The sequence below is a fragment of the Myotis daubentonii genome, chromosome 14 (assembly GCF_963259705.1).
Source record: "Myotis daubentonii chromosome 14, mMyoDau2.1, whole genome shotgun sequence".
In the NCBI taxonomy this organism is placed as follows: Eukaryota; Metazoa; Chordata; class Mammalia; order Chiroptera; family Vespertilionidae; genus Myotis; species Myotis daubentonii.
In genome coordinates, this window is record NC_081853.1 from 28,958,008 (window position 1) to 29,022,720 (window position 64,713).

The 64,713-nt window shown below is 41.2% G+C and overlaps 2 protein-coding genes and 1 pseudogene across 2 annotated transcripts; 2 read left to right on the top strand and 1 right to left on the bottom strand.

Moving 5' to 3' along the window:
• Positions 1 to 7,821: 7,821 nt before the first annotated feature.
• On the top strand, positions 7,822 to 43,113 carry COPB2 (COPI coat complex subunit beta 2). Its single transcript, XM_059663799.1, has 22 exons — positions 7,822 to 7,970; positions 16,473 to 16,610; positions 19,740 to 19,826; positions 20,031 to 20,157; positions 21,241 to 21,389; positions 23,657 to 23,803; positions 26,367 to 26,466; positions 27,063 to 27,205; positions 27,425 to 27,624; positions 29,878 to 29,988; positions 31,800 to 31,888; positions 31,976 to 32,082; positions 33,108 to 33,251; positions 34,124 to 34,254; positions 34,502 to 34,709; positions 38,391 to 38,501; positions 39,482 to 39,696; positions 41,260 to 41,352; positions 41,442 to 41,622; positions 41,812 to 41,880; positions 42,020 to 42,091; positions 42,759 to 43,113. Exons 1-22 carry the CDS (start codon positions 7,968 to 7,970, stop codon positions 42,849 to 42,851), a joined length of 2,718 nt encoding a protein of 905 aa, XP_059519782.1. The 5' UTR covers positions 7,822 to 7,967; the 3' UTR covers positions 42,852 to 43,113.
• On the top strand, positions 23,810 to 25,499 carry LOC132215511 (vesicle-associated membrane protein-associated protein A-like; annotated as a pseudogene).
• Positions 43,114 to 43,537: 424 nt separating the features above from the next.
• Positions 43,538 to 59,115, bottom strand: MRPS22 (mitochondrial ribosomal protein S22). Its single transcript, XM_059663800.1, has 8 exons — positions 58,918 to 59,115; positions 53,050 to 53,213; positions 51,765 to 51,929; positions 49,587 to 49,730; positions 49,190 to 49,273; positions 47,547 to 47,692; positions 44,631 to 44,739; positions 43,538 to 43,672 (listed from the first exon to the last, which is right to left on the bottom strand). The coding sequence occupies exons 1-8, from the start codon at positions 59,087 to 59,089 to the stop codon at positions 43,577 to 43,579; spliced, it is 1,080 nt and encodes a 359-aa protein (XP_059519783.1). The 5' UTR covers positions 59,090 to 59,115; the 3' UTR covers positions 43,538 to 43,576.
• Between the last annotated feature and the right edge of the window lie 5,598 nt (positions 59,116 to 64,713).

Consider the following 64,713-nt stretch of genomic DNA (forward strand, 5'->3'; position numbering starts at 1 on the left):
TAGACTATGGACAAGCCCAGAAGGACCTGATCGGCGTGGGTGGTGGAGACATTCCAGGCAGCAGCTATCTAACCATTGGTATTTTCATACACGTTAGCAGAACTAATACATGCCAGCGAAGATGAGCCCTGCTCACAGCCCTCCCACAGGCTCCTCCTCAGTTTTCATTCCTCCTCTGCTCCCTGGTCACTGGTCACCTTTCTGAGACCCTTGAAAACTTAAACCTTCCAACAAAGCTATTTATTTGTCTGGTTCTGCCAGGAGAATGCCTTAACGAAAAGCCACAGGACAGCGTCCCATCTCAAACCCTGGCTCCGAGCTTCCCGGGAACACTCAGGCAGAGAGTGGGTATTCTCTTTTGCATATCTGTTCCTGGAGGTGACGATATCATTTTGTTGCACCTTAAATGGGCTTTATATAATGAAAATCCAGATTTGTGCAGGAAAAAAAGAGGTATTTCTTTGCTTTATAGTCAGATTCAAAATATGGCTTCCTTCAAATGACAAGCTCCTTTGCTACATTTTATAGTTATAAAAGAATTTATTTTCTTTATTACACAGTCTAAGTTGATAATAAAAAGCTAGAAAACATAAACAAAAGCACCTGTAATCTCCTTCCACTTCCCTCAGAGATAACTGACTTTATCTCTCTGTGTGTGTGTGTGTGTGTGTGTGTGTGTGTGTGTGTGTGTGTGTGAGTGACCCAATTAACTAACATTCACTTGATAGAGAAACCTTTTCAGGATAAAGTTATATGTTCTAAGATACAGCCGTATTTAGCAAAAGAAACAAGTATTCTTCCTGGAGACAATACCTTTATTGGATTCTAGTGAATGGATCAAACACTATCAATGTAAAGTTTCTTAGACATCAAACAAAAACCAATCCTGTAGTAGTGCAACTCAATATGCTTTGGATTATCATCTTCAGTTACAAAAATGTATCAGAAGTTCACAGCCCAAGGACTTCATTTTTAAACCTTGGGGCTTGAGCTACATTTGAATTCAAATTCGGCAATGCCCTTAGATCAACTTGAGCTGACAAATTCTTCAGAAGAAAGTGGAATAAGGCAATTGGATGGAAATTATACTGTGCAGTGCCTTGTCACTCCAGATATTTCACTTTTACATCACTTTTTTTTTCAATTAATTTGAAAAAAAAATAGCCAGATACACAGGCTATTTGTCATTATTATTCATTTATTTACATGCGGCACTGTCATTTGCAAGGACATAATTCTCGAGGGAACATAATTGCTCTAAACCTATCAACTTGCTTATGTAAAACTTTGTAAAACATTTTCTCTAAAGAGAAAGTTACGCTTTGCTTGGCAGAGAATGTTCACTAAGGACTCCTGCATCAAATGCGCGCTGGGGCCGCTGCTCTGGTCTCTTCACACTCACCAGGCTCTTTGTCCTGAGGCCCAGGACGGTCAGGTTTACACAGTATTGTTCAAAGCATAGTGAAGCCTCAACAAAAATGTGTTGATTTAAGGTGGCTTCCAGAGAAAGAGAGCAATGCACGAAAGAGAATATGTGGGAAGAACAACTGTCAACACATGCACGAAGTAAAAGCAAATGTCTATTAATACTAGTATATCCTGCAGCCTCTCCCCTTGCCCACTCCATGTAACCAGAACATAGAATCACTCAAAATTCTAAAGCTTGGAATAGCAAGGGATTTTAAAGTTATTTTATCCAACACTATTTTGTAGATGATGAGACTGAGACCCCGAGAGGTCATTCCACTAGACAACCTTGGGACAGAGAAGTCTTCAGAGCCTGCTGGTCATGACGTACCATGGGTGGTCTTAGCACCTCATGTGTGAAGAGCCAGGTATGGAATGTCTGGGTGTGTGGAACACTATGGAAGTCACTAAATGACAAACTCCCCAAACTGTACTGCCTTCTTTACGTGTCTCATAATTCCCATCTGTGAAATCACCTCCATTTCATTCAAAACTCACTTTACAAGATGCCTCCTCTTTGTGTTGACGAATTTTAAATTCTTTGAAGGTAATCACATGCAGTGCACAGCACATTGTAGTCGATCGGTGCTTTTGCAATAAGTCAAAGCTTCTGCCTCTAAGTGTCAGGCAACTACAAGCTTCATTCTTCTTGGGTGACAGCTTAGGAGTTCTCCAGCTCAATTTAGTCTGCTGATGGTTGGTATGTCATTATGCGGTCAAAATTCTCACTTTCATTCACTGTATGCAGAAACCTGGCTGATAGCGTTAACATTTCCTTTAATGGGAAAGTAACTGACGTGCGATGATGAATCAGTCATGGAGCATAAAGATTACCCGACTTCATTCTTCAGGGGCTCCCTAGAGCCTCAGGATAGGGTGCAGACTCCTTAAACTGACAATCCTGGACCTCCAGGATCTGAGCTTCATCTATCTTTCCAGTTCCATTTCTCAAGCCTCCCCTTCCTACTCTCTGGCCCAGGCACACTAGATTACTTTTAGTTCTCTGGAAATATTGAACTCTCACTCTTCCCTCTACTCAGAATGCCCTGCATATACCCTCATGACATCTGTCTGCTTAGTTCCTACTCACACTGTAAAGGTTCATTTAGTTGTATACACCCATTTAGAGTGTTTTCATAAAATAGTTAATGCAAACTGTACCTAAATATGGGAACAATCAATCCACTTTCAGTGAGGCACCGTTTGCCTTTTTATTACGCATCTTTTGGTAAAATAGTTTACCCTCACCACCTTCACTTCTTTATTATTTCTTTTTTTTTAATATATTTTATTGATTTTTTTACAGAGAGGAAGGGAGAGGGATAGAGAGTTAGAAACATCGACGAGAGAGAAACATCAATCAGCTGCCTCCTGCACACCACCCACTGGGGATGTGCCCACAACCAAGGTACATGCCCTTGACCGGAATCGAACCTGGGACCCTTCAGTCAACAGGCGGACGCTCTATCCACTGAGCCAAACCGGTTAGGGCCACTTCTTTATTATTTCAATCATTTCTTAATCCCTTGCAATCCTGCTTTCCCTGGCGTTAGTCAATTAATATTTTGAAGGCTACTGGTGTCTTCATAACCGTTTAATTTATTGGCAACAGGTGTTTTTTTTTTCCATATACCAAGCCCCCTGAACTTCTCTAAAGCCATCTAGACTTCTACTCCCCCACAGTGTCCTCCCTCCCTTTTCCTTCTGTGGCATATAGTTCTCCTAGCTGTCCTACTCTAATTGTCCCTTCTCTGTGTCATTTACTGGCTTCACTTCTTCCTCTAATCCTGTACAATAAAAGTCCAGCCACCATAAGTGTAACAACCGGAATGACCAGAGACCAGAACCACCAGGGCCCCTCGCAGGGCTGGCCCCACCCCCAGCAAGCAGTTAGAGGTGATCAAGTAGGCAGAAAAGTGGTTAGGGGTGATCAGGTAGGCAGGCGAGTGGTTAGGGGCAATTAGATAGGCAGATGGCCACTTGCTGGGCTGGCCCCGCCCCCAAACAAGTGGTTAGGGGCGATCAGGCAGGCAGTCCAATGGTTAAGGGCTATCAGGTAGGCAGGCCAATGGTCAGGGGTGATCAGGTAGGCAGACGGCCCCTTGCAGGACTGGCCCCACCCCCCAGCAAAGAAAGAGGGAGGCCCAGGCCACCGGCGGTGGTGACTCTGTGGCAGGTATGCAGCTGGCCAGCGATCGCCCTGCAGAGGGAGGCCCAGGCCAGCCAAGCCATCGCACCCCATGCCTGTTGCCTGCAGAGGGAGGCCACCAGTGGCGGGCGGTGTGGTGGGGGGGGCAGTGTGCACAGATGACAAGCAGTGTCGGCGGCAGGGGTGGAGCCAGCTGCCTGCAGCTGGGGGAAGGAAAGCCCGAATAGGCCCTGATCTCAGGCCAGGCCTAGCGACCCTCCCCGAGGGGCCCCAGATTGTGAGAGGGTACAGGTCAGGCTGAGGGACACCCCACCAGTGCATAAATTTTCAAGCACTGGGCCTCTAGTCCTATATAATAAAAGCCTAATATGCTAAGTGTCCAGTCGCAGTCAGCCGTTCAACCAATCAAAGTGTAACATGTTAATGATATGCTAAGGTGGCTCAACCGCTCGTTATGACATGCACTGACCACCAGGGGGCAGATGCTCCAACTGATAGGTGAGTTTGAAGCAAGGGTCCAGCCAATTGGGGACTGAGCGAGACAGGCCGGACATGCCCTGGAGCCCTCCCGCAGTCCCTCCCCAGCTGGCCAACATCTCATGTCCCTCCCTGGCCCTGATCATGCACTGGTGGGTTCCCTCAGCCTGGCCTGCGTCCTCTTGCAATCCGGGACCCCTCAGCGGATGTCAGAGAGCTGGTTTCAGCCCGATCCTGCAGGTCAGGCTGAGGGACCCCACTGGTGCACGAATTTGTGGACCAGGCCTCTAGTTAAAGATATTCTTCTGGGTTCATTAGAGTCAAAACATTAGCATTAGGATGCCTTCCAATCCTTTAACTCACAACAAATATTTGTGTATCCTGTTGATTCTAGCTTCTCAGTGAAAACAGAAGAAATAACATTCTAGTAAGAGAGCATTCGTTTTGGAGATAGAATTGAGTTCAGATCTCAAGTCTGTCACTCATGCTACAGTAGTGTGGCATGGAACGTATTACTTAATACACTTGGGCCTTAGTTTTTGTATCACTAAGTTGGAGAAAATGCCCATCTTTTGGTATTACTATATGAAGTGCAGCATGAAAAGTGCTGTTGGGTACCAAAGCTGGGTACATAGTGGGCATTCAATAACAGTTATTACTGTTATTTCCACACCTACTTCCCCAAAATCTATATAAAGTATTTCACTGTTCCAATCCATTTCTTCATACACATCAACAATAAATATATTTTATAGGGCACAGATATGAACAGGTTTCTTTTCTAATAGTACCCAATTACTTACTGAAGCAAAGCCCAAGTCCTTCCTAGGTTAAAATCTTCAGGACCTAGCTCCATCTTTCCTCTCCAGCCCTCTCCCTCACTGCCTTTCTCAATGAATACCATTCTCCAAATGAACTGGACTTTTTCTGGTCTTCAAACATATCACATATTCTTTACCCCAAGGATCAGCGCAAGTTCTTTCTCCTTTATGAAAATTGTTACTTTCCAACCAGGTATTTTGTCCTCTATTATTTCTCTCTCTCTCTCTCTTCTTTCTGTTACTCACTTATTTGTGCAAAACTGACCATTCCTGCTTATAAAGTGTAACCTCTTCAAAAAGAGAAACTAGGTTCTTATGCTCTTACCATTTTGCTAAATGATGTGGCGTGCATATATGTATTTTTTATTTTATTTATTGATTTATGTATTCACTGGTTGATTGTTGTATGTGCCCTGACCAGTGATCGAACCCACAACCTTGGCATATCGGGACAATGCTCCAACTGAGCTACCTGGCTAGGACTGTATATATATATGTATTTTTAAATACCAAGTAGACATTTCCTTAGAAATTCTTTTCACTTCCTTCTTATGAAGAGGTGGAAATAGAGTGAGGAGGGAAGGGTGTATATTAGGTACTGATATAAACACTGCTAGCTGAACTTCCACTTGGAATTCTCCCAGGAGCAGCAAAAAGGCAGGGTTGAAACAGTTATCCTAGAAATTGATCAGGTAAGACTTTAAGATCTGTTGATCAATTGCAATCAACCTCGTGGGAAACCCTGTACCAATTTGTGAAGCTTGTCCATATTTCTTTTTTTCCCCAGAGCTATTTTCCTAAACTTCCAATTTCCTTTAAACCAAAGAATAATCAAAAGAGTTTATTTTAAACCCACAATTGAACACCTAGGAATATACGCACATATATGTAGTGCTATTTTATGTATTAGTTCATATTTGAGAATTTTATTTCTTTAAAATGGAATTTCTTTCAACCAACATCCAAGACTAGATTTTTATAGGTATAATTTTCAGGTGGCACCTAGCGTAGTGCTTTGGATATAGTACAGATTCAGTATGTAATGGTTTAAAGAAGAATGGATTTTCAGTGCACAACTGCAGGGCTCAATGATGGTTAACTGCAGTGGGAAAAAAGATACAAAGTGAGTATGATACGTGGGGCTCAGCCCCTCATCAACACCAGTTCCTTGAGAATAGAGGTGATGTATCATTTTATTTTATATTAGAGGTCTGGTGCACGAATTTGTGCACAGGGGCCCATTGGGCCAAGGGCAGTTGGCAGGCCGGCCCCGCCTCCTGATCGAACTCCTGGCTGAACTCATGGTGGTACTCCCTGTCGAGGGGGCAATTTGCATATTAGCCTTTTATTATATAGGGTTACTTGGTACAGTGCCAAGTCTGAAGATACTTGTTCAAGTGAAAGAGTATCCAGGAATCAGAAATACTGCAAGCTCCACTATTTAAGCAAATTAGATATAGTTCATATTATAAAATTTTCAGTTCTTGTGATCTACAATTAAGCTGAAACATAAGCAAAGTATTCAATTATTAGTTTCAATTTACATTTCATAACATCACACTGCTGGCCCTAAAACCCAGTTCTAGACCCACTCTTCTTTCTACTATTGAATATCACAGAAACACAGATTGTCGGGAAGGAAAGGAACTTTAGAAATTACGAAATTTAGTCTTTTTTTTTTTTTAAATAAGGAAAACTGAGGTCTAGCAAAGCTCCTATTAAAAGCCAAATAATCTGGTTCAGAGTCCAGACTTCCTCTGAATATCACTTTCAGCACACATATATTTTTATTTTTGCCTTTCTGAAAATCCAGAGGTCAAAAAAATTCGAAGGCTCCCCTCAGGCCAGAGTTACTCATTTACATATAGCCAGAGGGCAAGTTTTATTTGGCTCACAGTGTTTTTTTCTATTTTTTTTTTTTTAAGCAGAAATGTAGGAGGGTGAAGGGTGGTAAGATAATGTTCTCATACTTTATTTTGTAACCCCTTATGGCACAGGTCCCTTTGTCTAGAGCTCAACTACCTTAATGAAGAGATACTTTACTGTTGTAGAAAGAACACAAGACTTATCAGTCAAGGATTAGATTCTGACTGTTATCACTTAATATGCAGCCTTGGCCAGGACACTTCTCTGAGCCTTTGTTTCCTCATTAGTAAAGAGGAGGTAAATCAGATCAGATGTGAGGACGTATGTCTGGCACCCAGGCGATGCTTAAGAAGAAGTAATCAGGTACACCTGGGGAGTCCCATCTTCTGGGAGCCCCACAACTGAAGGCTCTTTGCTCCCCTCTGACCTCAGAGGCCTGAAACTCGGCCTGGGAGTCCAGCCTGTACCTTTCGAGCCTCAGTCAGAATGGTCTAGGGCCCGCAGGGTGCGGTGCGCTCGCAGCGGTTCTCAACCTGTGGGTCGCGACCCCTTTGGCGGTGGAATGACCCTTTCACAGGGGTCGCCTAAGACCATCCTGCATATCAGATATTTACATTAGGATTCATAACAGTAGCAACATTACAGTTATGAAGTAGCAACGAAAACAATGTTATGGTTGGGTCACAACATGAGGAACTGTATTTAAAGGGCCAGAAGGTTGAGAACCACTGGTAGAGTCTTGCCTCGCCTTCCCTCCCCGCCTCCCTCTCCTTAGCCAGAATCAGCGCAGGCCCCACGGCGCTTCTCAGCCTCTGCACCCGAAGCCTCGGCGTCCAGCGGGAATTAATCTTTCCGTTTTTCCCATCCTGTTTAGCTCTTGGTTTTCAGATTCTCATCCACCGGCGGCCACACCCCTCGGCGGCCGAGGCCACACCCCACCTGCCCTCGCTGAGCCGGGAGGGCTAGGCTCCTTGGGGCGGGCCCTGTTGCCTAGGAAACTGGGGCGGGGCTTGGGCAACGTCAGTCCTACTCCGGGTTGGCGCAGGCGCTCGCGTCCTGGTCTCCTATCGCGAGAACTGCTTCCCGGAAGTTCCACGTCAGTCGGCCGGTCAGCGGGTCCGTGGGTCTCTGCAGGGGCTGTGTCGCCGGTTGCAAGTGAGGGTGTCTGGGCTCGAACCGACAGAGCCATGGTAGGTGCAGACCCTGGTGTGGGGAGCAAGGTCCCTTGGGCGGGTGCCGGGGGACATTCCTGGGGCTCCTGGACGGGGGGCCGCGGTAAGAAGCGGCCTGGGGTCCCGACGTGGCCGCCGCCTCAGGCCGGTGGGGTCCTGGTCCAGTGCGAGTTGGTGAGGAGGCGGTGGGACCCAGGAGTCCGCAGTGGTTTAGGGCAGCAGCACCTGGCGTGGAGGGGTCTCCGACTCCTCGGGTGCCCAGGGCTTGTGTCAGCTCCTGAAGCCTGTGGGGGCGGAGGTGAGGTCCGCGGGGCAGGGAATACAGAGGCGGAAAACGGACTTGGGGGCCTTGGCGTGGTTACCGCGCTCTGCCCTCAAACGGCCTCAGCTGGCCCTGCTCTCAGGTGGAACTCACTCCTGGTGTATGTAGCGTGTGCTGACCACAGACTGCGGACTTAAGCAGAGAGGCAGAAGAGAGAAAGAAAAGTGTGTAATGGAGTCAAAAGTGGAATTTCAAATGCTTTGCGATTATGACTTAGGTTTCTAGGGGGGAAAGAAGGGTGAGAGAGTTCATAAAACCGGCTTGCCTTTCTGCATTTGCAAATATTGTGCCTGGTAAGAATGTCAGTCGACAGCACTTTTTTTTTTTTTTTTTTTTGGTCATCGTTCTCACCCTCAAAAATGCCCTGAAATACTTTTTTACAGGAGTGTTTAATTAAAAGAAAAACAATAGTGTGACTATATCCTTTCTGGAAAAAAAAGTAAGGAAGTCAGTATTTTATATTTAAACATTATCCTGTCTTTGCTTTTTTTTTTTTTTTTTTGCTTGTGAAGCACAGGTTCAAAGATTTTGAAGCTTAGGTATTAAGTCCAAGTTCCTCATCTGGCAATTAGAAAATAAAACTTGTAATTAAGTTTGTACGAGGGAAATTGAGACAGAAGTACAACAGAGATTGATTCCGTGGGTAACCTGGTGCAAGTATAGCTACTCCCAGAAAAATGCATAGAGAAGCACAGTGCTGCATAACATTTCAGAGGGTTTGCTCACGGACACCCCATCCCCAATCTCATCCATGAGCTTGCTTGGTCCCCAGGTTAAGAGCCCTGAACAAGACTTCCAGTCACTTAGTTACACCACCTCATATTGCAGATGACCTGCTTGAACTTGTGACCTTTTTTGGAAAAGGCCCTTGGCTCATAATTTAGTTTTCTTTTGCATTTAAGAATATATTTTTATAGTGAAATATTTCCTTCATTTTTTAAAATATATTTTTATTGATTTCAGAGAGGAAGGGAGAGGGAATGAGATAGAAACATCAATGATGAGAGAATCATTGACTGCACCCTACTGGGGATCGAACCTGCCACCCGGGCATGTGCCCCTGATTAGATTTGAACCCGGGACCCTTTAGTCCGCAGGCCGATGCTCTATCCACTGAGCCAACTGGGCCAGGGCTCCTTCATTCTTTAATACATTTTAAATCTTTTGTGTAATATCCAGAATGAATTTATTCATTTACTCCTTTACCATAAAGTGTTTACTATGTTCCATGCACTTTGCTAAACTTTTGCCTCCTAATTCTCATAACACTAAGAAACAGATAATTGTATTATCCCTCTTTTACTTGTGTCCAGCCTGAGAGAAGCTAAGTAAACTTGCCCACTATTGCACGTTTTAAATGAATGGTGGAACTGAAATTTGATTTCAACATGATTCTCTAGACCTGGATTGTAATGTCTGTTCCTAAACCCCCATACCTAAATACAGGCATACCTCATTTTATTTTTCTATATTGCACTTCACAAAAACTGTGTATTTTAAAAATTGAAGGTAAGACTTTCCACCAGCAAAAAGATTACAACTTGCTGAAGGCTCAGGCGATGTTTAGCATTTTTTTTAGCAATAAAGTATTTAAATTATGGTATTGTTTTTTAGACACAATGCTATTATTGCACACTTAATAAACTACAGTATAGCGTAAACATAATTTTTACGTGCACTGGGAAACCAAAAAATTTGTGTGACTTGTCTTATTGCAATGATCTAAAACCAGACTGAAGTATCTCCGAGGTATACTTATATACTAATATAGGGTGCTGTGGAGATAAAGTCACGAATAAGCAATGATCCTACCCTTAAAGAACATTTACTCTAGAAATAGAGACTGTATTATTTTTAAAGGTTAAAATTTAATCTACAGGATCCCACAGGAAAGGTTACTTCTAGCTAGGGTAATAAGAAAGATCATACTGGTGACAGAAGGATTTCAGCTGAGTACTAAATGAATCCAGCTTTGGGAAGATGGAGGGAGTAATTTAGAATTGAGGGTTCAGTTGGAGTGTTTTAATCTTTGTATTCCAGAGTGCCTAGTACAATGTCTCATTCCAAGTAGTCACTTAAATGTTGGGAGAATTATAGCAAGAGCTCTTGGCTGTGCTTTTGAAACTAGAATTTGTGCATTGGGCATAGGTAAAGGTATACTAGGGTTGCCGGGCCAGTGTGGCCCAGTGTAACCTTCGACCTACGAACCAGGAGGTCCAAGTTCCATTCCCTGTCAGGGCACATGCCTAGGTTGTGTGCTCTGTCCCCAGTAGGGGGCGTTCAGGCAGCAGCTGATCAATGATTCTCATCATGGTTGTTTCTATCTTTCCCTCTTCTCTGAAATAAAAATTGTATTTTTTTTTCAAAAGTGTACTGAGGTTGCTCAGTCCCTTGTCTCACCTTCCTGGAGCACTGTTTTTTTAGATAATCAGTTATTTATAACCTTTTAATGATAAAATATACACAGTTTGTAAGTGTCCAATTTCCTCATTTAGTAGAGGAAAAATAGGAGATATGCTGGCTTAGTGAAAGCCCTCACCATGGTTCCTGGTACATAACAGACACTTCATGTTTGTTGACTCTGAAGAGGTCAGAAAAAGTTAAAAATTTGTGATGATAATTAATGGGGCAAAATTCAGAAATGGATGAAGTAAAAGGTTCTGCTTCCCTAAATGAACAAAGAATGTGAAGGTGTTGGTTTGAAAGTAGAAAGTTTGAGATGGAGAGGAAGGTATGACAGTGGAAACATGGTTGTGGTGATCATAGAGAAGAGCCAGAGAACTCAGATCTTTTAAAGTAAATTAAGAGGTACAGGTTGGTGGTAAAAGTGGAAAGGCATGTATAGACGTAAGAACAAGGTTCGAAGTAATCAGTGACCCAAATTTGATACAGGTGCCAAAATATGAACAAAAGCCTTGTGAGGTGTTTGCTTTGTCTCAGGAAATTCTCTCTGCAGAAATTACCTAGTGATCTTCATTTTGTGTTGAAAAGTAACCTTAAATTTCTGTCCCGTTCATGAGCATCATGGATGTTCACAAAAATAAAAATTTGATGGTAACTCACCTTGCCAGATAAACTTTTAGTTTGTGTTTAAGACCTGTTGAAGGGGAAATAGATTTTAAAGCAGTCTTCCTCAATTTGCTTTTAAAAGAGAGAATTAAGGCTACTGCCATAAGGCATCATGTATATAATGAATTAACTTTTCTCCTGGAATGGTACCTTTGGGAGAATTAAGAAATTATTTAAATCATTTTCTGTTCTGTGGTTTAGACGAGGAATCAGGTTGAAAAAGACAATTTTAAACTATTAGTATTTTCTGGCTTGAGAGGGAGTATTTTAGTTCTTGTTTAAAATTGTTCTACGTTCCATTAGGTTCCTGTAACTTAAATTCATTAAAATAGTATAACCACTCCCATTTGACTCCAAAGGCCTTCGTGGGCATAGATATAACCCATATTGATTACACATTACATTGCCTAGCATTATTGCCAAAATAAATCTACTTTCCTCCGAAGAACTCGATTTATTTTTGTTGAGGTATAATTGACATATAACACATTAGTTTCAATATATAATTGAAATATAGCAATAATCACAATATAGTGATTAGATATTTGTATATACATATTGTGAAATGATCACCACCACAGTAAGTCCAGTTAATATCCATCACAATACATAGTAACTTTCAAATATGCAATGCAGTATTATTAATTATAGTCATCATACTGTCTCCATGACTTATTTTATAAGTGGAAGTCTGAACTCTTTGGCTTCTTCACCCATTTCACCAATCCCTTATTCCTTGCCCCTAGCAACACCAATGGTTTCTCTATGAACAGATCTATGAGTTTGTTTTTATTAAATTCCACATATAAGTTAGATCATACAGTATTTGTCTTTTTCTGTCTGACTTATTTCACTTAGCATAATGCCCTTAAAATCCATCCATGTTGTCACAGTGGCAAGCTTTCATTCTTTGAATGGCTGGATAAAATTTCATTGTGTGTGTATGTGTATCATATTTATTTACCCATTGATGGGTGCAGATACCTTTCTGAGTTGGTGCTTTCATGTTCTTCAGATAAATCCCCAGAAGTGGGATTGCTGTATCATGTAGTTCTATTTTTTAATTTTTTGAGGATCCTCCATACTGTTTTTCATAGTGGCTGCACCAATTAATATTCCCACCAAGAGTGCACAAGGGTTCCCTTTTCTCTGTATTCTCACCCACACTTGTTATTTCTTGTATTTTTGATTCAGCCATTCTAACAAGTGTGAGGTTATATCTTATAGTGTGGTGGTGGTTGTGTGTATTTTTTTAATTTGCACCCAAGAATATGTTTTATGTATGTATATATGTATGTATGTATTTTCATTTTTAAATCCTCACACAAGGATATGTTTTTATTGATTTGAGAAAGAGAGAAACATATCTATCAGTTGCCTCCCGTATATGCCCCAATTGGGGATTGAACTCATAACCAACCTTTTGGTGTATGGGATGAAACTCCAACCAACTAAGCCACCCAGCCAGAGCTCTTCTGTGGTTTTTGACTTGCATTTCCCTGGTGAGCAGTGATGTTGAGCATCTTTTCACATACCGGTTGGCCATATGTGTTCTGTAGAAATATGTCTATTCAAATCATCTGTCCCATTTTAAATTGGATTGTTTTTTTTTGTTTTTTGCTATTGAGTAGTAGGAATTTTTAATATGTTTTGGCTATTAGCCCCTAATCAGATACATAATTTGCAATTATTTTCTCTCATTCAGTAGGTTGCCTTTTCATTTTATTGATGGTTGCTTTTGCTGTGGAGAAGCTTTTTAGTTTGATGTAGTCCCACTTATTTATTTTTATTGTCGTTGCCTTTGTTTTTGGTATCGATTAAAAAATAATATCTGCGATGGATGTTGAGGAGCTTTGTTCCTATGTTTTCTTCTAGGAGTTTTATGGTTTCTGGTCTTACATTGACGTCTTGAGTCAATTTTTATGGATGGTGTAAGATAGGAGTTCAGCTTCATTGTTTTGCATGTGTTTATCAGTTTTCCCAACACCATTTATTAAAGAGACTGCCTTTCCCTGTTGTGTATTCTTGACTCCTTTATCACAATCTAGTGGCTTGGTGCAAGAATTCGTGCACATTGATAGGAAATTAATTAGAAGGTGGCTGGTGGGGCGGGACTGGGCAAGATGGGCCGGACACACCCTGGAGCCAACCTCCCACGGTCCCTCTCTGGCTGCACCTGGGGCGGCGCCACAGCTCGAAGGATGTCTGCGGAGTGAGTGGGGTCCCTCCTATAGGTGGGGTCCCTTGGCCTAGCCTGCGGGGATCAGGCTGAAACGGGCTTTCCGACAACCCCGAGGGGTCTGGAAGTGGGAGAGGGCACTCTGCAAAGTTGCTGTCGCTCAGCAGCTCCTGCGTTGAGTGTCTGTCCCCTGGTGGTCAGCGCACATCATAGCTACTGGCCGGTTGGCCAGTCTCTTAGCCTTTTATATATATACTAGTGGCCCTGTGTATGAAATTTGTGCAGGGGGAGGGGGTGTCCTTCAGCCCAGCTTGCACCCTCTCCGATCTGGGACCCCTCGGGGGATGTCTGACAGGGATCGGGCCTAAACCGGCAGTTGGACATCCCTTTCACAATCCCGGGCTGCTGGCTCCTAATCGCTCACCTGCCTGCCTGCCTGCCTGTCTAATCACCCCTAATCACTCTGCCTGCTGGCCTGATCACCCCCAACTGCCCCCTCCGCCAGCCTACTTGCCCCCAACTGCCCCCCCTGCCAGCCTGCTTGCCCCCAGCTGCCCCCCCGCCAGCCTGCTCGCCCCCAGCCGTCCTCCCCTCCTGGCCTGATCACCCCTAACCACCTCTGCCTCAGCCCCGCCACCATGGCTTTGTCTGGAAGGATGTCCAGAAGGTCTCCCAGTCTAATTAGCATATTACCCTTTTATTAGTATAGAAGATAGAGGCCTGGTGCATGGTTGGGGGCCAGCTGGTCTACCCCGAAGGGGGTTCTGGATCAGGGTGGGGGTCGCCTGGCCTGGGTGAGGGGCCTGGGGCAGTTTGCAGGCTGGCCACCCCTATCGTGGTGGGGGTTCCCTCTGGGGGGCATGGCCGGCCTGGGCGAGGGGCTGAGGGCCGTTTTCAGGCTGGCCACACCCCCTTCAGGGTGGGGGTTCCCCACTGGGGGGGTGTGGCTGGCCTGGGCAAGAGCCTGAGGGCCATTTGCAGGCTGGCCATCCCCCATTGGGGTGAGGGTCCCGCGGGGGGCATGGCCGGCCTGGGCGAGGGGCTGAGGGGCAGTTTGCAGGCCTGGCAAGCCCCCGGCTTTATCTGGAAGGACATCCAGAAGGTCTGCGGAAGGTGTCCTGGTCTAATTAGCATATTACTCTTTTATTAGTATAAATAGAAGATTACTTGACTACATATATATGTAGGTTTATTTCTGGGCTCTCTATTCTGTTCCATTGATCTGTCTGTTTTTATGCCAATACTATACTGTTTTGATTAATACTATAATTTAGTGTTACTAAGACTTCATGAATAACACTTAAGAATATTTTCTTGTGTGATACTAATGACATGGGCAAGAATTTGTGATTTAGTAGATATTTTATATTTATTTACTGGGTAGTCTATAAACCCAGGGTCTGAAAATGTGATCTATGATCTCGTAGGAGTCCCCATATTTTTTCAGAAGGTCCACAAATTAGAACTGTTTCCTAATAGTAAGACACTATGGGCCTTTTTTACTGTGTTGATATTTGTAACATATATCTGATGCTGTAAAAGTAATGAAAGGTGAAATTGCCAGTGTCACCAAATTGTACTGATAGTGTATTTCTTCACTGTCACACAATTTTATCTAAAGAGCCAGTTTCATTAAGAATGTCATTGATGAAGCAATAAAAATTATTAATTTTATCACATCTCAACACTGTGTATACGACTTTTAATTATTCTGTGTGATGGAATGGGAAGTATGCATGAGGCACTTCTGTTGTGTTGCTAGCTTTACTTGTAATAGTGGCTGACAAACTGTGGTTGCTCAGACTTGATTATTTGGCATACATTTTCTAAAAACTGAAACAAGTTATTTGATCCCTGACAGTATTTGTTGCTAATAATAAAATTAGAGCTTTTCAGTGAGTTAGAATTTTAGAAAACTTTTATCACTGACCTTAACAGATTTGTAATTCTTAAAAAATCAGTTGAAGTTGGTGGTGATGTTAATGAATGTGATTCTGATACCATATAATGAAATATGTCAACATTTGGAAGATTTGCATAATTCAGTGAAGCAGCTGTTTCCAAATGATCAGTGCATGATGTTACAAAATGATGCATGGATCTATTCAAAATAGATCAGTGGATTTTAAGTAAAGTGTATAAAGTTCATTTGTATGGTTTCAGATTTTACATTGCAAGTGACCTTTAAAAAACTACCACTTGTTAAGTGTTGGTGTTGTTATCAAAGAAGAATATCCACAGTTATTTGGAAAAAAGTTAAAATATTTCTTTCTTTCTAACTAAATATCTTTGTGAGGCCAGATGTGTTTTCATATGCATCAACCAAAACAACATATTGAAAACCTAAGCAGATACGAGAAAACAACTATTCTCTATTAAATCAGAATTTAAAGTTTTGTAAGAACGTGAAACATTGCCACTCTTCTCACTAAATTTTTTTGAAAATATAATTATTTTTCATAAAAGTGTGTTATTTAAGTTAATATGAGATGGGTTTATTGTTATTTGAACATGACTTAATACATAAATATCTTAAGTTGTTAGTTTTAATTTTTAACATGGTAAATATCAATAGATATAACCCATATAAAAGCTTTATTAAGATACTTTTTTAAGAGTATAAATGTGTCCTGAGACCAAAATGCTTGACAACTTCAGCTATAAATTTAAAATTTTTAAATATTTATATTTTTTGTGTATATAAGTGAAGAAGTAGAAGAATTTACCTTGTGAATTTCTTTGCTTTGCAGGTAACATGTATTCTGGGTTTTTGTTGTTGTTTTTGGTCTACTTCTCCATCCAGACATTTAGACTTGAAACTCTACAATTTAGCAAAGCAATAACTGAATTGTTTTGTAAGCCTGTTGTTAATACACTGTTTTTAGCTACAATCTCAAACATTTTATTTGGCACAGCAATTTACATTTTTTTAAATGTTGTTTCTTCTTAGCCTCTACGACTTGATATCAAGAGAAAGCTAACTGCTCGGTCTGATCGAGTTAAGAGTGTGGATTTGCATCCCACAGAGCCATGGATGTTAGCGAGTCTTTACAATGGCAGTGTGTGTGTTTGGAATCATGAAACACAGGTAGGAATTTTTAAGGACTTTATTAGAAATGCTGTGTTAGACTATGTTTATAATGAGAAAGAAGAACTATAGCAGAGTCCAGTAGCTATGTTCAGGTTGCTTTCTCAAATTGTTACAAAGTATTTTCAATAAAGAGGAACATAGCTTGTGGGAGATATTGTTCTGGGCTTGTATTATGCAGTATTTAAATGTTAAATTATTATGTATGGAGCATTAGTTTTTCTTTGAGATTAAGGAAACCGACACCAATGAGTAATTAATAGTACTTAATTTTCCATTTAGTGAATATTTTAACAATCTCAAGAATGGGATTTTAAATTTTTTCTCCCAGTGCTTAATATGGTATGTAAATAACTTTCAATCAGCCATACAAATTTTAAATTACATCAGCAAAATATTTGTAGTCAGCTTTTGATTACGCATATTAGAATATGCATTTTACAGAATATTTACCTTAAATGCTTGTTTTGTTCTCTTTTTCATATGAGTAAATAATGTATCCTTCAAATTAGTTTATCTCATATTTTCAAATCTTTCTTGACCATCCTTAATCTTTTTCTTTCAAAGTAAAGAACATATAGTCAGCACTTTACCATACAGTTATGTCTGCTTATACAGTAATTATCCGCAGTGTCCAAGATTAAGTTATTAAATACAGATGAAAATTCACATATTCACATTTGAGAAATTTAAGATAGCAAAATAGGCTTCGCGAACCAAGGTCAGGAGTAAACCGAAAAATACTGTTACAGCTTATATCACTGTAATGAAGCAGTAATGACTGCACACTAAAGGCCCGATTGGTGACATTTTATGCACATTAACACTTAGTTCTCTGCTGCATCCATGTGCCTAAAATATTACCTGACCCATTGTAAGTGCTCAATAATTATTTGTTGAACTAATGAATAATAAACATTCCATTTATTACTGTATTACTATTTCTTGATTTCTGTCTTCTGCAATTTCAGATCTTTACCTTGTGAATTCCTTTTGCCTTGATGCGGATATCTGCATTCTGTTTCATATGGTTTTCTTTTCTTTTTGGTTTACTTTTTCATCTAAATGTTTGAAACCTTTCTGATTTTATGCTTAACAGATATGCTGATGCTTCCCCTCACCCCCACCACACTTCCTACGTCTTTCTAGGGATCCCCTCTGTCAGCTCCATTTAGCTACCTCTCAGCTCTGTACTAATTTCTAAAACCTTGGTGTATTTCCCTTACCCTTCTCTAGGCTTTGCTGTAACATAATTCTACTTTAGGCCATCTACTTTGCCTTGATTTTCTCTTTTGTACCCTTCTGTGCCCTGCAAGGCCATCTGCTTGTGCTTTCATAATTTATCTCATCAGTAGTAAATTATTTCATTTTCTTTTTTTCAAGAATGGAGGTACTACAAGGGCAGGGATTATCCTAGTCTTAGTTCCCACTATTGCTCCAAGTGCATACCTGGCAGTCAGGCTCATTGTGCCTACTCAGTCTTTGTTGAATGGTTTTCCCTGATTGTTTTTCTTTCCTGTTTATCACCAACAGGAGTCACTTACCACTCATGTATAATTGGAAGCAAAATTCTTGAAAAAAATGAAAAGGGTTTTGGAAATAAATTCAAATGTACTTGAACTTCAAATAAGAAGATAGTATATACTTTTTAAGGTGGTAGCTACAATGGTTAAAAAATCAGTATGTTAGAATTTGAAGCCATCCTGCTAATTAAATGATATGGGCAAGCCTTTCAACCATGTTGAGGCTCAGTTTACTTATCTGTAGTGAAGATGAGATTGTTTCCTTCCCTGCATCACAAGCTTGTCAAAAGGGTTAAATCAAATTAGATAAAATTGTGTATGAGACCTGTGTGTTAGTCATTTTTTTCCTAACTTACATTGGGTGTTGATATGTTGAATGTGTAGTTTTTCCCTCTCTTTAGATTGCTTAGCTTTTAGAGTAAGGAGACCAACTCTCATGTCATCTTAACCAACTACAGCATTTAACGTGGACCTGAACCTTGACTATTGGTTCTACAGCTGTTTTATTTTTACTGCTCACCAGATCCCTGGATTTGTTGGCTCCTCATGAGTTTTAGTGAATTTGTCTGTGATCTTATAGATTGTATTTCTATGTTCTCAGTGTCCCTGTCACAGTTAACTGGTAGCAGCTGTACAGGTTGGAGTTAATGTCCCCAATTATTAAATATTTGAAGAAGCTTCCCAAAGCAGAGTAGTAGGCTTAACAGTTTTGATGAACTAGTCCCTGTTCTTTTTGTTTCGTTCACATGGTTAATCAGTCAGTAAAATGTGCTGTTTTTATTACTCTATAGTACAAAAAAAGAGATTGAAAAACGGTAGTTTGATTTTTCAGAATTTTAAAGAACAAGGAATCACAGTGGGAGAACAAAGAAATGCATTCATCCCTGCTCTTTCTAGGAGTGTCTCCTAGTTTTTTACCTTTATCCTGTGTATATTACTCCTTTTGGAGCAGCTTGAAGGAACATCTACATCACTGTTTCTCTTTTGTTATTTCACTAAAAAGAGATAAATAACATTTGTATGGAAGCATACGCTAAAGTGTACAAAAGAATTGTTTCTTGTTTGTGAGTTTATTTTATGAGTTTATGGGTTTCATTTTAAAAAGAAGAAACTAGGAGCTAGTTCATTGAACAGATACTTATAACACACTGGTTGTTTTCTGGCAGTGTTTTAGACTCTGGGAATATAGTGGTGAACAAGATTCCTGCCCTCAGAGAGCTTGGCAGGAAGGATTGATATTAAACATATAATTGTAGTGGTGCTAAGTTATAATAGGGAAGTATAAGATCCGTTGGGCGGGTTTTCAGGCAGAGGGAACAGGAGTAAAGGTAAGTTTGGGAGTAGCCAAAGATGAAGCTAGAGAAGTAGGGAAATGCTGGAGCACAGAGGATCTGGAATTTCATCTTGTGAGCATTCACTTTCTTTTATTTTTTATAAGTATTTTAATTTTGAACCTGTTAAAAAAATCATCTATTTCCTTTTAACTTGACTGCTGAGCTTTCATATTTTAGCCTAATAATATTTTTAAATTAGATGTTTAAAATAGAATAGATTTTTCAGTTATTTTTCCATAACTCAAAGTGTATATTCTTGTTAAATTTTAAAGACGCTGGTGAAAACATTTGAAGTATGTGACCTTCCTGTTCGAGCTGCAAAGTTTGTTGCAAGAAAGAATTGGGTTGTGACAGGAGCGGTAAGTAATTATAGGAATTTCTAATCCCATTTTCTGAATTGGTCAAAGATTATGTAAATCAGTTGCAGAATTCTGATTCTTGATTTGTTTTGTAAATTAGTGCAATGTTTTGAAGCATAGGCTTTATACCCCGGGCGTGTAGTATATTTTTTCATGCAATTTACTTCATAACAGTAATGATAGTTTTTAAATTTCCATTTCTAGGATGACATGCAGATTCGAGTGTTCAATTACAATACTCTGGAGAGAGTTCATATGTTTGAAGCGCACTCAGACTACATTCGCTGTATCGCTGTTCATCCAACCCAGCCTTTCATTCTCACTAGCAGTGGTAAGAGGTGACCTCTTTTGTTCATGTGCATCTCTTAGAGTAATTTATTTTCATTCACTGAGACATGCAATCCTTTACTGCTGCTACAAGTAGAGTTCTAATTCCAAGCAGCCTTTAAACTATTTAAATCCATTAACTTGATATCGATGCTGTGTACTTTCTATATTTTAATGAAATATCAACTCTATTTAGGATTTGTATAGCAGAATTGCTTCAATTCCTGTCAGGGAAGATCTGAAGGTCTAGATGCTTAGACATCTGAACAGACAGCTCATTTACATGCTGATGAGGGAGCTTTGGGCAGATTGCCATATACCCTAGTCAGTTTTACCTTTATGTTCAGACTAGTTTGCTCCTTGGTATTATGTATAAAACAGTGGACCTTTTGGAGGGCAATTAAAACAAGTTGCACTGAATTGGTAATATCTCTTAGAAACATTTTTAAGTTAAAAATTGAGAAGGAATTCAAAACTTTTAAAACCAATCTTGTAGCATAAGAGAACTCCTTATTCCCTAATAGTCATTGCCATCATTGTTCAGTCATATTTACATTTTTTTTTTTTTAGTGTTTTTATTGATTTTTTTAGAGAGGAAGGGAGAAGGATAGAGAGATAGAAAAATTGATGAGTGAGAAACATCATTGATGGGCTGCCTCCTGTACGCCCCCCACAGGCGATCTAGCCCTCAACCCAGGCATGTGCCCTGACCAGGAATCGAACCAGTGACCTCTTGGTCCCTAGATCAACACTCAACTGCTGTACTACACCACCCGGGCCATACTTATATTCTAATCAAACTTGCATTACTCTTTTGTCATCCTGTAAAGTGTCTGTCTTAAATTTTTTCATGAAATTTTTATATTTGTTATTAGTAATTTCTCTATTTTATCTCTACTTTTCTGAAGAGAGTTAAGTTTATTCTTAGAATTAAATAAGGATTTTGAAATATCTACTCAAATCTGACACTGTTTCTGTAAGTCATAAAATGATTGGTGTTCTGCTGCCTTAAAAGGCTCAGAGATTTCTTATTTCTGAATGAAAGAAACAGAAATTGCAATTAACTTGAGAATTTCTTTTGGCCTAGATGACATGCTTATTAAGCTCTGGGACTGGGATAAAAAATGGTCTTGCTCACAAGTGTTTGAAGGACACACCCATTATGTTATGCAGATTGTGATCAACCCCAAAGATAACAATCAGTTTGCCAGCGCATCTTTGGACAGAACTATCAAGGTAGGGTGTTTACTATTTGTGTCAGTTACAATTATTGGTGAAATACAGTGGTTTTAGGTATTGTACTCCTTGCTGCCCAGAAAGTTGTTCCCATCTTTGAAGTTTCTCCCAATAGCTCATTTTGAAGTCAAAACAGGACTTCATTTTGATCCAGTAAGGCATATTCTGTTTAGAAAAAATATTGTGGCAACTCAGTGTTCTTAATGAAGAGATGTTTTACCATGTGGAAGCAATATTTTGTAAGACTTTTTAACCTCTACAAACCCAGAATTTTAAAAATGCTCACATCTTCTCTTGGTTACCATTTCCTCTCCTTTTAGTGTATTTGTTGTTGACCTTTGCTGATGATGAATCTGTTTATTTAAATTTTATCTGCCTCCATTCTCTTTTTCTTACTCTATTTCTCCATACTGCTGCCAGTTAACTTTCTAAAACATGGATTCTAGCTTACCAGTTGCCAACCTAAGGATAAAATTCAAATGCCTAATGTAGAATACAGTGGCTTCTCAGCTAATATTAGAGATGTCTCTTATAACCCTGGTCTAGCCACCATTCTCTATACTAGTAGATACCATGAATATTCACAGAACCTTACCTTATTTAGCTATTCCCTGTGCCTGCAGTACGCTTTACTCTCCCTTTCTGATTTATTTTCCTCTGGCGAATTACTCATCCTTCAAGGCTTAGCACAGTTATTTACTCTGAGAAGCTCTCCAGACATCCATGCTCATCCCATTCATTCCATTGCCTTTTGCCTCTCCTAATGGCCTTCACATTGAATAATAATGTGCCTTTGGAAATTTTTATTCCCTGAAATGTTGATGTTTGGGGCAGGAACTGTGTGTCACCCTCCTTCCCCAAACAGATGCTAAAAATGTATTGCAGTCAGTACGCTCATATTCCTTTTTCCATTACAATATTTAAAATATCTCTGTGCATAGATTTAAAATGACATATTGCATTAACTTTTGCTTACACGTGTATGCTTATATAACATTTTTTCTTTTATGCATAACTAGAAGCCAGTGCACAAAAATTTGTGCACTCCGGGAGTGGGGGGGTCCCTCAGCCCAGCCTGTGCCCTCTTGCAATCTGGGACCCCTGGCTTAGGGGATGTCCACCTGCTGGCTTAGGCCTGCTTCCTGGTCGGGGGCGGGGGAGGGAATGGGCCTAAGCTGGCAGTCAGACATCCCTCTGGCAGCCTGGAAGCCCTTGGGGGATGTCCACTAGCCAGTAGGGAGCAGGCCTAAGGTGCAGTTGGACATCCTTAGCGCTGCTGAGGAGGCGGGAGAGGCTCCCATCACCACTGCTGTGCTGGCAGCCGTCAGCCTGGCTTGTGGCTGAGCAGAGCTCCCCCTGTGGGAGTGCACTGACCACCAGGGGGCAACTCCTGCATTGAGCGTCTGCCCCCTGGTGGTCAGTGTGTGTCATAGTGACCAGTCATTCTGCTGTTAGGGTCAATTTGCATATTACCCTTTTATTATATAGAATGTTGTATGTTAATTGTTTGACAGTTTAATTATTATTAAATGTTATATGTCTGAACATCTTAGGGTTTTGACCTTACTCTTTTTTCCTTTCATTGCATTGTCCTTGCTTTTGATATGGGTTGGAAACTTTGAATTAAACTTAGTGATTAATTTTTTTCACTAAATTTGGTATATCTTGAGAATAAGAATTGTCTTGTCTTTGGCTGTAGTAATTTGTTGTATACAGTACTTGGCAAACATTTGTTTACACATCTATATTTCTCACAGGGTCTCCCAATATATTTGGCACTTATTAAATATTTGTAAAGATAAAGTCAATACTAATGCTGTAGTAATGTTTGACTACTTTTACATACTTTCACTTAAGCAGTAATTTTCTCCTTTTAATAGATCTTATTAAATTTCATTAGCTTTATATTAAATCTCTCATAAAATCATTTTCTACCCTTAAAGTTGTTCTCAAAGTGTAGCCTGTGGGTCACCTGGTGTGTCTGTTAAAAATCCAGTTTCCTGGGCTCATTGTAGAGCCACTGAATCATAATCGCTAGGGATTAAAGCCTGGAAATTGGCATTTTCAGATTATACCATAATAATTCTGCCTCCTGGAAATTCAGGTGAAGTGAGAAAGAACAAAGACAAATGGGTGGAAAGAATGAACATTCTTTAGCTTCTCTCTCCTGGGCTTTCACATTTTACGTACTTTGTCAGGGGTATGGTAGAGCTGTCTCCTGAATAGCAAGACCCCATACTGACTGGCGGTGCTGTTGCTCTCTGAAGGTGTGGCAGCTGGGCTCTTCATCACCAAACTTCACTTTGGAGGGACATGAGAAAGGCGTGAATTGCATTGATTACTACAGTGGTGGCGACAAACCATACCTTATTTCAGGTGCAGATGACCGTCTGGTTAAAATATGGGACTATCAGGTACATTTCTTTTATAACTTTACTTGACATATGTAAGATTTGCTTCTTACTGTTTCTTATAGGACAGTTAAAACTTGGATTGTTGAACTCTGTTCATAGTGTAATAACTTAAGGCCTTATTATTTTACCTAAACTGTGGTCCCAGAATCTCCCATAAAAATGAAAACAAATGTCTAACACAGTTTAAAAATAAAATGCTGTCATGTTTATTTAATAGTAGAAATTAGAAATTTTGGGATCCTGGCTGCCAGAGCGCTCACATAGGCACTCAGAAGTCTTCACACGGGGCACCGAGGATTGCAGTGCGTGTGGCCCCAGCAGCTGGTGTGGGATTGAGTCAGTTGTGAGATCCAGAGCTGCTGACCCAGCCGGTAGCCTGCCAACCCAAGACATAATGGTGGGCGCTGGGATGTGGGAGTCTTGAACTGGCCACATTGTAAGAGCTCGGCCAAGCCATAGCCCCCATAGTCTCCCGTCCCCAGCCAGCAAACTGCCCCCACGGCCACGCCCCTGACCCTGTCCCTGCACTGCTCTGCACTGTCTGATGGCGTCTGCCTCTGGTGCCGTGGCAGAGCACGAGCAGATCCTGGTCCTCCACCTTCCCACAGAGCTCAGCCATTACAGAGGTAGGCACTACAAATCTTAAGTTGGAAATCCATCCGCTAGGATACTGTGTGAGGCCCAACAGTGGAATTATTGATCCGGGCTGATTGTGATAGTTTCAGTAATGCTGCAGCCTTTTCACTATGATCCCAATGAAGGGTAAACACAAGGGTATGGTACAATTTTTGCTCCACCAAACATTTCAGATGTAGGCACTGTGTGAAAAGAGGCAAAAACCTAATGAATTAATGGATTCTAAATTGAGGTGTGTTTTTGAAATGCCAAGGAAAATGATAAATTGAATGATATGGAACCTAGCAAAGCTGTTCCGCTGAGTGCATCTAAACAAGATGGACCCATGCCAAAACCACACAGTGTTTCATTCAGTGATACTGAAACAAGGAAATTCATGGAAGTGTAAAAGACTTCAGGGAGAAATGATGAAGCTGTTAGAAGAAAATCGACAGCTGAGAGATGAAGGCTTAAGGCTCAGAAAAGTAGCACACTCAGATAAACCTAGATCACCCGCACTGCATCCTTCAGCGATAATGCCACCAGGCCTTTTCCTTCACTTCTTGTAATTGCAGCCATTTTCATTGGGTTCTTTCTAGAGAAATTCATCTTGTTGAGTGAAGCATGCAGAGTGCTATTTCTTTTATTTTCTCTTGACCAGATAAAGCTTGGTTTTCCTAACATTTCACTGGTAATGTGGCCCCCGGTGACCACTTTTTATATGTGTACAGCATCATATAGGCTTTGCTTTTAATCTCTTAGGTTTAGAAAACACAATAAAAACACATTGTGTATTACCAGATCATCATTAGCAGATGTCAGTTGCACATTTAGTCATTTATGAAATTCATAAAAAAAGAATTGTTCATTCTTAGTGGTTTTAATAAGAGTTCAAGAATTGTTCAGTCTTGTAGATATTATTTTAATAATCCCTTTAAATTTTATCTGTTGCTCTTCTCAAAATATTATTTATTTAGATTACTAATTTCACTCATTCAGGCAATGCCAAGAGGTATTCTGTGAGGAAATGGTACCTCTCACGATGTAACTTTTCTCCTTTATCTTTGCTAATATCATGGCAGAATTTTCTTTAATATATTTTTATTGATTGGAGAGAGAGAGAGAAACATCAATGATGAGAATCCTGCACACCCCCTACTGGGGGTGGATCCTGCAACCGGGGCATGTGCCCAGACTGGGAATCCAACCGTGACCTCTTGGTCCATAGGTCAACACTCAACCATTGACCCACACCGGCTTGGCTGGCAGAACTTTTCTTATCCCTTGTGAGGCAGTTATTGACTAAATTTTCCATCCTTCTAATCCTGTCCCATGGTATTTCACATTAAAAGAAATAAAACTATTAACAGATTTAAAAAAAAATGTATCATTATAATTAATGTGAATTCTTAAATCCTTTAGTATCATCCTGGGCAGGCTTCTGTTTATATTTGAAAACTAGCAGATGAATGAATGATGTCATGATATAGCCATGAAACAACCGTTTTGCCACATAGACTCTTATAAGCCTAGTTATGAACTCTTGTTACTATAGTTTTTATCTTCAAGATTTTGTTAAATTTATTTATTTTTTGTTTCTCACATAACAGTTTCCCTGAGCAGTTTAATAAAATGAGACCTAGAAACCTTTTTTTGTATTTAAATACAGGATAAAAGCATTCAAGACACTTAAGAATTTAGGGGAAAATACTCAGATGCAAACCAGGATCATGTATATGTGTGTGTGTGTGTGTGTGTGTGTTCATTTTTAAATGTGATATTTACATTTGCCTGTACTATGAAATAAGAGGAAATATGTATACACAAGATAATTCTATTTCACGAATGTCTATACTGAAAACTATTTAGATTGTCATCACTACTATAATGTATATGTCTATGCACTGGCAAAATTAAGGATGAGATAGTTACTTGTTTTTCACTACAGAATAAAACATGTGTGCAGACACTGGAGGGACATGCCCAAAATGTGTCTTGTGCCAGTTTTCATCCTGAGTTGCCAATCATCATCACAGGTTCAGAAGATGGTAAGTTGGAAATGTATGCTTATAATTATTAAGTGGATATTTAGGTCAGGTAGACCCCTGCATTGTAATTGGAATATTCCAATAAATTTTAATATTTTTATTGGAGTAGAATACTTAAACTATAAAAGAGTAAAGGAACGGCATCATCATCCTAATGTGTTTTGACTCTTATTACTCAAATAAGAGGACATCTAGAAGTCCTAGAGAAAAACTGAACAAACCTGTGCTTTGGTGCATAAAACCTGGGGTCAAATTCAGGTTCTGCCACATCATGGATATGGCTTGGGTGAATTATGAATTGGGAATAGACATACCCACCTCCAAGGATTACAGTAAGAGGATGAGGAGAAATCACATGTATAAAGCACCTGGCACACAGTAAGCACTGTAGCCAGCAGATTATTAACTCACATTAAAATGACATTTCTTAGTTGATTATTAATTTTCTATTACTAATTTATTTATGTCACTTTATAAAAAGTTAAGCTACCAAGCTACCATGTCAGGAAGTGTTTCCTGTTTGCACCTGGTTCACCTGACACAGTTCATTGTTGGATATTCAAATTAAAAGCGAATATTCACATTCTTCTTTTTAGGAACTGTGCGTATATGGCATTCAAGCACGTATCGCCTTGAGAGCACGTTGAATTATGGAATGGAGAGGGTGTGGTGTGTGGCCAGTCTGAGAGGGTCCAATAATGTCGCTTTGGGCTATGACGAAGGGAGTATCATTGTTAAGGTAATCACTAATTCTACTGTCTCTGAATAGGTGAGCCTCGGGGAAGCAATCATTGTTTTAGTGCAGTCATTTTCCAAGTCACCAGTTGTGTTAAACTGCTGCTGCTTTTATTAAGCACAAGAGAGTAAGCACTGGAGGTCTGAAGCGGAAGAAAGGAAAAGTTTTGTGGTGGTTTTGCTTTTCCTTTTCATTGCTGAGAGTCATTTGTCATTCTTCCAGCTTGGTCGGGAGGAACCTGCCATGTCCATGGATGCCAATGGAAAGATAATTTGGGCCAAGCATTCAGAAGTCCAGCAGGCCAACCTCAAAGCAATGGGCGATGCTGAAATTAAAGATGGAGAAAGATTGCCACTGGCCGTAAAGGATATGGGCAGTTGTGAAATATACCCTCAGACTATTCAGCACAATCCTAATGGGCGGTAAGCTGTCACCAAAGTCTCCTTTTGAGCTTCTGTGTGTGCCAGAGCAGGTTTGAGGAGCCACAGAATGTACACTCCTCCCTGTGGTGGGCATTCCTCACTGAGCTCTTGCCCTGGCTGCCCAATGCTCAGTACAGCTGCCAGCAGCCATACCAGTGGATCGAGGTGGTATGCCAGGTAACACATACTTGCCTTCCTGGCCTGGTCCCACCACACAATTTTGAACAGTTACTCTTATTCAGATGTGTTGGGTTTGTGTCCTTGTGGTCCTTTGAGAGCAAGGGTCATGTCTTAGCCTGAGGCGCAGTAGGTGCCCTCTCACTATTTGCTGACTCAGTGCTCTTAAGAAAAGCTGGCTCTGAGATCATATATACACACACACACACTAGTATGTCTTTTGAAAAGTTTTGGGATTGGCAATAACTTTTTCTTTTCTTTTTTTTGTAATTTGAACCATCAGTCTATTTCTCTCATAAGATTTATAAATCACCAAACATTTTATGAGAGAAGAGTTGCTAGCACAATGAATTTAAGCCTGTGGAGCTTTAAAATTTATTTCAGCCCAGCAGGTGTGACTCAGTGGTTGAGCGTCAACCCATGAATGAGGAGATCACAGTTTGATTCCTGGTCAGGGCACATGTACGGGTTACTGGCTCGACCTCCAGTAGGGGACATACAGGAGATAGCTGATCGATGGTTCTCATCATTGATGTTTCTATCCCTCTCCCTCTCCCTTCCTCTCTCTGATATCATATAAACATATAAAAACATATAAAATAATTATTTTACAGTAGATGTGGGCATTTTATAATGTTGTCCTGAGTATTAAAAAAAGACAACGTATGTAAACCAAGTATGCTGCCTAGTTCACTAAATGGTATTTGTAAAAAAGTCTTTTTATGAAGATTAAGAATACATTATATATTTTCTCTTTAATATCAAAAGACATTTTTTGCTGTAAGTTTTGCATTCACCTTTGGCAATCCAATAACAGCCAACACAGTGTTCTAAATTCGAAATTTTAAAGAGTTGCTTTATATCTATTGAGAAAATTTTGACTATGCAACATTCTATTTATACTCATTATTTAAATGATAGAATATCCTGTTTATTTTGATAAATTTAACATTCATTAAAAACTGCAGTGAGATTTTTTTTTATTTTTTTATATTTTTATTGATTTCAGAGAGGAGGGGAGAGAGAGAAGGAGAGAAACATCAATGATGAGAGAGAACCATTGATCAGCTGCCTTCTGCACGCCCCCTACTGGGGGTCGAGCCCGATATCTGGGCATGTGCCCTTGACTGGAATTGAATCCCGGACCCTTTAGTCCACAGGCCAATACTCTATCCACTGAGCCATACCAGCTAGGGCTGGAGTGAGATATTTTTTTCATTTGAATGATCAGGGGTATTTTTTTTTTTTAATATATTTTCTATTGATTTCAGAGAGGAAGGGAGAGGGAGAGAAACATCAGTGATGAGAGAGAATCATTGATTGGCTGCCTCCAACACGCCCCCTACTGGGGATTGAACTGCAACCCAGCATGTGCCCTGGCCTGGAATCGAACCTGGGACCCTTCAGTCTGCAGGCCGATGCTCTGTCCACTGAGCAAAACCGGCTGGGGCTGAATGATCAGTTTTAAAATGAAGATAGTCTTGCACAAGATAGTGCCTTTTTTTTAATGTTTTCTTATTGATTTTTATAGAGAGGAAGGAAGAGGGATAGAGGGACAGAAACATCAACGAGAGAAACATTGATCGGCTGTCTCCAGCACACTCCCCATCGGGGATCAAGCCTGCAACCCAGGCATGTGCCCTGACTGGGAAATGAACCAGTGACCTCTTGGTTCATGGATCGATGCTCAACCACTGAGCCACAATGGCAGGGCAAGATAGTGCCTTCTTATGGTGTAAATGTAATGAGCAAAGCGCTAGGCATCTTGGTGTGCAACAAATACTGGTTAAATTATTGGAACCCTCCCTATGCATCTCAGCTATTCTCATCCTCCTGTTGATAAGAGAAAGCCACTACAGCAGTAACCCATCTTCATAGTGGTTTTTGGATTTGTTGGGTAGAATATATCTAGCTCTGTATTCAAAGAAATGTATAACTTTAAAAGATATTAGTTCAGTTGTAACCGTCAACTGAAATAACATCTGTTATTAGAAATATTTTACGTAAATATGAATCATTATTTCTTGTACATGTCATTGGTCCTCTAATTCCCTTCCTGGCTTCCATAATTTCTAGATTTGTTGTGGTTTGTGGTGATGGCGAGTATATCATCTACACAGCAATGGCTTTGAGAAACAAGAGCTTTGGGTCTGCCCAGGAGTTTGCATGGGCCCACGATTCCTCAGAGTAAGTAGGCTGTGTGATTGCCAGCTTGCCCTGATTGCAGATGCTGTTCTGTGTGTGGTTGGGTCAGAGAGGCTCTTGAGGGCAGTGTGTGCTTTGCTTCTCCATGTTAAAGAACAGCTCTCCCCAGAGCTGCCTGGAAGGGTAGATTCAGAGGCAGCTGTGCAGCATGGGTGCCTTTGCCCTTTCTATGTGCAGTACTGAGCTGGCTCCCTCAAACTGACCTAATCATCCCATTAACTGGGGACCCAGTACCCATTTCCTTGATGGGAGCCCATTGCCATGCCTGGTGCTTATGGGTGCAAGGCACAGTAGGCCCTCAAATCAGGTCTTTGGCAAGTGACCTGGGGTGACCCTGTGACCTGGCGTCCCAAGGTGCTGCTGCCCCTTTATGAGCTGCCTGAGGGAGATGCTATAATCTGATGTCATCTTGACAAGAACGTCACTGAATCTTTTAAAAAATACATTTTCTCTTATTTCCCATTCTTAATAAAACAAATTCTGTCTTAATTCATAATGTTCATAAAATGTTCTCATTAAAAACAGGAAAAGAAAACATTTAACTCTGAATTATTATACTAGAAAGTCTCTGACCGGTTCCTTTTTCCTTCCAGTTTGGTGCATGTGATAAACAGTAGGGCTTTGTCGCTGTTAGACCACACACGGAATTGTATCTTCAGTTTTCTTGTTTTGTATCTTCAGTTTTCTTAGTTTTGTTTCCCCATATTTTGTGTTGCCTCAGTATTGTGTAATAATAAGATGCATTTAAAAAATTTTTTTAACAAAAAAGATTCACTGACAGATAAGGAATTGTTTTGATCTTTTCAGAAATTTTCTAAATACACTTATTCATGAACAGTTCCCTATACTAAAAGATACTTTGTTATCATCTTAAGCAAAATTATAGTTCCTGAATTACCTTACCTCTCTCAACATACCGCTGCCTCTCGGGTGGTAGTTCGCCTTTTTCAGCTTTATCCAGCCAAGACACTACACTGTTCAGCATCTTTTCTGTCTTGAGCACAGCAGTTGTCAATGAATATTCTTGAATATCCAGCAACAGCCACAGCCCCTCTTTTCAAGAGGCCTGAATATATGCAATTTTCTTAAGTTTTTGCCAAGCATGGTTGACTAGTGAACCACTTATGAAAGTTGTTTTTTATTTTTTAAGTCACTTTTACTGAAGTATAATTTATACAAAATATTTTAAGTGTACATTTCAGTGAAGTTAAACTGATGTATGCAGACTTCAACCATCAGCACAATCAAGATACAGAACATTTCTATCACCTCAAAAATGTGCCCATGTTTCCCTTAGCAGTCAGCACTCACCCCTTCTCCCAAGCCCCAGGCAAATACTGATCTGCTTTTTTGTCAGCATATGGATCTGTCTTCTTTAGAGCTTTGTACAAAGGGAGTTACATGGTGTACACTCTCTTGTCTGGCTTCTTTTACTCAGCAGTGTTTCTGAGATTCACTGTGGTTTCATGAATCAGTAACTGGTCATTGTTTTGCAGGGTAGTATCCCATTGTACAAATATACCACAGTTGGTTCAGTAATTCACCTAATGGTGGACATTTAGGTCTTTTTCAGTTTCTAAAATAATTTGTAAGCCCTAGTAATCTGTGTAATAGTGTGAAACCCATTCATAATTTGTCCAACTGTTCACGGAACTCTTAAGGAAAAATTATATTAGCAAATCTTTAAATATTTTATATTTATGCATAACTATATTTAAAGATACTTGTAACATTTGATGGAATTATGATTTAGTATATAATATGCTATGTTTGCCTTCTGTTTTTCCTCCCAGGTATGCAATAAGAGAGAGCAACAGTGTTGTAAAGATATTTAAAAACTTTAAGGAAAAAAAATCATTTAAACCAGATTTTGGAGCTGAAAGTGAGTGTTACTTTTATATGATACATTTTTAGAAGCTTTGTACTGGCTCGATTACCATCTAAGTAAAAACCTTTTTGTTCTTTTTAGGTATCTATGGAGGCTTCTTACTGGGGGTCAGATCTGTAAATGGCTTAGCTTTCTATGACTGGGACAATACAGAACTCATACGCAGAATTGAAATTCAGCCCAAACATGTGAGTTCCCGCCATTGTTTTGCGACTGTGTGTCTCTGGGTCCCTGTACCCTGCAGTCCCTGTTCCATTGTGTTGGGCATAGCACCATTTACCCCAGGACTGCTTAGCAACTCGGAGTTGTGGTATTAAAATAAGGCAATAGCTGTTGGATATTTTGAAAAATATAAAGTTATACCAATGCCAAGCACTTTTCATGTTTTAAATGGCTCCTGCCTGAGTGAGAAAAGCATGCTTTGAAGACAAAAGGTCAGAGAGTCCTTCGCTTGGGAAGGCCTGAGAAGTCCCACTCATTTCAGAATGTCTTTTCCTCCTTTCCCTGATAGTGGCTGCTTACACGCTAGGTTACCGTCTCCAGTGACAAAGTTTTCTGCTTTAGAACTGCCTGCTCCTTCGACAGCTTTCATTGTCAGGAAATTATCCTTGGTAGCAAGTCCACCTCCCTCATCATGTTTCTGTCTTCTAGAGCATGCACTTTCAGTGGGCAAAGGGGCAAAAACCAGTTTGTGAGGGGTGAAAAAACTTAACTTTCTATCTATAAAGTGTAAGTGTGCATATGTATATGTATGTATTGTAACCTGTATACCATGTGCATGCATTATAAATAAACGTACCGACAGTAGTACCTGTGGTGTTAAAATTTCATAGGGGAAGGTGATTATGAAAACTGTCTAAAAAGTTCAGGGGGGAATTGAAAATTGATAATGCGGCGGGGGGGGAGGGATGGCGGGCGGGGTGAGAAACACTATTCTAGAACAATAGGGAATGGGTTTCTGCTCCTCTAAATTACAGCACATCTAGTGAACACTGACACTCTCCTACCTGTCTCCCTACGTCTGTCCATTTCTAGGCTAAATAGAACAGCACTGCCCTGCCTACCTTCTCAAATGGATGTATATGCACACTGTATTAAATTGCTAAGTATATACTTACTATAAGATAAATCTTGTAAGACAGAAAGTGTATGCAATTTATCATATCTACTCAGAAATCCAAAATCATTTGTTTGTGTTTTTGTCATGTTGCAGATTTTCTGGTCTGACTCTGGAGAGCTAGTCTGTATTGCCACTGAAGAGTCATTTTTTATCCTTAAGTATCTGTCGGAAAAAGTCTTGGCTGCACAGGAAACACATGAGGGAGTTACTGAAGATGGCATTGAAGATGCCTTTGAGGTAATTGCGTCAGCACAACTTTAGTTTTGCTTCTGAGTGATTTATATTCTTAGAACTTCACTCATTTTAACATTTTAGTATAAATTAGGTTTGGGGGAACTAAGCATTAAGGAAGTTACAGTAAAATGTGAAAATTAAAATATTGGCTTAGAGATCAGAGTCTAAAAGTATTTATATTTAAAAGAAATTTGTGCTTTGATATTAGGAAATCCTTAGACTAATTTAGATTATCTTTCAGTAAAGAAATTTAGAAGGTGTTTTGGTTTTAAGACAGTTTGGTCACAGTGATTTAAATGAGCTCTCAAATGGTAAAGATAAATAATCTATTGTGGAGATGTCCTGGAAGATTTTATGAAATACTTATTGTGCTGGTTTCATGTGTGTTAGGAGTTTAGATAAACACTTTTTTAATCACAGCTTTGACACAACAGTGAGATTTTACATTACAAATACTCATTCAGGATGCTGTTCTTAAATGGAGAAAGAAGATAGAAATTCCAAGGATAGGTTTTCTTTCTTTTTTAAAAAATATGTTTTGTTGTGTGTTTTTTATTGACTTCTTAGAGAGAGAGAGGGAGAGGGAGAGAGGAATAGAAACATCAGTAATGACAGAGAATCATTGATCAGCTGCCTCCTGCATGCCCTGTACTGAGGATCAAGCCCACAACCTGGGCATGTGCCCTGACCAGAATCCAACTATGACTTCCAGGTTCATAGGTTGATGCTCAACCACTGAGCCTCACCGGCCAGGCTAGATTTTCTTTCTTGAAATAGGATTTTGTTTTTACTCTGCCTTATCTTAATTATATTTTTTTTGTTACAGGATTTCTAATGCTGAGTAAGGTAATAATAGACTTTTTTTTTTTTTGTAGGTTCTTGGTGAGATTCAGGAAATTGTGAAAACGGGGCTGTGGGTAGGCGACTGCTTCATTTACACAAGTTCTGTGAACAGATTAAATTACTACGTTGGAGGAGAAATAGTCACCATTGCCCATTTGGACAGGTAGCTGAGTATTGTTTTGCTTTTGCCTTAAGCATCCTAAATTTAAAAATATACTTTTTAAACAAAACCTATTGCTGGCTTATAGGAATGATAGGCCTGATTTTTCAGTGTTATAGTTTTAGTGGGTTGGCAATTGCTAACCAGAATTACATCAATCAAATGGAAAGATTTTGAGCTAGAGGCAAAATGTGGGGTGTGTATCTGTGTGTACTGATTTGGGCTAAATTAGTTTCTGTTTCTAATACAGAACGATGTATCTCCTGGGCTATATTCCTAAAGACAACAGGCTTTATCTAGGGGATAAAGAACTGAACATCGTCAGCTACTCCCTCCTGGTCTCAGTGCTGGAATACCAGACAGCTGTCATGCGGAGGGACTTCAGCATGGCTGATAAAGTCCTGCCCACCATTCCCAAGGAACAAAGGACCAGAGTCGCACATTTTTTGGAAAAGCAGGTAAGAGGTCCTGTTTGCTTATTTAAGTTTTGTGTGTTTTTTAAAATCAGCAATTAAAAAGAATGTCAGTATAAATTGGAAAAACTTTAATTGCCACTGATTTCCTTATGGCAATGGAGTTTTCCTGTAAATATAAGTCACTGTTACACTCTTCCTTCTCCTTCCCCTACATCCTTGGTACCCCATTTAAATGTTGGGGGTGATTATCAGTCTTTCCTTTCTGTAGACTTCTTTTCCATCCTGTTACTATTTTCATTTCTATACTAGAGCTTTCTTTCCTAACTGGCATTTTTTTTAATGGTAAAATACACATAACATAAAATTTAAAATGAGTGATATGTCTTTTTTTTGATGTGGTGTTTTTGTAACCAAAGTTATATGGGCATGAAGTTTTACAAGGCTTATGAAAAAACAGCCCTCCCTTCCCTCTCTCATTTCTACTTTCTAGAAGTAATCACTTAATTCTTTTAGCTGACTCGGTATTTATTTCCATGCTGTTTCTCAACTTTAGACATTTCCTATGACTTCCCACTCTAGCTAAGTATTTATCTTTCACCCCGTCTGCTTCTCCCACATACATGACACTTTCCTATTCCTTATCCTTCCAATATAATTATATCATGAGTTTGAATAGATCAGTATCAATGTTTACATTATTATGGCTATCTAAACACTGTTCATAGCTGAGCCATGTGGTATATTGTAGCTTTCCCTTCCTGCAGTTGTTTTCCCTGAAGTTAATAATTCTTTTTTAAACTTTGCTTTTTTTTTTAATGTACTTATGATTATTCTCCCTACTCTGCTGGTTCTCCAGATTTTCCTAACATCACCTTTCAGTATGTTTAGTCAGCTTCAGTCTGAACTGGTTTTTCTGCTCTCATCATGGATATCCCCCTTCACCATCATGTTGGGGCTCCCCTTGGCCTCTCTCTTGAGTTGGATCTATTGTTTCCTGTATCCCCTAACTTCTTGCCTGGTTTTTATGTCCTCATTTTGCTGGAGCATGTCCTTCAGTAGTTTCCTGAGAAAGGGTCTATTGGGAAGTAAATTTTGTGTGACCTTGACTGCTTGAAAGTGCCATTGTTCTACCCTATACCATAATTGACCACTTCACTGGATATAGAATTCAAGGTTGGGGTAGTTTTCTCTCAGAATCAAAGATATTGTTCTATTGCTTTCTAACTTCTAGTTATTATTAAAGTCTAAAGCCACTTATATCCCTGATTCTTGATACCTGATCTGTGTTTTCTCCCTGGAAGCTTTTTTTGGTTCTTGTCCCTATTGTTCTGTATATCATGATGGTGGGCCTTGAAAGGGGTCAATTATTATTCATTTTGCTGGATATTAACTGAAGTTTTAAGACATTTCTTACGACTTCCCACTCTAGATGAGGAATCATCCTTTTCATTTTTGAGTTTTAAAAATCATTTTTCCGATGATTTCCTTTGTTTTATAGTTTCTCTTTGTGGAATTGTTTTTTCATTTTGTTATTTGTGGACTTTTAAAATCTTGTTTATGGGTAAAGTTCCCCTTCTCTCTCTGAGGATATGGTAGTTTCTCTTTGTTGTAGTTTTGAAGTTTTCTTTTGCCCTACATGGTAGGTTCCCTACATGTTAAGTTACTACTGTTCATTTTGATCTCGATAGGGATTTTCCTCAGGTGTCTGGTGATCCTTGGGCATTAATTTAAGAGGTGTAAGAAGCAGATAAAAAGATCTGAGTTTGTGGGTGGGCTTATTGGGTATGAACTCACATGTGATGTGGTTGGGCCATTTGATTGGGGAACCTCAATGTCAGTACAGTGGGGTCTTGACTTACGAGTGTCCCTACTAATGAGTTTTTTGAGATACCAGCTATCTCAGCGGATTTTTTGCATTGAGTTGACAGAGTCATTTGAGTTAACGAGCTCGGTCTCGGAACGAATTAAACTTGTAAGTCAAGGCCCCACTGTATCTTCATTTAGTGAATTTAATGACTCATTTATTTAATGAGCACTTAGCATTGTGCCACGCACTCTGACATGTAGCCCTCACTGACATTTTAGTGATTTTAGTATTTTTAGGTCATACCCCTTGGGCTGGTTAGTTTACAGAAAAGCTCCCCAATCACCACCATGCTGGGGGTTAAGTAGAAAACAGTTTAGTGTCTCAGTATTTAGTATTTCATTTAGTCTCCACATCCATTTTCATAACCTGTTTCCTTTTGATACTCGAGATTCTTTCCTCCAGGTGCGCAGGGTATCTCTCAGACGAGATCCTTTCCACAAAATAAACCTCGTGTTTCGTGTGCATGTCAAAGGGTATGAGGGAGAGCAATGGGGACCTGGGATATCTAACTGCTTCTTATGTGACCTTTCAGGCAGTTTTGTTTTAGCACTACCCTTCACGAGACACCTTTGGGGGTTCTGGGGTGTAAATTGGGTGGTTTTCTATGCTGTGTTCACTCCTGATTGAGGATTTTCTCTAGTGTTTCAGCTGAATCTTTATACCTTTCCACCAGCTTTCCAGCTTCCAACATTTTGCAACTAATGTCTCCTCTGCCTTTGTATGTGTTGTTGGGAGCTTATGCCTTTAAAAAAGAATCCCTTTAATGTCATTTCAGTGGGGATTTGGAGGAAAACAGAGGGTATTTAATCCACCTGATTTCACTGCTTTGTCCTTGCCTTTACCTGACTAGTTCCATAGATCTTCCATCCTCCTCTCTTAGACTGTATATTGTCTACATTAGTGCTAGGGAAGAAGAGAGTACCGCACATTATCCAGAATGCTTGTTTACTCTCTACTCATGGACGAAGAGCTTGTATAGTCTGAGGAGTTAAACATTTTAAACAGGACGGTACAGCCATTCTGAAGATCAGCCAAACAACTCTGAAAGCTCTCCAGTTCCTCCGCGCTGACCACCTCGTAACTGAGCATTCTCCCTCAGTCCGATGAAGTCGGAGCTTTTGTCTAACACACCACTTCTCTAGAGCTGAAGAACTTGCCCATAAGACAGACCTCTCCAGTACTGTTTGTCTTGGGAGAGAAGCTAATTTAGAAATTACAGTAGTTGGTTTAAACACCTGTTTCTGATGACAGGAGTGGAGCAGGAGAAGGGATACTTGCTGATGAATACACTGGACATGAGACCGACACTAAAAGCATAAGTAATGACAATGTCAGGAGCTGGAAGCAAATGTTTGCTAAGTGACCTGCAGGTGCTAGAAAATAGGAAGGTTTTACCTTTTACTTTTTTCTTTGAGGGACTGGTCTAGATGACCTCTAAGACCCAGTTTAGTGAGATTACAAACACCTAGGTCTGCCCCACTGTCTGCCTTTTTAAAAAATGACTGTTGTTCTTTCAACTTCCTGAAATCCATTTCTTTTTGACACTTCTATTTACTTTTGCATTTCTGATTTTATGTTGTTTTACTTGAGTTTATCTAGCATCTGTTAGCTTCCACTGCTGAGAGAACAGTAGGCATTGTGTGACTGAATTTTCTCTGCTGGGGTTCTTAGCAGTTAATGATTCCTCCATTTTTTTCCTGTCTTCTCATTGGAGTATTTTGTTACCTGTTAGTTTTGACTCAAATGGGCTTTCTGTGTCAGCAGGGATATCTATTTTAGTTTGAAAAGGAAGTGGATGATTTGCTGAATGCATGTGTTTACATACAGATTACACACGCGTTTTTTAATCTGTTTAGGGCTTCAAGCAACAAGCTCTTACAGTATCCACGGATCCCGAGCATCGCTTTGAACTTGCTCTTCAGCTTGGAGAACTAAAAATTGCATACCAGTTAGCAGTGGAAGCAGAGGTATGTACTAATAACTGATAGGTCAGTATGTCTGTGTGTTTAATATAAATTGCAAATTAGACTCATTTTGTTGAGGTTGTTGTCTCTTTGGTCTTAAGAATATATTATGTTAATCTTTGCATAAGTTACATGCATTATATTGGCGATATTCTTAGCATTCTAATTTAAGATATGAAAACACTTTAAAGTCTTTACAGATCTGTTTTGGAAGAGAAGGAAAGATGTAAGATAGTAGGTAAACTAGTCTGAGAACTTTAAGAGTGCAGGTGTAGCAGTAATTTGCCAGTATCCCAAACTAGTGAGAAAGATGTTGGTTTTAAAGAAGGGTTCTGATATTTTGATAGTTTAGTGACATTTTATGAATCTTTGCAAGTTGAGGGCTTCTAGTTGTGGTTAAGTCTAGCATTTACTGGTAAATTCTTTAGTTACATTAATATCACCCAAATGTGTATTTTATTTGTTTTTTGAGAAGCTACAAATGACAATATTATTAAATATTTAAGGACATAATTTTGTAATCTTTCAAAAAATGGTATTAAATCACTCATTAAAATTGTAATCTAATTACCTTAAAACTTCTATTAGGTGGTTTATTTTCACTGCAATTACAAAATAAAAATATAATGGGTTAATTATTCGTGTATCATTAAAATTGATTTGTTTTAATTAATTTTGTATGTGAATAATTTCCATTTCCTCATTATACATTTTGTCATTTCATTTTATTTTGATTGATAGAACCAGTTTAACAAGCACAGCTCAATATAGTGAGGCAAAAGGTTTACAGTTGAGTACATGAAAGTTTATTCTTGTATTATTTTTATTGTATTTTCCATATGAATTCCTATAAACCTATTTTTGCCTCACCCTGTGATCTCCCATTGTCAGCACAGAATTGTTCAGGTTAATAGGATAATGTTGATGTTGGAAATTCAAATGTTTATTTCCAAAGATAATTTAACATGGAAACTTTCTTACAGTCGGAACAGAAGTGGAAACAACTTGCTGAGCTTGCCATCAGTAAATGTCAGTTTGGCCTCGCCCAGGAGTGCCTGCACCACGCACAGGATTATGGGGGTCTGTTGCTGTTGGCCACCGCCTCTGGAAATGCTAGTATGGTGAACAAGCTAGCAGAGGGTGCGGAGAGAGATGGCAAGAATAATGTGGCATTCATGAGTTACTTCTTACAGGGCAAGTAAGTATTAATCCAGGGTCTGAAAGTAGAATAATTAAAAGCACTCTGGAGCGGTTTGTGAAAAATGAACCCTACAGAGAGCTGATGCCTGGCCAAATAGTGTTGTTAGTGGTGGCAGTCAGGAGGACAGTGCTACCCGGTGGCACACACCTTCAGCGAAGGATGCTCTTAGCACACTTGGTCTAAATGTTTGAGGAAAATGAGCTATTCAGGAAGGCTCAATTAGGAGAAATTCCTCAACAGCCCTACCACTTACTGGCTGAACCATTTTATGATGGCAGGAGGTTACTTGTGTTGTTCCAGTTAGTGCCTGAATGGCAGATGATTTTACCCAAATTGGGTAATTCTGATCTGTTCATGGCAATAAAAGATGAAGATACCAGTTAGATTTGAGTCCAACTGTAAAGCATAAAAATGTCAAGTTAAGTCTGGCAGTTAGTGCAGACCAAATCATTTCAACACTAGTTGACCATGTTATGAAATAAAACACAAAAGTATTCATTAACCTTGTCTTATATGCTAACTTTTTTTGTTGTTAATTCTCACACGAGGATATTTTTTCCATTGATTTTTTTTTTTTTTTTTGAGAGAGTGGAAGGGAGAGGGAGAGACAGAGTATCATCGATGTGAGAGAGACACATTGATTGGTTGCCTCCCGCATGTGCCCCACCCAGGGTGAGCCTGCAACCGAGGTATGTGCCCTTGACCAGAGCTGAATTCAGGACCCCTTCAGTCTGCAGGCCAACACTCTATCCACTGAGCCAAACTGGCTATGGCCTACATACTAACCTTTTAAACCCCACACTAACATAAAACCTTTCAATGTGCACCCCTTCCCCCATTATATATTTATTGTATATTTTTAATATTTGTTTAAAATAGAAACATTTACATACCTGTAATAGGTCCACTCTTCTTTACCCATAATTCAGAAATCCAAAAATATTCTGAAAATGGTTTTTATAACTTATTTGATTTCAAACCATGACCTTAACTCTTAAATACTATTAGTTACTTTCATAGAATTTAGTATTTGTTATTGCAGATTATGATTTTTGATACTGATATTAGGTAATATATAGTATATGTACTGTATTACTTTTCTAAAATCCAAAGAATTTGAATTCTAAAACACATTTATCAAACTTAAGAAAAAAACGAAATTAAAGAAAAAATAGACACTGGGTATTTTCCCACTGGACTGTCCAGCACAGCCCATATTGGAGACACTGCCCTCACTCTATCTCCTAAAGCCTTTAAAAGGTGCTCATCTCAACTACCTTAACGTGTCTTGAAAAAGCCCTTTTGATTCTCCTTAGGAGTTGTTAAAAGTTGAGGTGGAAAATGGTCACAAAAGCTCTCTCACCCATCACAACTCCTGGAGTCCACGGATTGTGGTGATGACAGGTTAAATGGCTCAGTGACACAACAATGAGGAGTATGTGTGGGAGCTGGGGAGGGAATGCTGAGTTTCAAACACTAGGCCCATGCTTCTTTAAGTGTGAAATGCCAGGGTTACCGTGTTTCTTCTTAGTAACAGTGCCTCTCCTTTTCCATCTTCAGGCTCGATGCTTGCCTAGAGCTCTTGATCAGGACTGGACGACTGCCAGAAGCTGCTTTTCTGGCCCGGACTTACTTACCCAGTCAGGTTTCAAGGTAGAGACTTTTAATTTTAGGAAGAAATGTTTCAAATAAAAACAGCCCACTTACTTAGTCTCCCTTTGGTTCCATGATATCTGTATTAGGGTGGTTAAACTCTGGAGAGAAAATCTCTCAAAAGTCAACCAGAAAGCAGCGGAATCCCTTGCTGATCCAACAGAGTATGAGAACCTTTTTCCTGGATTAAAAGAAGCCTTTGTTGTGGAAGAATGGGTGAAGGAAACACAAGCTGACCTGTTGCCAGCTAAGCAATACCCACTTGTCACGGTGAGTGGTCAGGGTGCCAGGCCTCATCTGTTGTGACTACAGGGTGAGTGCACACTCAAGACACAAGGCTTTGAACTGTACTGCATGTTATTGTTGGAATAAGAGCTAATGTCTGAGATTTAAGCCAACTTCATAGATGAATTACAACTTCAAAATATTTCATTTTATTCTTGCTTTATTCTCTGATAGCCAAATGAAGAAAGAAATGTCATGGAAGAGTCAAAAGGCTTTCAGCCCTCAAGATCTGCACCTCAACAGGTCAGTAGAATGCTACATGAAATAATCTGTTTGAGATTTGTTGAATAAGTACTCTCTCCCACTTCCTAGTCCTTGGGGGAAATCTTTGAATTCCTGAACAAATTACTATTTTTATATGTATCTCCACTTGGGCTTTCAGGAACTTGATGGGAAACCTGCTTCTCCTACTCCAGTTATCATAGACTCCCACACAGCCAACAAAGAAGAAAAGGTATGATCCCCAAACCCAAACTTTCCATTTTAAGTGATGGGATCAGTTTCCGAGCAGGGGCTTGGAAATGGGAAGGGACCCTTTTTGACAGACTACAGGCTTGCCTCATTTTATTGCACTTCACAATTACTGCATTTTTTAAAAATTGAAGGCAAGCCCCCTAGCAAAAAGATTACGACTCACTGAAGGCTCAGATGATGGTTAGCATTTTTTAGTAGTAAATTTTTTAAGGTACATACATTTTTAGACATAGTACTATTGCAAACTCAACACATTGCGGACCAGGAGTTTTATTGCTAGCTTTACCCAGTGGTCAGATATGTTTCTATTGAATGAGTACAAAAAACGGTGTACATAAATGTTAAAGGCACACTTCAAAATTAAATAACTTCAAAATGCAATGGGTATTTATTACATGTTCTTACAAGCTAATATCTTTTTAAAGAATTCTCATGACCCATCCACAATGTGTTAATAGACTACAGTATAACGTAAACATAACTTTTATATGCACTGGGAGATAAAATTGATGTGACTTGTTTTATTGTGGTGGTCTGGATTTGAACCCGCAGTAGCACCGAGGTGTGCCTGTATTTTAGATCTCTTTGGATCATACATCAGAGTTAACTTTTCTTTAACACAGTACTATATGACTCTTTCTTTGTAGAGTTTACTCGAACTAGAAGATTTGGATAATTTGGATTTAGAAGATATTGACACAACAGATATCAACCTTGATGAAGAGATTTTGGATGATTGAATGTAACGTTTCCCATTTACACGACTAAACAGATTATTATGGACAGGTATTAATCGTTGCCCTGACCGCAGTGCTCTGGGACTCTGAGAAGAAACTCCTTAAATTGTATGTAAACACTGTGCTGTGCCCTCCTGGTCTTAGGAAGTTTGTGTGGCATCTACATCACTGTGTGTTTCCTTGTCTACCAAAATAGACATGGACTTTGATTTTTTTCATACTGTCATTAGACCGTATCTCATAAAATCTTTTGAGTTAATGAAAACTCTTCAAGTTTCCTTTCTAATCTACTTTAGAAGGCTGGGCCAAAACTACACCTCACCAACCAGATCAGCCCACATTCTCTTTGCATCACTAAGCTGTATTTCACATTCCACCAACCACATTTTCCTTAATCTCATTGCGTCACTCCCCTCAGTCTGGTGTTGCTTGGGCTCTTCTGCCTTGCTCTGATTTTTGTCTCGTAGCTGCTTGTTTCTGGAAATCCAGGTCTAAAACCAGAAGGCATGGTACTTTTTTTCTTATACTGCACTTACCTTATGTGATTAGGGAAACTAACATCACTTCTCCAATATCTCTTGTGGGGTAATAAGTTTTTCTTTGTGGTAGGGCCACTATTTGGAACTCCAAATCGTAAGTACCTTGACAATTTTAAACACTCAGCTCAATCGATATTAACAGAAAGCTAGTTAGTATTTAGCAAAATGAAATTTATTTGAAAAATATTTTCAGGAAGCTACAGATTGGCTAATGGAAGCTTCTTGATAAGCTTGTAGTGTTAATTCTATATATGCTCCGTTCTGTGCTTCTGTTTTTGCAAAAACCTGTTTAAATGGAAAAAAAAAGTTCTTAACTTTATACTAGTTTTGAGACATTTCTGTAATAGCAGAGCACCAGTTTAAAAAGCCTTCCAAGTTTCACAATTTTTTTCCTGATTATAAAGCAATAAGCATACTGCAGAGACAAAAAAACAGTATCCAGCACAGTTCAAGCAATACTAATTCTAAACACCAGAAGTGCCCTACTACGGCTGCCCTCTTTCAGAAAACCTGACATTGCACCTTCTGCTAGATAAAATGAAAACCATTATGTTCAAGTTTCCCTTGGGTCAGAAAATTTTTTTCAAGAGAAATCAGAAGATTAGAGAATGTTTCTACAAAAGCATTTTGCTTTATCTGGCTATCACAGAAAACCAGTGTTTGTACTGCGGTCTCTCTCTGCTCCTTAGACTGTTCACATCCCTGGTTGCTTTAGTCTTAGTAATAAGCTGTATAACTACTTTGCACATGCATAGATAATGTTGGGATAGAAGCCAGAGCCACAAAACAATGTCTATTCTGAGCATTAGAAGAGATGAAAATTACACAATGATTGCCCCTTCCTAAAAAATTTTATCAACTCTCAACATTTTACAGAGGAACATGTGTAAGCCCATGGTTTTGAGACATCTGCAGTTCAAAACAATAATGCAACTACGGCTTGGTACATACAAGCACCACCATCTCCCCTTCTGGACACCTGAATCAGAAGGTGGCCCATGCACTGGGGACATGGACCACCAGGCCCTGCGGGTGATTTCATCAAATGACAGTACTTCTCCAATACCAGCTGCAACTTCCCCAGCCCATCAGTGTTTCTATTGTCCAGGCTGAAGAAATAACGGGGGCTCTAATCACTATTTCCAGACCACAGACCTGGTTAGTTACCATTACATATGACGTACTTTAGAATTCTTCCCAGCTTAGTTACCACACAACAGTTAGTGTGGAAGAGTCCCTTTACCTTAATTAAATGTAGCCCCTCAGCAGCCTGCTCCTTGGCCTCTTGAGCTGACTGGCCATCTGGATGGAGGATGTGGTACAGCTGGACCAAGCTGGTGGCATCATCGACTCTAGAGAGAAAGGGTTTATTCTTTTTCTCCGTTTGCTCAGTCCTTTAAAAGGGTGTGCCTGCTTAAAACTAAATTACATGTCAAGTTTCCCGTGGGCCAGAAAATTTTTTTTTAACCCTTCAGTTTTCTATTTTCAAAGGCATTTTCAGGGAAATTAGCTAATTTAGGGTTCATACCAATTCTGCAGTAGGTAGGGCAGGAGTCTCTACAGGCAGTTCCCAATTTATAAAGTGAATGTATTCTAAAAGTGGCTGTATTCTTGGAAGCAGCATCATTTTTCATAGAAACAACATTGCAATGGTAGATGTTTCCTAGGCCAGCCCCCTTCACCTGCAGATGATGTAATCCAACTCAGAGGGCAGGAATATACCTTGACCCCACATGAGCCAGAGGCTGGTGGTAAGGGATGCTCAAAGCCACTGCCTGTAAGTATTAGCGGTGACATCTCCTACTAACAAAATTTTCATTGAGACTCAACTGGTAGATAAATGCCTCTATTAGAAGCCTCCTAGGAGTCCACGGAAAGACTCACAGGAACCCATTAGTTAACAATGAGCATCCTAGTGAAGCAAATTGGAAATTATGCACATCAGATGAAGGAAAGCCAGAACAAGAATTCAGGATTGGACTTAAATTGTCATCAACATTAAAACTTCCCTATGCTTCACCAAACAGCCACTAACTTCTCACATAGTCAACAACTTCCTCCTGTTTGCCACCTCAAAGCCAAGCGGATATTTAAAAATAACTCTTCTAATATGCTTGTGCTTGGAGGCTCTGCTGTGTACTGGCTTCTGGCTGGGGTGGAGTGAGGACACCCTAATGAAGTGATCCTGCTTTCCTATTACCTGAGCTGGGGGGTAGAGGGTGGGGTGACTTAGGTAAGGCTGCTGGTAAGGAATTCCTTAAGCCGTAGAGAAATGCTCAGGGCTTATCCCAAGGTCCATCCACCCTAAAAGCCGTCCCTTGGGGGAACTGAGAAACCAGACCTGCTCATACAGTAAAATTTTCCAGGGGAAAAACGTTCAGAAATGTTCATTATAAATCTATTCTGCTTGTTATAGTCTAACAAAGTTCAATAAATATGACAACAAAATATTTCCTCAAAATATAAACTTAATTCCCTTCAGAGCTTTGTATATGTTAGAATCACGTTTAGTTTTTGTATAGCAGAACCATGTTCAGGGCTTCATTACATTCATGCTAAAGTGTAATTCCTGTGTGCCACAGAATAATTTAGCTTCACACACACAGCCCATATTTGAAATTTAAAAAAATAGTGTACATGTTCAAAAAGATTAAAAGACTCTCAATTCAAAACTAACAATAGGCCCTGGCCAGGTGGCTCAGCGCATTGGACACACCAAAAGGTCATGAGCTCAATTCCCAGTCAGGGCATGTACAGGAGGCAAGTGATCAATGTTTCTCTTTCTCTAAAAATCAACATGTCCTCAGAAATGTTTGCAGATTCCAAATTCTGGCCTGGGCTCCATTCAGTGAGGGCATGCACCCTCTACTGGCTCACCTGGGATTTGCAGCAAGCTGTTCAGAATCCCACAGAAGTTTTACTTATGCAGAGTAGCAAAGGTTAACTCAGTACACAACACTCCTTCCCCATATGCAGATAAACTGCCCCAGATGTCATAGTGATATCACTGTATCACATATTAGTACACCTTGACCAAAAATGTTAATTTTCAAAGGCATTTCTGTGTTGCTCTAATGTCCTATAAAAAAAAGTTATACTGTTTCTGTGGTAACATACTTTCAGAGTGATTACATTTCAGAAACTAAGAAAATTCATTCACAGGTGATGTCAAAGCTAATGCACCTAAAGGCAGTTCACCTGAAGCATCCTCATGACCACCAGCCAGGCCTCTGCTTATGTGGGATGAAGGTGTGTATAGTCCTGCCTTCTACACTGGATTGCAGGACACATGCTGAGAAGTGTGCTGGCTGGACATCACCTCCGGTTAGGAATGCTGTTTCTATGAGAAATGCTGATTTCAAATGTGGACTGCACTTCTTAGACAATGCCTATGGCACCTTCTAATTACAAATGCTTTACCTTCGTACGAATGGTTCAGATTACACGGTGGATACTCTTGAGTCAAAACACCTTAGTCTGAAGGTAGCAATAAACCACCTTCTGAGTTCAGTAAGGGCTTTTTGTGGAAAGTTGACTGACTTAGTACAGCCATGCTGGTTTCTTTTCCTTGTTATTTTGGCCTTTCTAACCCAATCAACAGAAACATATCCCCCAAAAAATTTCTCTTCAATTCTACAAGTTATAAAGTACACTATTATTTCAGCTAAGAAGGCTGAGCGCATACCAGTCTACATGCTAAAATACAACAGACACTCATTTCATGCGACTTTGAAAAATACAACCTTTCAATGCCTTAATCTTACAAAAGCAAGAGATATAAAAAAATAAGAGTGTTTCCATAAATTAAGTGATGACTTTTACTGAAAAGCCCTAAGAGGAGTCCTACCAGAAAACAAGCACAACCGGCCCTCTTCCCCCCAGGCCCCCGAGCATCGGGCATGCCGGGCATCAGTCAATATCCAGGGCACACAGGACACATCAAAGCCACTCACTCTTTCAAAGAATCTAGCTCTGTTTACACAACACAGAAGCAAACCCAGAAAACTGGGCTGTGTTGGAAGAACAAACCCATAAATAAACTGAGGTAAGTGAAAGCTATTTGTCACTGGACAGTACGCTTATCACTGAAAAAATAACAGCTTAAATACAGATTCACTTTAATGGTAAGAATTTACTTAGGAATTAAGATCATACTTACAAATCTCTCTGAATCTGGTCAATCAGTAAACCATCAATCTTTTTCTTATTTACAAAATACCAAGCCATTCCACCAAAATGTCTTGTTGAACGTAAAAGGTCATATTTTCCATGTTTATCTATATCTTCATAGGTCTGATGATGAACCTATCCACATAAGATGTGGGTTTGTTTTAGAAAAATAAAAAGTGAGTGGCATTACTGGATATACATTTACTAGCCTGAGTACTGCCCAAGAAAGTATCAGTAAAATCAGGTCTACTTAATCTGTCTCCACTATCATTAACCAAAAGATGATTTAGACCAACACTCCACTGCAGACACAAATGGCAGCCTGGAACAAGTGTGCCAACCATTTATAACCAGACCAATTACTTTTCAGCAGCCAAGCACTATTTATGAAGCACACATATAGAGAAACCACTGGAAATAATGGACCATTATTTCTTGGTCAAGAACATTCTTTCACTCCTCTTCCTTCCCCCCCCATCTCGTCAACTACCCTATCCCATCAACTACTATATACTATCCATCTTATTAACTAACATTCCTTGAGTCCTTGATCTTCCGAAATGAAGACTTTGATGAGGGCATTCCTATGTTCAAAGGCTTTCTGCTGACTGAAGTCCAGGTTCCTCAGCCTAGCATCTAAGGTCACCTGTGATAGGGCCCCACCTACCCCTCTAGGCTAATCCTGAACACCCCCTACATATACACTGTATACAGCCACACCAGATGGTTGGTCATTTCTCAGGCATACATTGTTTCCTGCCTGTTTGTACTGTACCCTCTACCTGAAACCCCTCTCCTCACCCAACTCCACCCACCCACCACAATGTCCCCTGCCCTTTAAGAAACCTATGAAGCCTTTCCCGACAGCACTTTGTAACCTCTTAGCACCTAACATCTTGGACTAAGGTGAAAATTACCTGTAAGCTTATGTAGCACCCTTCCCCACAATCCTTTCTGGACTGCAAGCTTTGACACAGCACACAATATCCTAGCTGATGTCATCATCTATACTATCTACAATACTACCTTACACATAAAAGGTGCTTCAGTGATTAAACACTGCATTTTGGTAAATTTTAGTAAGTAACTTTGTTTATGATAAATTGAAAAAAGAACAGACTTTGGCCATCACTCACTAGCTGTACAACTTTTAGCAAGCTACTTTTAAAAAAAAAAAAGTATTTTATTGATTTCAGAGAGGCAGGGAGAGGGAGAGATAGAAACATAAAAAAAAAAAAAAAAAGAAAAGAAACATCAATGATGAGAGGGAATCATTAATCGGCTGCCCCCTGCACACCCCCTATAGGGGATTGAGCCCACAACCTGGCATGTGCCCTTACCGGAATCGGACCCAGGACCTTTCAGTCCGCAGGCCGACGCTCTATCTACTGATCCAAACCGACTAGGGCAGGCTCCTTAACTCTTCAAACATAAATTTTCTCATCCTTAACTCAAGGGTATTGTAAGGATAAAATATCTGTTAAATATCAGGTCCTTCCTTGACAGGTGTTCAGGTATTTCCTTTCTCTTCCCCCTGTATCAAAGCTTATAACTTCACTCATTTGCTATATTAAAAACCTTACTCATAACCATACTTAAGCTCATACTTTAGAAACTAGAAAATATACTCACTTTGATATAGTCAGCAGAATCTGGCTCAAACTGGGCCACGCAGAGATTAAGGACATCAGCATGCCGGTCTTGACTGTACATGGTCTAAAACCACACAGCAGAGTTGGAATTAGACGAGAAGACCATGAAAGTTCAACACTTATCCTGATGCCATGACAGGCATGCCCATCCACATACAGGTGACATCTGTGCCCATCAAGAGGTATCCAGAAATAACACAGGCTTTGTGGCTGTTACATCTGCATTCAAATCCCAGCCACTAGATAAATAACCCTAGTTGAGTTATCATTGGAAATTTTTATGTGTTTATCAAAGCAAAATGCCAAGGAGCACCAGAGTCAACTGTTTCAGCAAAGAATCCGTCACCACTGACTCTTATGAAACCAAGTCGCCTTACCTTAAGATTTTCTTCCTTGAAAATTATTGGTGTTAAAGTTTTCCGACCTTCCTTGGGGAAATAAACTTGTATCATACGATCCCTTTCTTCCCAAGAGGCTTTGCGTAGTGTGCCACTTGGTTCTCTGACGACAATAAAACGCTCCTGAAATAGAAAATATAATCAAGGATGAGTTTATGAGGATTTATTTTCAGTTGTAGGGTCCCACTAAACACCATAAGGTACAACTGGGAAACATGAAATGCAATCATGTGCATATTTCAATGATAATTTCAAACCTCAAAGACTTGGCTAAGATTTGATACTTCCTTCACTAATTACTGCTGGGCCTCTGACAATCAGATCTAAAATGAAAGTATGACTAAGTGCCAACCAGGTCCTAAAGTGAGTCCAATACATAAAATGCTTCAACTAAAAATTTCTGATCTGAGATTCATCTAAATGTACTTCAGATGAAAAAAGTGCTATGAAACCTTTTCAAATTGTTTCATTTCCCTATGCCAGTCTCTCACTTAACACAGACTTTCCTACTGTATGATCTACATTGAAAGTCCTGGGAATAGCCAAAGCCGGTTTGGCTCGGTGGATGGAGCGTCGGCCTGCGGACTGAAGGGTCCCAGGTTCGATTCCGGTTAAGGGCATGTGCCTCGGTTGCGGGCACATCCCCGGCGGGGGATGTGCGGGAGGCAGCTGACCGATATTTCTAACTCTCTATCTCTCTCCCTTCCTCTCTGTAAAAAATCACAGGAGGCAGCTGATCGATGTTTCTAACTCTCTATCTCTCTCCCTTCCTCTCTGTAAAAAATCAATGAAATATATTTAAAAAAAAAAAAAAAGAAAGTCCTGGGAATAAAAAGAACAAACCCAAAGATGTGTCAAACTGACGGGTCCACCTGCCTCTGGTCTCTCCACTCTTCCAACTGCCAAGTCCCAGACCATGGGATCACTTCCTTCTCTGAATTCCACTATGCTCTGTACCACTCAACTGACAGTGTATCCTGTGCAAGATTCTTAACACCTCTCAGATATTGTTAATACTGGAAAAGGGCAGGGATTTATGTGGTCATAATTCTTTGCAACACCCAGAGTGACTTACACAGAGCTTTGCATACTATATAGCAGAAAACTGATACATATCTAATCAAATTAACCAGGTGGTACTGACTCATCTTTTCAGAGTCAGTAAAGAGTATCTGAACATGTTTTGAGGATAATATAATTAAAACTTTCATCAAGTACTAGAAATAGAAAAAAATAGATGTCAAAATAACAATTATTCCTCAAAATTATTTTGGTAATTTGAATTCCAAGTTCCTTTTTCCCTTTCAGGTTATAGAATGCTCCCACAAACTAGTCTTCATAGCACTGAAAATATTTATTAAAGCACCCCAAAGCAAAAATTATAATTAAAATGAAACTCTGTGATGTGTACAGATCAGGTATATGGTGGTTCACGTACAAACATGGACATTGCTCAAATCCTGTTTTCTAACTATGACCATGTATGATAAAGAGGCTAACATGGGGTAGCCCTTCCCCAACCCTCCCATATGTAATACTCTACTGCACTTTGTGGGCTGAATTGTAAATGCCTCTTTTTACTCTTTACTTGAAAAGGCTCAAAGACAAAACTGACGTAAGTAGCAGAGTCTCCTTTTGGAGCTGACAGTCGAGGGAAGAGGAGGAAGAATAAAAACCACAGAAGTGGTGCTGTCTGGGAATTATCTGGGGAATATGCCATTCTTACTGCGAATTCTGAAAAATGAAAATGCTTTGGGCAGTCTGGGTTTTTGGCGTCATCAGGTACTTACAGGAAAGAAACACTCCATCTTTTCAAACAGCGTCAGCTAAGGAAGCCCGCCTACCTGGGCAGAAAGGATCTCCCTGCTCCCATTGCCTTGAGGACTCTGCCCTGGTTCTACCTCAGCACACCTGTCTCCTTCCTCGCAGTCAACCTGGAACACACTGTGTTCGGAATTTGTAGGGGAATGGCAACATGATGTGGGGCTGCATTCCTCTTCTTCCTTAAGCTGTATCTTCCGGAAGGTTCTCCCCAGTCACAGAAATTCTGGTTTGGAAGATTCAAACTGGGTCACATGATGTTGACCCTTGTCCTTCAGTCCCATCTCCACATAGTATTTCAAACAGAAATAATTTCTTTATGAGACATATACTCACCCGGTGTGGTATGCTATATGATATATCGGTAAACACATATTTGGCTGTTTCTGTTCCTTCCAAAATCTTATCTTCAGCTAACACGTCATTTATTGGCGTACGCTCTTCCAGAACCGGTGGCATTTTTAATCGCACTTTAGCTGCCTCAACCGCCTGTCTTGTAGCCTAATGAAGTAAAATATTTCTTAAGGAAAGCCACTTGACTACAGACCAAAGGACCAGCTGACAAAAGCAGACATTAATCAAAAACACTAAGGACTGCAAAGAGAAGAAGCCAGAGCCATGAATCAGTGAGTGGGCTCCGGGGCCCTGGCTTTGCCTCTGTGGAATGGCTGAGAAAACCAGCTATAGGCTCAACCATTCTCTAAACCAGCGGTCGCCAACCTTTTGGACCTCACGGACTACCAGTGGCCCACTGGTGGGCGACCCCTGCTCTAAACAGCAAAGGAATGCTGAGGCAGAGCCAGGCCACAAAAGCTGCTTGAAATAGGATAGAGCATCTCCTTTATTGGGCTCTTGCTCTGTGCCAGATATCGTTCAAATACTCTGAATGTATTTGGCCCACAACTACGTTACGGTACTATTGTTACCTCATTTTATGAGCAAGAAAACAGGCACACAAATGTTAAGCAAATGGCTAGGAAGTTGCAGCACTGGGATTTGAACCTAGAAACTCAACCCCAGAGTCCACGCTCCTAACCACTGACCGCACTGCTCCACTGCCACCTGTTAACAATGGTCACCTCTCAGAGGTGAAAGGGGATCTTTCACTCTTTGTGTGATATGCCACTGGATACTTGAATTTCTGCTGATTATAAATTACTTTTGAATTAGAAAGAAGAGTGATTGTGCTTCATGTGCTCATACATCGAAGCCTTCTCCACAAATACCCAGGACGCCAGGAGAACCCTGCTGCCCGAGCGGGATGCTATTCAGAAGGACCTCATAATCACACCAGTTTCAGCCTCAAAGCAGGTCACAATTACTTCTCCAGGAAGGAAGCTGGAGCAGGCAGGGCAAAGGAAGAATGCTCAGGCTGGTTTTGGAGCAGAGGCGGCTCTTGCTTGAACACCCAGATGCCTGACCCACATGCCCCGGTCTGCCTAATTTTTGGCCATGTTTCCTGATCCTCCACCTGCCAGCTCATATTTCTTTTCTCAGTTCTGTGCCTAGAATTCCCCCCCATTAGTGCCTGTGGAAGAACAAGTATCATCTGGAGGGGTCTTTAAATACCTCTTAGCTCTTTAAAGAAAGGCAGTCTACCAATATTCCTGCACTCATGTACCTCTTCCAACTGCTCCTGAGTCATTAGCTTGTAGGTTGGTGGCTTCAGTTCTTGGATAGCTGGCTTAAAAGTCTTCTGCAAATTCAAACCTGTCATCTTGGTGAGTATGCTTTGGACTTCTTCATCCATAAATGTAGGTTTCTTGATCTCAGAGCTACCAGATTCTGTTAAAATGATTTTAGCAAATAAGAAATGGAAAAAAATGACAAGCCAGCAAGACCTCTAAATAAAAAAGTTAAAAATAAAAAATGATTAACACAATGTCTACCTCAACACATAATGCTAGTACTTATGATATCCATTTATTGATTCATTCCTTCATTTAAAATTTACTGAATATTCACAATGATGAAGATATAGTTTCTGCCATTTACAGAGAAGAAGGGAGAGAGATAGAGAGTTAGAAACATCGATGAGAGAGAAACATCGATCAGCTGCCTCCTGCACATCTCCCACTGGGGATGTGCCCGCAACCCAGGTACATGCCCTTGACTGGAATCGAACCTGGGACCTTTCAGTCCGCAGGCTGACGCTCTATCCACTGAGCCAAACCGGTTTCGGCAGTTTCTGCCATTTAAAAGGTACTCAAAGTCTAGTGGAGGAAGCAACAGGAAAAAAGTAATGCATGTAATAATATTAATAATAATAGTTGCTTTCATTTATAGGTTGTCTCCTATATGCCAGAATTACATACATTTTCAGGAATGCTTATAGCAGCCCACAAAACAAGCACTGATATCCCAATTTCATAAATGAGGATACTGGAGCATGCCTAAAGACCTAGCTATTAAGTGATAGAGCCAGACCCTAAACCAAGCCTACATGAATTCCATCGATTGTGGTGCTCCTCAGTGTAAGACTACAGACTAGAGAGGCATGGTGAGTTGTGTGACTACTGAGGAAGGAATTCCACATAGGCTGGGAGCATGCAGGGTGTGATGGGATCAAAAGATGGCTTCCCAGGGGCCTCAATAGGGCCAAGAAAAAAGGGAAGAAAATTCTAGGCTGAGGGGTTGCAGCTAGGAAAGAGAGGCCTGGATTGGGCATGACACTGAAGAGGCCATCTGGTGTCATGGAAGAGCCCTGGACGAGAGAGGAGACCCAGATCTCAGTGCTGCCCCAGGCAGTTTTCCTATCCCGTTGCCTAACCCCCATTTCCACTTCCATTAAAAAAAAAAAAAAGTCATTCCTTCCCAGCCACTTCTTCACTGCTCGTCTTGTAAATGCTGGTATCCTGAGGATTCTGAACTACACCCTTCTTCGCTCCCTTCTCATTCTCAGTGATGACCTCCTGGCTTCTGTTACTTCTGTATGCAGGAGACTCTCCAATCTGAATCTCCAGCCAAGATCATCTTGCATCCACATACCCAATGAACACTGCACATACATTTCAATATTATGGAAATCCTGTCTTAAACCTGCCTTTCCTTCATTCCCTGTCTTACCACCATCCAGTAGGTCCTGTGAGCCAGATACCTCATGGTCATCCCTGACTCACGCCTTGCCTAAGGCCGCCGCCGTAACAGTAATAACAGCTAACATTTGTTGGATATTTACTATGGGCCAGGGCTTCCTGAGCTAAGTACTGAGCACATTTAATCCTCACAACAACCTCGTAAACACTATGATTATCCCCATTTTACAAGAAAGGACACTGACACAGAACATACTTCCTATCATACCTCATAAATTTTCTTCAATCCTCCATTTCCACTGCCTCTACCCTAGTCAAAGCCATCCTCATCTCTTGCCTTAGCCTCCTTACCAGTCTCCCTGTGTCCTTCTGACTCCACTATAAACCATTCTCCAAAGAATACATAGTAAACTCTTTAAAATGCAATCTAAACAATAGAAAAGATGAACAAAACAACAATTGATTATTTGGAAAGATAAACAAAATTGACAAACCTTTAGCTACACTAACCAAGGAAAAAAAGAACCCAAATCAAACTGGACAACCTAAAAGAAATGGAAAAATTCTTAGAAATATACATCCTAGATTAAATGAGAAAGATAATCATACACTTTACAAACTGTTCCCCTGATAATTCCAGTACCAACCTAGCACCATACATAATTATTGACTATATTTCCTATGCATTTACATCCCCATGACTATTTTGTAACTACCAATCTGTACTATGGTGTACACCTGAAATTAATATAAAATAATATTAAGTGTAAACTGTAATTGATATTTTAATTTTAAAAATTAAAAAAAATCAGAACAGACCAATTACTAGTAAGGAAATTGAACCAGTAGTCAAAATTCTTCCAATGATGAAAAGTCTAGGACCAGATGTCTTCACAGGTGAATCTTACTAAATATTTAAAGAATTAACGCCAATCCTTTTCAAATTCTTCCCAAAATTGGAGAGGAGGGAACATTTCCAAACTCATTTTATGAAGCCAGCATTATCCTGATAAGTAAGCCAGAAAAGAACACTAACAGAAAACTACAGGGCAATATTCTCTGCAAAAATTCTCAATAAAATACCAGTAAATTGATTTCAGCTGCACATTAAAAAGATCATTCACCATGATCATGTGGGTTTTATCCTCGGGGTGCAAGGACGGTTCAGCATACTCAAAGAAATACATCAATGTGATACATCACATTAATAGAATGAAAGAAAGAATCACATGATCCCTTCAATAGATGCAGAAAATGCATGTGACAAAATTCAACATCTATTCATGATAAAAAGTCTTAACAAATTAGGTATAAAAGGAACATACATCAATATAATAAAGGCCATATATGACAAACCTACAGCTAACATACTCAGTGGTGGAAGGTTAAAGGCCTTTCTTCTAGGATCAGGAACAAGAAAGGGGTACCACCCTCATCTCTGCTACTTGTTAGTACAGGAAGTCCTAACCAGAACAATTAGGCAAAGGGGGGAAAAAAGGAAGAAAAAAGAAAGAGAACTAGAAAGGAAAAAGTAAAATTGTCTCTGTTTGCAGATGACATGATTGTATATATTAAAAATTCTATACATATAGAAAATACACCAAAAAAGGTACATCTAATCAACAAATTCAGTAAGTTGCAGAATACAAAATATTAAAAATCAATAGCATTTCTATACACTAACAAATTTTCTGAAAAAGAAACTTAAAAGTGATCCCATTTATAACAGCATCAAAAAGCAATAAAGTAGTAAGGAGGTGAAAACTAACAGAAAACTACAAGGCAATATCCTCTGCAAAAATTCTGTAGTTTTCTATACTGAAAACTATAAAACTGAGGAAAGAAATCGAGGAAGACACAAAGTAATGAAAAGGTATCTGTGTTCATGGATTGAAAGAATTAATATTGTTAAAATGTCCATACTACCCAAAGCCATCTATAGATTCAATGCAATCCCTATCAAGATTCCAATTGCGGGGGGTGGGGGGGTGGAGTGAGGGTGAGCTGGGGGGGAGGGTCAATGGGGGTAAAAAAGGGACACATGCAATACTGTCAACAATAAAGAATTATTTTTTTTAAAGAGATTCCAATTGCATATTTTTAAAGAAACAGAAAAAATCCTAAAATTTATACAGAACTACAAAAGACCCTGAACAGCCAGAGCCATCTTGAGAAAACAAAGTGGGAGGCATCACACTTCCTAATTTCAAGCTATACTATACACCACTGAGTATGTGAGCTGTAGGTTTGTCATATATGGCCTTTATAGTAATCAAGCCAGTATGTTATTACCAGCATATGAACAGATACACAGACCAATGGATCAGAACCGAGAGCCCAGAAATAAGCCCCGCATACTAGTACCCGGTCAGCTAACATTTGACAAGGGAGCTAAGAATACGCAAAAGAGAAATGCCAGTCTCTTCAATAAACGGTGCTGAGAAAATGCATAATCACGTGTAAAAGAGTGAAACTAGACCATCTTATACCACTCACAAAAATTAACTCAAAATGGATTAAAGACAAATATAAGGCCAGAAACCATAAAAGAAGAAAATGTTGGAGAAAAGCTCCTTGACATTGGTCTTGGCAATGATTTTTTTTAATGACACCTAAAGCCCAGGCGGTAAATTAAAAAATAAACAAATGGAACAAAATCAAACTAAATAGCTCTGCACAGCAAAAGAATCGATAACAAGAGAAAAAGACAACCTACGAAATGAGAAAAAAATATTAGCAAACCATATAGTTGTTATGAAGTTAATATCCAAAATATATAAAGAACTCATACAACTCAATAGCAAAATACAAAAAAATCCAATAAAAAAATGGGCAAAGGATCTAAATAGATATTTTTCCAAAGAGGACATGATATATAAATGACCAATAGTACATGAAAAGATGCTCAACATCACTAATCACCAGGGAAATGCAAATCAAAGCCACAATGAGCTATCACCTCACACCTGTTAGAAAGGCTAGCCTCAAAAAGACAAGAGATGAACAAATGCTGGCGAGGATGTGGAGAAAAGGGAGCCCTGGTGCACTGTTAGTGGGACTGTAAACTGGTACAGCCACTATGGAAAACAGTGTGGAGGTGCCTCAAAAAATTAACTGTGGAACTGCCATTTGACCAAGTGATCCCGTAAGAAAGTATGCACCCCTGTGTTCACAGCAGCACAACTTACAACAGCTAAGGTCTGGAAACAGCCCAAGTGCCCACCAGTAGACCAGTGGATAGAAAACGGTGGTACATTTACAGCCTGGAAGACTATGCGGCAGTAAAAGCGAATTCTGCCCCCTTTCCCATCTTCACCGCCTCCACCGCCGTTTCTCCCTCACCGGCCCCCCTCACCTCCCCCTTCAGCTGCTCCCACCATGAACCTTGTCCTGGTATAAATAGCGTCGCTCTCCACTCAACTGCTCAAGCTAGAAACCTGAGCGACAACGCTGATTTCTCTTTTTAAACCAGTGGTTCCCAACGCGGGGCACATACCCCACAGGGGGGCAATTTGGTTTTTAAGGGGGGCAATTCGAAAATAAGTTATTAACAGTGAATTTTTTGTTTCTTATGGTTCTAGGGGCCTCCTATACAGTCTATAAATATATATTGCGACATATTTATGCATTTCAGTTCTCTATTATACGTTTTGAAACTTTGCTATTTTTTCATATCGCTTCATATTACTTTTTTAACAATTTCTTAGTGATTTCTTCCTCAGTACTTCAACTGTCCTTTCGTTCTTTTCGTTTTCTCTTTCATGGATGCCGTGCTCTTAGCACAGGCACCGCTGCTTGTTCAGAAAAGTTAATAGCCTCCTGGCTTCCTCCATGTGAATAGCAGTTCCCTTTTTAAATAAGAATTGTATGTCCCGGGGTGGGGGGAAGGCATCCGTATTTTAGAGATGCTAGGTGGGGCATGGCCAAAAAAAGGGTGGGAACCACTGTTTTAAACCTAGATCCAAAGTCATAACGAACCCTTCTCATCACTCCTGCCTCCGAAACTGGGTCCCCAACTACCTGTGTTGTCTTATTGCTGGACTTTTGCTTACGCTGTTTCCGCTACTTGCGATGCTTCTTTCTTTTCTCCGTAGTATGGTTAACCCGGTCTCCGCTTTGGTCATAGCCACTCCAGGAACTAAACACTTTCCCGGAAGCCCTCCCTGCCCTCCCGTCCTGGTTTGAATCCCAGTCTGACGTGCGTCCCCCGGTCACAATGCCCGGTCACAATGCCCGGCCACTTTCCCAAGGGGCCATGAGTTCTTCGGGGAAAACCCGTGCAAAGAGCTGCTGGTTAAGTGGATAAACCAACGAGCTAAAGCTGGAAACGACCAGCCCTGCCGTTACACAGAGGGAGCCGACAGGTGTAAGCGCGGGAGGCGCGGGGCGGGGGGGAGGGGGGGCTCCGCGTGGGGCCCCAGGACGCGCCAGCCGACCTCGGGCAGGTCACTTACCGGCCTCGGAGCCGAGCCGACGGCAAGGCATTCCCGCCCCGCAGGGCCCTGGCAGCGGCTGGAGCAGGGCGCCAGGCTGGGGCCGAGCCCGGACCCGAACACAGACCCTTTCCGCGCCCCAAGAACCTTTCAGGAGGCTCCAAGGCAACACGGACGCTCTGAGGGCCGCCATAATTATCGGGGCCGCGGGCGCCGGAGGCTGCTGGGAGCGACCTCGGTCTCGCGCGGTTCCTACGGCATTCTGGGAAATGTAGTCCGAAGGAGGAAGCCGGGCGCCATGCAGATTCAGGGCCTTTTACAGGTTGTTTCTGTAAACTGCTTGTTCACACGTGAAAGTGTTCGTGTCCTTCTCTGTGCCTAGAGCCCTCTGTGCTCTTTTTCCTGGGCCTCCCTTCGTTTCCACGGCTCTAAATAGCCATTTCCTACCCAAACCTTTTCCCAGACCCAGTTTAAATCCGAGTGTCTATTCAGCTTCTCCATTCAAACTTCTCACAGACCCCATACCCTCAAATAGAAGTCCTGGTCCAAGCCCTGATTGCCGCCAGCACCATCCATCATCTCCCTTCAACCCATACACTTTACTTTGTCTCTCGGAACCTTACTCCTTTCCTTCATAGCCCTTTCTCAATTTGTGATTACTTTCCTCGTTTATCTGTACTTATTTTTCTCACCCATGAAGTTAGTGACTTTCTATATTTGACTATAACATCACCTAGCTTGGTACACCTATGTCCACAGCAGACATTTGTCAAATAAATGACTCGATGAATGATTAAATGATCCTGTTATTTTCGTTCCTGCTGTCCAAGATGTGCAGGTCTTATTCCCCCCTGGACATAGGTTGCTGCCTGGCTAAAGAAGGGTGTTAAGTAAACACTTGTTTGAATTAGCGGAACGGATAGACGCATCTTCTAATCTTACCTCCTTTCTCTGTTTATGAATTCATTCCCTGTGGGTGGTGAAGGACAGAGCCCCAGGCTGGGTGCTGCATTCAGGCATGGCTGCTGCGCTGTGCTTCCCAACACTTCCTTTGCACCTCAGTGAAGACAGGTGTCAGGGGAGTGGGATGCAGGCCTGGTGTCTCCCAGCCTGGCCCTTTCTCTGAGGATCAATCACCTCCTTTCCCAAAGCCACTGATGAGGGGACAGGCCTCAGTGGCTGTTTCCTACTAACATCCCCGAACAGAACTGATTAGATAATGAGGGGCACCTAATGCAGGAGGAATGGGCCTATTGCTGTATTAGTTCCCTACAGCCACGGTAACAGATGTGGTGGCTTAAAACAACAGGAATTTATTCTCACAGTTCTTGATGCCAGTGATCTGAAGTCAGCATCACTGACTCAAAGCATAGCAGAGCTGAGCTCGCTTCAGAGGCTCCAGGGGAGAATCTGTTCCTTCTCTCTTCCAGCTCCTGGTGACTGCAAGCATTCCCTGGCTTATGGCTGCATCACCCCAATCTCTGCTTCCATCTTCATATTTGCCTCGCTCTGATACGAATACATATGATTACTAGTAAGGCCCATCTGGTAATCCAAGATAATCTCCCCACCTTAGAATCCTTAGCTTAATCACTTCTGCAAAGACACTCTTTCCATAGAAGGTAACATTCACAGGTTCCAGGGATTAGGAGATTAATATCCTTTGAGGAGGAAGAACATTTTTCATTCTACCCCAGCTTTCCAGGCACCGTGCAGATTTTCTCTCAATATTTCAAACTAAGAGACACAGAAGCTATAGTTGATGGTAAAAGTTTGAAGCGAGTAACCTAATAGAGTTTTCAGCAATATGCTCTCTGCAGAGAAAGACAGGCAAATGGAGCAGAAGCAGAGAGGGCCAACTATGAGGTTTGACAAAAAGAGAGAGATGGAGGAAAATGCTCTCCTGGCCAGAGCCCCTCCCACTTTCCTTTCATTAACCTCCTTTACTTGGGCTACACACAGTTTTACTGACATGGAGTAACCAAGATTCCTGGTTCCAGCTGGAACCTTGGGCAGATGCCCACATCTTTCAAAGCCTCAGTCCCACTCCTGCAAAAAAGGGTATCATGGTAATCCTTACCTTGCAGACTTTGAAGATAAAGTACTTTCAAGATCTGACGCGTGGAGCAAGAAGAGGGTGCAAGAAGGTCGTGTGACAGCAAGTCGGCAACTTGTGAAGACCTGCAGAGGGAGAGCTGGAGAGAGTTACATGTTGATCAGTTAATATGCTCTTGTAAGCAACAGACATCTTTCCTGCCTAAAACAGAGACGGAGCTTATTAGAGAGATGGTGGGTGTCTCAGAGTTAAAGGGGAGGCTGAGCAGCCAAGCCTCAGGAAGTACGCGAAGACTAGAAGCGCCAGGGTCCCCAGAGGCAAGACTTCAAGAGAAATCTCTCCAGGAGGCTGCTTTCAGAGGGACTTGATTCCAACTACAAGTTTCCATCAAATTCAAGTTCCTGGTGAGAGAAGCCGATTGGCCTGGGTGGGATCCTATTCACCGGGCGGAACAGGGAGACTGGCCCTCTGACTGACAGTCCCGAAGACACCTGCTGCATCTCCTGCTAGGACTCATCGGGCCACATCTGGGAGAGGGTCTGCGGAGCAAGAATGGCTCCTGTTATTTGTAAAACAAGAGTGTGGTGACTTTCTCATTACCCAACTGGCAGTTATTTTGCAGGGTCTGAACACTTCATTGCTTCCCCAAAGGGACTAGGATTTTGCCCTGGGCTTTAGAATTCTTCAAGATGAGGGTGTGGGGATAGACGTTCAGGAGAGGGATGGAGAGAGAAAAGACGGGACCTGAGGGAGAAGGGTGACAGTCTGGACCAGCAGTCGCCAACCAGTGGTCCGTGAGGACCGACCGCTGGCCTGGACAACCAAAGAACCCTGGGAACCTTGAGCAACACCTTGCAACTTCTATGCCACCTACAGAAACCTATCTTTGGGTCACATCTGCCCTTTTACCCTCACCCAGAGGTAAAATTCCCCCCTGCTCCTGTTTGGAATCCAAATGCCCAGCATGTTCCTACAGACACAAATTCCATGGCCAAAGCCCCTCTGTGGACTGAGAAGGGGCAGGCAGCAAGGGAAAGAGTCAAGTGAGAAGGGACAAGAGATGATGGGAGGTTCCCAGGGAGGCTGCAGGGAATGGGATCCTAAGAGGGGACATGGGCCATTGATGGGAAGGGGTGCAAAGAGTTAGCGATGGGCAGAGAGCGGATAGGTCTTGAGGGAATCCGAGCGCCTCCCTGCCTCTCTGCCTCTGGTCTCTGAGGAATGGAAAGCAAAGTGACGGGCTGAGAAAAGGTGGGGTTGTGCTGGGAGCTACAGGAGCAGGAAGTTTGAGGCGGCTGCTGGGGGCTGAGCGCGTGGCTGCGATGTGAGAACCTGAAGCATCTCCAGCCCTGGGAGAAGCAGACGCCGGCAGCAGTGCAGGAGATGCGGGGCCGGGCTCCGGGAGCCAGGGGACTTTTGGACAGTTCCGGAAGGAAACAGAAATGAGTGATGTTGCGCCTGGAGGCCCGTGAAGGCTGTGTCTGAGCAGGCCAGCCTGAGCAGTGGTGAGGGCGCTGAAGGGTGTGCGAGCGCAGTCAGCATCCTCCTCCCGCAGAGCGCACCGTCTTCTCCTCAGTCCTGCTGCTCTTCCTGCCAGTCGGTGGGACAGGCGGAGCAGGCGCTGAGACCCCATCTTCTGTGCGCACAGTGAGGCTGCCAGCTGTTATGGTGGAAAGCTCTGTCCACAGGGCTCATGGGGTGAGGAAGAACACGGATTCGCCCAGGAATGATGCAGACTGTCTCTGAGCTCAGAAGGTGGCCCCGAAAGAGAGCACCAGGGAGACCGGCCCCGCCAGGAGCCGGTGGGGGTGGCTGAGTCTGCCCCTCCAGCGGGAGTTGCAGTGTATCTCCCAGGTCCCAGTGGCACGCTGCCTCTGCCCTGACAGCACCTGCTCACCGGCAGCTCTGCCCCAAGCTGACCACCCGGCACAGAACACACCGCCAGAGGCCACGCCCCTCTGTGGGTGACGACAGGCAGACTGTCCTGCAGAAGGGACATAACGGTCAAAGGCCCTTCGCCGGCTCCTTCCAGAGCTCCTGCCATCCCAGATGCTCCCCCAGTGACGCAGGCCCAGGGTCCCCACGCCACAACCTCCCCCCCCCAGCCCTGCCGGGTCACAGGCAGCGTGGATGTGATCTGTAACAGCCGACACTTGGCTCCCCGCTCCCACGGGCCGGCGCTGTCAGGATGGTATGTGAACATTCTGTCTGAGGGACGTGCTGGCCTGGGTTGAAAGCGATTCCCATCGGCTCAGAACCGGGTGGTCTGTCACAAGGTTATTTTTCAGTTCGATCTAGACTCAGGAAGTCCTTCGGAGCGAGAGCTGGTATTTTCAAAAGTTAACAAGCCTGTCAGATATCCTTTCATGAGAAAATGTGTTGCATCTGATGGCCCTGACTTCCATGCAGTTCTCAGATCGGGGCCCGAGCACAATTTCACGTTAGACTCAGGGCTGCAGTGTCCTGGGGATGCCTGGGGCCTGGCTCGGGAGACCGGCAGCACAATGCTCTGGTCACTCCTAATGGGGAGCCAGACCAAAAGGGCAGAATGCCTGTTCTTAGAGTGTCCTAAGTGTGGGACTGTATGTGTCATGAAATGTGTGGCCATATGTTTCTGTTTGTCTGGGGGGCATGTGCGTATGTTTAGGCGACCATTTGCATGCATGTAAATGTGCATGTGCGTTCAAATATGTGTGTACGCATGTATAGGTATGGTGAGCATGTGTGTGTGTGTGTTCTTGTGTGTACAGGTGGACATGCATGTGCTCACACATGTATATTGGCCTGGGAATGGGGGCAGTTGAATAGTAAGAGCTTTGGTGGGTTCAAATTCTAACCCCACAGTTCACGAGCGCATGAGCCCTGGTTACTCACCACCTGGCGTTCTCCTCTCTGAGATGGGATGACACAGCTTCCACGTGGGACCGGGAGGCTTAACAGACTCGAAGCAGGTGGTGCTTTGGCCCACGGTCAGTGCCCACCAAGGGGCTGACAGATTGTTACTGTTACTGTCCCCATCGTCATCATCATTATCGTCTCTGTCCTCCATGTGTAGTCAACATCGTCGGCTCCTGGTCCCATCTTATTCCCTGGAGCTGCGGCAGCCTCCATTCTGTCTTCTGCAAAACCCACCCAGAGCTGACACAGTTCAGATGGAAATGAGTTCGACGAGCAGTCCAGGGAAATGAGGGACCAGGCCCACTCCCCCCACCCCTGGGAACCCGGCTACAGCAGGAAGTGATAATTTCCCCATCAGCCAAGTGGCAACGCAAACGTCCTTGCTCAGTGAGTCTTCTTTCTACACTGGTATACCCTGCAGAGATGAAGGCAATCAAATGGTTGCTGGCACCTTCTGCATACCCAGGCCTGGCAGAGGCTTGTGGAAAATAGAAGAGAATATACATATCCCCGACCTCAGGGGTTTCCCGGTGAAGCTGACTTATCTATAATAATAAAAGCATAATATGCTAATTAGATTGGACAGCCAAACGACCTTCCCGACGAAGCCAGGGCTGTGAGGGCCGAGCCCCTTGCACAAATTTCGTGCATCGGGCCTCTATTTTTCATAAATAAACAAGAGAGCAAACCATCTCAATCAGGTATAACGGGAACGCAATAATCGGCACATAGTTAAAGCATACAACCCCATGTTCTAACCTACGCACACACCATGTAACCGTCACCACCACCAAGATAGTGAACATGGCTACCACCCCCAACATTTCCTCGTGCCCTGGTGACCCCTCTGTCCCTTTCTTCCT

Bases quoted from the DNA above. Each gene is read 5' to 3' on its own strand.
- COPB2 (XM_059663799.1), top strand. The intron at 33,252-34,123 runs GTAATTGCGTCA...TTTTTTTTGTAG, and splicing joins GCATTGAAGATGCCTTTGAG to GTTCTTGGTGAGATTCAGGA. The intron at 34,255-34,501 runs GTAGCTGAGTAT...TTTCTAATACAG, and splicing joins ACCATTGCCCATTTGGACAG to AACGATGTATCTCCTGGGCT.
- MRPS22 (XM_059663800.1), bottom strand. From the start codon at position 59,089: ATGGCGGCCCTCAGAGCGTCCGTGTTGCCTTGGAGCCTCCTGAAAGGT. The intron at 49,274-49,586 runs GTAAGGCGACTT...GTGTGGTTTTAG, and splicing joins TCAAGGAAGAAAATCTTAAG to ACCATGTACAGTCAAGACCG. The intron at 44,740-47,546 runs GTAAGTATGATC...CTTTCTCTCTAG, and splicing joins GACCAGATTCAGAGAGATTT to AGTCGATGATGCCACCAGCT.